The sequence below is a fragment of the Rutidosis leptorrhynchoides genome, chromosome 2 (genome assembly GCF_046630445.1).
Source record: "Rutidosis leptorrhynchoides isolate AG116_Rl617_1_P2 chromosome 2, CSIRO_AGI_Rlap_v1, whole genome shotgun sequence".
Classification (NCBI taxonomy): domain Eukaryota; kingdom Viridiplantae; phylum Streptophyta; class Magnoliopsida; order Asterales; family Asteraceae; genus Rutidosis; species Rutidosis leptorrhynchoides.
In genome coordinates, this window is record NC_092334.1 from 522,192,659 (window position 1) to 522,264,747 (window position 72,089).

Genomic DNA, 72,089 nt, shown 5'->3' on the forward strand with positions numbered 1-72,089 from the left:
CTTGAATACTCATACCTTCCATTCAACATTAAATGCAGCAGGTTTTAAATAATTTTTTTATTTAAAAAGAATTGAAAACCACAAAATAAGTGTTGTATTAAATACAAGATACTTTGTTACATTTAATATGTTATGAATTTAATTTAAATCATTGGAAGTAAATGAGTTTCAGTTTTAAGGAATCATTTAATTTTGTGAGCTATTTATTATTTCAATTAAAAAAAAACTTTGAGTAACCAAAATATAAAAGACCTTGTTGTGCTGAGTGTTTTACATGTAGGCAGTAAGATAACAAAAATTGCTTACTGGTTTGCCCTTCATGTTGTAGAGCCAGCACACCAATAAAAATTGTCTTTTATTTAAAGTTCAAGCATACCCAGCTCAGAGATGAGATAGTTAAAACGTTTCTCATCTAAGGGCTTTGTGAATAGATCTGCTAACTGCTGGTCTGTTGAAATAAAATGTAGATCCACGTCTCCTTTCTGAACATGATCCCTTATGAAATGATATCGAACGTCAATGTGCTTTGTTCTTGAATGCATTACAGGATTGTTGGTGATAGCTATTGCACTTGTGTTGTCACAGAAGATTGGAGTCTTTGTAACATGAACACCATAGTCTTTCAGCTGGCTTTGCATCCATAGTACTTGAGCAGTACAACTACCAGCAGAAACGTATTCTGCTTCAGCAGTAGATGTAGACACAGTATTCTGCTTTTTGCTCGTCCAGCTGACTAGCCTACCACCAGTAACTGGCAACCACCAGTAGTACTTTTCCTGTCTATTTTACACCCTGCAAAATCAGCATCTGAATACCCAATTAGCTCAAAATCCTGGTCTTTGGGATATCAAAGACCATGTTTAGCAGTAGCTTTCAGATACCTAAATATCCTTTTGACTGCTAGCAAGTGCGACTCTTTAGGATCAGCTTGATATCTGGCACACAGACATGTAGAAAACATAATATCTGGTCTGCTGGCTGTGAGATAAAGTAGGGATCCAATCATACCTCTATACTCAGTGATATTGACTGGTTCACCATTGGGATCAGCATCTATTTTAATAGATGCTGCCATTGGAGTCCCTATATCTTTTAAACAGGTCAGACCAAATTTCTTTAGCATATCTTTGATATATTTAACCTGACTTATAAAAATTCCATCATCAAGTTGTTTAATTTGCAATCCCAAAAAGTATTGCAAGTCTCTTTGTAAGCTCATTTCATATGTCTTTGACATAAGTTTTGAAAAATCTTGACAATGTTTCTCATTTTTAGATCCATAAATAATATCATCCACATATATCTGTACCAGCAAGAGATCACCATCTGTCTCTGTTGAGAACAGAGTGGTGTCAATTGTTCTAACTTTAAAGCCTATACCAGTGAGATACACATGAAGTGTCTCATACCATGCTCTTGGAGCCTGTTTGAGGCCATAAAGAGCTTTGTCTAACTTGTAGACATGGTCTGGATATTTACTGCTTACAAAACCAGGAGGCTGTTTGACATAAACTTCTTCTTGCAGCTTCCCATTTAGAAATACAGATTTAACATCCATCTGGAATACCCTAAAGTTCATCTTAGCAGCATACGCCAAGAATAGTCTGATAGCTTCCATCCTATCCACTGGAGCATAAGTCTCTCCATAATCCAATCCTTCTTCCTGTTTGAAACCTTGAGCTACCAATCTAGCTTTGTTTCTGATCACAATCCCATCTTCATCCATCTTGTTTTTGAAAACCCACTTGGTACCAATGATTTTCTTAGTTTCATCATCAGGTTTAGGTACCAATGTCCAAACCTTATTCCTACCAAACTGGGAGATCTCTTCTTGCATAGCTCCTGCCCAGCTTGGATCTTTAATAGCTTCATCAGGACATGTAGGTTCAATGGTAGACACAAAGTTTACATGCATACAAAAATTGCTGGTTGCATGTCGTCTGGTTTTAACACCACTAGCCAGATTACCAATAACTTGCTCGATAGGATGCTCTTTTGTCCATCTAGTGTTATGAACAGGTGAGCTTGTCGTGGAACACACAGCATCTTGATCATCAGCTGGTTCGGAAGTATGAACAGCAGTTGGAGACAGATGTTCATTATTAGTGTAACCAGTATCAGCTTGTGATCCTTCAGAACCAGTAGACCTATGCTCAAGTTGTAAGACTTCAGTAGAGCCAGTAGGTCCACCTGGTTTAGACACAGATGGAACAGAGTGTTCCATCTCATCATCAGAGAACCCAGCAGCATGAATAGGCGAGGGTTGTGCTGCTGGTTCTTCATCATCTAGAGCTGGCTGAGTAGGCTCTTCAAACAGTAGCACTTCATCTTCATGATCAGAAGAAGAAGAAGAAGGAGCAGTTTCATCAAATGTAACATTAGTGAATTCTTCAAAACAACCCCTTCTCTTGTTGAAAACCCTGTATGCCTTTGACATGTTGGAATATCCTAAGAATATACCTTCATCAGCCTTGGCATCAAATTTGCCCAGCTGATCCCTATTATTGAGAATGTAACAGGGACTGCCAAATACATGAAGAAATGAAATTGAGGGTCTTCTACCTTTGAGAACTTCATAAGCAGTTTTCTGATGTCTTTTCACTATAAGAGATCTATTCTGGGTAAAACAAGCAGTATTCACAGCTTCTGCCCAATATGAATTTTTCAACCCAGACTCAGCTAACATAGATCTTGCTGCTTTAATGAGAGTTCTGTTTCTTCTTTCTGTAACACCATTTTGCTGAGGTGTTCTCACAGCAGAAAAGTTTTGTGAAATAACTTTGTCAGCACAAAATTCTTCTAAAGTTGCATTTCTGAATTCTGTACCATGATCACTTCTTAGCTGTTTCACCAGCTGCCCATTCAAAAGCTCCATTCGTTTGATAAAATTGATAATTTCATCAGCAGCTTCATTCTTTTGCTTCAAAAAGAATACCCAGGTGTATCTGGAATATTCATCAATAATAACCAGTGTATACTTCTTCCCACTACAGCTGGCCACATTAACAGGACTAAAAAGATCCATATGAAGTAAATGAAATGTTTTCTCAATAGATGAGATTTGATTTGATTTGAATGAGGCATGGTGATGTTTTCCTTTTTCACAACCAGGACACAGTCTGTCCTTTACATAAGACATGGTGGGTAGCCCGGACACCAAACTTCTACTGGATAATTTGTGAATATCTTTGAAGTTGAGATGTGAGAGTCTCTTGTGCCATAACCATTTCAGGTTGTCTGCTGCCTTCGAATAGAAACAAGTATCAGTTGTTGTGACAGTTGTGTTCATGTCAATTTGATACATGTTTTCATGACGTTTTGCAGTCAGCAGTGGCTTCCCTGTCTTATCAAAAATAGTGCCAATTTCCTTTTTGAATTGGACTATCTTGTTCTTGCTTGTCAGTTGGCTTATGCTGAGTAAATTATGTTTAAGCCCAACCACATATGCAACATTTGAGAATGTGACATTCCCATTAGTCAAAGTACCAAAACCCTTTGTGTAACCCAACGAATTATCTCCATACGAAACAACTGGACCATCTTTTTCTTGATAGTCCATTAGCAGGGACTTACATCCGGTCATATGTCTCGAACATCCACTATCGAGATACCAGATTTGCTTGTTTTGAATGCCCTGCACAGTAGCTAAGAGATTAGTTCTTTTTGGGAACCCATCCAAGGATGGGTTCTGGAAGGGTCATCTTTGATGATCTCTTCCTGTCTGCTGGTTTGTTTGAAGAAGCATCAGCAGACGGGGTTGGGGTAAAAGGACACCTGTTGGCTAAGTGAAACTTGCAGCCACATTTGTAGCATTTTCTCACATTTGGTATCGGTGATGGGTCATACACATTGTAAAGGGGATCGGGGCGATGTTTGGTAACTGCCTCAATAAGCTGGTCAAGCTTGACTGTCATAATCTCAGTGATAGACAGCTCTTCATTCGAGTCCACTTTTGCTTTTCCCTTAAGGGCAGCTTTCTTCTTGGAACCAGTACCATAGTCATGACGAATTGCTTTGCCTTTATCATTTGACGAGCCAGTGTGGGAAGTTACTGGCTTGTCAACTGAAGCTGATGAACTAGAAGATGTTTTTCCTGCTGCCTTGGACTTGCCAGTATTACGTTTGACTGGCTTGTCTGCAGCTACTGGTTGACCAGTAAGTTTGTCATCAGCTGGCACAGCACAATTGGAACTCGAACACGAAGGGGAATCAGTAGATTTAACTTTTCTAAGATTATTTTTAGTGATTTCCCTTTTTATACGTCTTTCTTTTGGAGTCATGTAGTAGATGCTTGAGGGGTTAGCAGTCTCATCAATTGAGGTACTGGCTTCTCTTGCTCTAACCTCATCCTCCAAAATCTCTTTCATGGCAGGTGGTGGGGACACAGTAGCAGGTCTAACAAATTTATTTGTCAAGACCTTTTTACCTTTAATTATCTTGGCAAAAGTATTTGGCAAGACAGCTTCAGGATCTGTTTCAAGAATTGGGTCTATGAACGTAACCTCTGCAATAGCAGCAGCAGCAGCATAGTCACCAGCAAAGAAAGCTTCAACTTGGGCAGGCACCTGCTCGTTAACACACTTTGCTGTGCGTTGAGCTGATGTACACCATGAAGCGACAACCTTTTTAAGATTATCCAGCTGGTTCTTGACTTCTGCTGCCTCAACGTGAAGACACTTTAAAGCAAAATTTTGTTTTTCGGGTTTTGAAATATCATCTTTCAAGATTTTAATTTCATCATTTTTGCATTTAAGTTTCTCATTTAAAGATTTGTTGTCTGATATCAAAACTTCTTCACGTTTGCTGCCTCTACATAAGTCTACTCTTAGGTAGTCAAACATTTCGGCCTTTTCATCATCAGTATAAGTTCGAAAATTATCAACCTTATACATCAATTCAGTTTTCCATTGAGGAGAATCTCTTTTCTGATCAGCTTCCCTCATATCAGCCAAAAACTTGCTACCACTATCATCCTCATCAGACTCCTTGACCTCCTTGGCCATTAAACACAGCTTCTTTTCTTGAGCATAACCAGCACCATCATCATCAGTATCACTATCAGAGGAAGACGATGAGCTGATTTCATCCCAATCATGATGCTCAGCAACTAGAACCTTTTCTGGCTTCTTACCCTTTTTACCAGTCTTAGCACTTTCCTTCATCTGAGCTTTCATAGCTTTGTACTTGTTTTTGTACTTATCAGCTTTAGAGAAAGAGTTAGCATGTGAAGTTGGAGGTTTCCTGTGAAATGTCCCGTTCTTATTGATTAAAAACGTTCCATATTAATTGATTTCGTTGCTAGGTTTTGACCTCTATATGAGATGTTTTTCAAACACTGCATTCATTTTAAAACAAACCATAACCTTTATTTCATCAATAAAGGTTTAAAAAGCTTTACGTAGATTATCAAATAATGATAATCTAAAATATCCTGTTTACACACGATCATTACATAATGGTTTACAATACAAATATGTTACAACAAAATAAGTTTCTTGAATGCAGTTTTTACACAATATCATACAAGCATGGACTCCAAATCTCGTCCTTATTTAAGTATGCGACAGCGGAAGCTCTTAATAATCACCTGAGAATAAACATGCTTAAAACGTCAACAAAAATGTTGGTGAGTTATAGGTTTAACCTCTATATATCAAATCATAATAATAGACCACAAGATTTCATATTTCAATACACATCCCATACATAGAGATAAAAATCATTCATATGGTGAACACCTGGTAACCGACATTAACAAGATGCATATATAAGAATATCCCCATCATTCCAGGACACCCTTCGGATATGATATAAATTTCGAAGTACTAAAGCATCCGGTACTTTGGATGGGGTTTGTTAGGCCCAATAGATCTATCTTTAGGATTCGCGTCAATTCGGGTGTCTGTTCCCTAATTCTTAGATTACCAGACTTTAATAAAAAGGGGCATATTCGATTTCGATAATTCAACCATAGAATGTAGTTTCACGTACTTGTGTCTATTTTGTAAATCATTTATAAAATCTGCATGTATTCTCATCCCAAAAATATTAGATTTTAAAAGTGGGACTATAACTCACTTTCACAGATTTTTACTTCGTCGGGAAGTAAGACTTAGCCACTGGTTGATTCACGAACCTATAACAATATATACATATATATCAAAGTATGTTCAAAATATATTTACAACGCTTTTAATATATTTTGATGTTTTAAGTTTATTAAGTCAGCTGTCCTCGTTAGTAACCTACAACTAGTTGTCCACAGTTAGAAGTACAGAAATAAATCGATAAATATTATCTTGAATCAATCCACGACCCAGTGTATACGTATCTCAGTATTGATCACAACTCAAACTATATATATTTTGGAATCAACCTCAACCCTGTATAGCTAACTCCAACATTCACATATAGAGTGTCTATGGTTGTTCCGAAATATATATAGATGTGTCGAAATGATAGGTCGAAACATTGTATACGTGTCTATGGTATCTCAAGATTACATAATATACAATACAAGTTGATTAAGTTATGGTTGGAATAGATTTGTTACCAATTTTCACGTAGCTAAAATGAGAAAAATTATCCAATCTTGTTTTACCCATAACTTCTTCATTTTAAATCCGTTTTGAGTGAATCAAATTGCTATGGTTTCATATTGAACTCTATTTTATGAATCTAAACAAAAAAAGTATAGGTTTATAGTCAGAAAAATAAGTTACAAGTCATTTTTGTAAAGGTAGTCATTTCAGTCGAAAGAACGACGTCTAGATGACCATTTTAGAAAACATACTTCCACTTTGAGTTTAACCATAATTTTTGGATATAGTTTCATGTTCATAATAAAAATCATTTTCTTATAATAACAACTTTTAAATCAAAGTTTATCATAGTTTTTAATTAACTAACCCAAAACAGCCCGCGGTGTTACTACGACGGCGTAAATCCAATTTTACGGTGTTTTTCGTGTCTCCAGGTTTTAAATCATTAAGTTAGCATATAATATAGATATAGAACATGTGTTTAGTTGATTTTAAAAGTCAAGTTAGAAGGATTAACTTTTGTTTGTGAACAAGTTTAGAATTAACTAAACTATGTTCTAGTGATTACAAGTGTAAACCTTCGAATAAGATAGCTTTATATGTATGAATAGAATGATGTTATGAACATCATTACTACCTTAAGTTCCTTGGATAAACCTACTAGAAAAGAGAAAAATGGATCTAGCTTCAACGGATCCTTGGATGGCTCGAAGTTCTTGAAGCAGAATCATGACACGAAAACAAGTTCAAGTAAGATCATCACTTGAAATAAGATTGTTATAGTTATAGAAATTGAACCAAAGTTTGAATATGATTATTACCTTGTATTAGAATGATAACCTACTGTAAGAAGCAAAGATTTCTTGAGATTGGATGATCACCTTACAAGATTGGAAGTGAGCTAGCAAACTTGAAAGTATTCTTGATTTTATGTAACTAGAACTTGTAGAATATATGAAGAACACTTAGAACTTGAAGATAGAACTTGAGAGAGATCAATTAGATGAAGAAAATTGAATAATTAAAGTGTTTGTAGGTGTTTTTGGTCGTTGGTGTATGGATTAGATATAAAGGATATGAAATTTTGTTTTCATGTAAATAAGTCATGAATGATTACTCATATTTTTGTAATTTTATGAGATATTTCATGCTAGTTACCAAATGATGGTTCCCACATGTGTTAGGTGACTCACATGGGCTACTAAGAGCTGATCATTGGAGTGTATATACCAATAGTACATGCATCTAAAAGCTGTGTATTGTACGAGTACGAATACGGGTGCATACGAGTAGAATTGTTGATGAAACTGAACGAGGATGTAATTGTAAGTATTTTTGTTAAGTAGAGGTATTTTGATAAGTTTATTAAAGTCTTTCAAAAGTGTATAAATACATATTAAAACACTACATGTATATACATTTTAACTGAGTCGTTAAGTCATCGTTAGTCGTTACATGTAAGTGTTGTTTTGAAACCTTTAGGTTAACGATCTTGTTAAATGTTGTTAACCCAATGTTTATAATATCAAATGAGATTTTAAATTATTATATTATCATGATATTATCATGTATGAATATCTCTTAATATGATATATATACATTAAATGTCTTTACAACGATAATCGTTACATATATGTCTCGTTTAAAAATCATTAAGTTACTAGTCTTGTTTTTACATATGTAGTTCATTGTTAATATACTTAATGATATGTTTACTTATCATAGTATCATGTTAACTATATATATATATATATATATATATATATATATATATATATATATATATATATATATATATATATATATCATCATATAGTTTTTACAAGTTTTAACGTTCGTGAATCACCGGTCAACTTGGGTGGTCAATTGTCTATATGAAACATATTTCAATTAATCAAGTCTTAACAAGTTTGATTGCTTAACATGTTGGAAACATTTAATCATGTAAATATCAATCTCAATTAATATATATAAACATGGAAAAGTTCGGGTCACTACAGGACCTACCCGTTAAATAAATTTCGTCCCGAAATTTTAAGCTGTTGAAGGTGTTGACGAATCTTCTGGAAATAGATGCGGGTATTTCTTCTTCATCTAATCTTCATGCTCCCAGGTGAACTCGGGTCCTCTGCGAGCATTCTATCGAACCTTAACAATTGGTATCTTGTTTTGCTTAAGTCTTTTAACCTCACGATCCATTATTTCGACGGGTTCTTCGATGAATTGAAGTTTTTCGTTGATTTGGATTTCATCTAACGGAATAGTGAGATCTTCTTTAGCAAAACATTTCTTCAATTTCGAGACGTGGAAATTGTTATGTACAGCCGCGAGTTGTTGAGGTAACTCAAGTCGGTAAGCTACTGGTCCGACACGATCAATAATCTTGAATTGTCTAATATACCTTGGATTTAATTTCCCTCGTTTACCAAATCGAACAACGCCTTTCCAAGGTGCAACTTTAAGCATGACCATCTCTCCAATTTCAAATTCTATATCTTTTCTTTTAATGTCAGCGTAGCTCTTTTGTCGACTTTGGGCGGTTTTCAACCGTTGTTGAATTTGGATGATCTTCTCGGTAGTTTCTTGTATAATCTCCGGACCCGTAATCTGTCTATCCCCCACTTCACTCAAACAAATCGGAGACCTGTACTTTCTACCATAAAGTGCTTCAAACGGCGCCATCTCAATGCTTGAATGGTAGCTGTTGTTGTAGGAAAATTCTGCTAATGGTAGATGTCGATCCCAACTGTTTCCGAAATCAATAACACATGCTCGTAGCATGTCTTCAAGCGTTTGTATCGTCCTTTCGATCTACCCATCAGTTTGTGGATGATAGGCAGTACTCATGTCTAGACGAGTTCCTAATGCTTGCTGTAATGTCTGCCAGAATCTTGAAATAAATCTACCATCCCTATCAGAGATAATAGAGATTGGTATTCCATGTCTGGAGACGACTTCCTTCAAATACAGTCGTGCTAACTTCTCCATCTTGTCATCTTCTCTTATTGGCAGAAAGTGTGCTGATTTGATGAGACGATCAACTATTACCCAAATAGTATCAAAACCACTTGCAGTCCTTGGCAATTTAGTGATGAAATCCATGGTAATGTTTTCCCATTTCCATTCCGGGATTTCGGGTTGTTGAAGTAGACCTGATGGTTTCTGATGCTCAGCTTTGACCTTAGAACACGTCAAACATTCTCCTACGTATTTAGCAACATCGGCTTTCATACCCGGCCACCAAAAATGTTTCTTGAGATCCTTGTACATCTTCCCCGTTCCAGGATGTATTGAGTATATGGTTTTATGAGCTTCTCTAAGTACCATTTCTCTCATATCTCCAAATTTTGGTACCCAAATCCTTTCAGCCCTATACCGGGTTCCGTCTTCCCGAATATTAAGATGCTTCTCCGATCCTTTGGGTATTTCATCCTTTAAATTTCCCTCTTTTAAAACTCCTTGTTGCGCCTCCTTTATTTGAGTAGTAAGGTTATTATGAATCATTATATTCATAGATTTTACTCGAATGGGTTCTCTGTCCTTCCTGCTCAAGGCATCGGCTACCACATTTGCCTTCCCCGGGTGGTAACGAATCTCAAAGTCATAATCATTCAATAATTCAATCCACCTACGCTGCCTCATATTCAGTTGTTTCTGATTAAATATGTGTTGAAGACTTTTGTGGTCGGTATATATAATACTTTTGACCCCATATAAGTAGTGCCTCCAAGTCTTTAATGCAAAAACAACCGCGCCTAATTCCAAATCATGCGTCGTATAATTTTGTCCGTGAATCTTCAATTGTCTAGACGCATAAGCAATCACCTTCATTCGTTGCATTAATACACAACCGAGACCTTGCTTTAATGCGTCACAATAAATCACAAAATCATCATTCCCTTCAGGCAATGACAATATAGGTGCCGTAGTTAGCTTTTTCTTCAATAACTGAAACGCTTTCTCTTGTTCATCATTCCATTCAAATTTCTTCCCTTTATGCGTTAATGCAGTCAAGGGTTTTGCTATTCTGGAAAAGTCTTGGATGAACCTTCTGTAGTAACCAGCTAGTCCTAAAAACTGGCGTATGTGTTTCGGAGTTTTCGGGGTTTCCCACTTTTCAACAGTTTCTATCTTTGCCGGATCCACCTTAATACCTTCTTTGTTCACTATGTGACCGAGGAATTGAACTTCTTCCAACCAAAATGCACACTTTGAAAACTTAGCATACAATTCTTCCTTCCTCAATACTTCTAACACCTTTCTCAAATGTTCACCGTGTTCTTGGTCATTCTTTGAGTAAATAAGTATGTCATCAATGAAAATAATGACAAACTTGTCAAGGTATGGTCCACACACTCGGTTCATAAGGTCCATGAACACAGCTGGTGCATTAGTTAAACCAAACGGCATGACCATAAACTCGTAATGACCGTAACGTGTTCTGAAAGCAGTCTTTGGAATATCATCTTCTTTCACCCATATTTGATGATACCCGGAACGTAAGTCAATATTTGAATAAACAGACGAGCCTTATAGTTGATCAAATAAGTCGTCGATTCTCGGTAGTGGGTAGCGGTTCTTGATGGTAAGTTTGTTCAACTCTCGGTAGTCGATACACAACCTGAATGTACCATCTTTCTTCTTGACAAACAAAACAGGAGCTCCCCACGGTGATGTGCTTGGTCGAATGAAACCACGCTCTAAAAGTTCTTGTAATTGGCCTTGCAGTTCTTTCATCTCGCTGGGTGTGAGTCTGTAAGGAGCACGAGCTATTGGTGCAGCTCCTGGTATAAGATCTATTTGAAATTCAACGGATCGATGTGGGGGTAATCCCGGTAATTCTTTCGGAAATACATCGGGAAATTCTTTTGCAATGGGGACATCATTGATGCTCTTTTCTTCAGTTTGTACTTTCTCGACATGTGCTAGAACAGCATAGCAACCTTTTCTTATTAGTTTTTGTGCCTTCAAATTACTAATAAGATGTAGCTTCGTGTTGCCCTTTTCTCCGTACACCATTAAGGGTTTTCCTTTTTCTCGTATAATGCAAATTGCATTTTTGTAACAAACGATCTCTGCTTTCACTTCTTTCAACCAGTCCATACCGATTATCACATCAAAACTCCCTAACTCTACTGGTATCAAATCAATCTTAAATGTTTCGCTAACCAGTTTGATTTCTCGATTTCGACATATATTATCTGCTGAAATTAATTTACCATTTGCTAATTCGAGTAAAAATTTACTATCCAAAGGCGTCAATGGACAACTTAATTTAGCACAAAAATCTCTACTCATATAGCTTCTATCCGCACCCGAATCAAATAAAACGTAAGCAGATTTATTGTCAATAAGAAACGTACCCGTAACAAGCTCCGGGTCTTCCTGTGCCTCTGCCGCATTAATATTGAAAACTCTTCCGCGGCCTTGTCCATTCGTGTTCTCCTGGTTCGGGCAATTTCTAATAATGTGGCCCGGTTTTCCACATTTATAACAAACTAGATTGGCATAACTTGCTCCGACACTACTTGCTCCGCCATTACTCGTTCCGACACCATTTGTTCCTTTCGTTCTATTAACCCCTGGTCCGTAGACCTCACACTTCGCTGCGCTATGACCATTTCTTTTACACTTGTTGCAAAATTTGGTGCAGAACCCCGAGTGATACTTTTCACACCTTTGGCATAGCTGCTTCTGATTGTTGTTGTTGTTGTTGTTGTTATTGTTGCGGTTATTATTGTTGTTGGGATGATTGTTGTAGTTGCTTTTGTTGTTGTTGTTGTTGTTGTTGTTGTTGTTGTTGTTGTTGGGCCATTTGTTGTACTTGCGATTGATGTTGCGGTTGTTGGGATAAATGTTGCGATTATTGTTGTAATTGCTGTTGTTGTTGTATTGGTGATTCTTATCACCGTTTTCCTCCCACTTTCTTTTGACTTGCTTCACATTGGCCACTTCAACAGTCTGTTCTTTAATTCTTTCTTCAATCTGGTTCACTAGTTTGTGAGCCATTCTACATGCCTGTTGTATGGAGGCGGGCTCGTGTGAACTTATATATTCTTGGATTCTTTTCGGTAATCCTTTCACAAACGCGTCGATCTTCTCTTCCTCATCTTCGAATGCTCCCGGACACAATAGGCACAATTCTGTGAATCGTCTTTCGTACGTGATAATATCAAATCCTTGGGTTCGTAACCCTCTAAGTTCTGTCTTGAGCTTATTGACCTCGGTTCTGGGACGGTATTTCTCGTTCATCAAGTGCTTGAATGCTGACCACGGTAGTGCGTACGCATCGTCTTGTCCCACTTGCTCTAGATAGGTATTCCACCATGTTAACGCAGAACCTGTGAAGGTATGCGTAGCGTACTTCACTTTGTCCTTTTCAGTACACTTACTTATGGCAAACACCGATTCGACCTTCTCGGTCCACCGTTTCAATCCGATCGGTCCTTCAGTTCCATCAAATTCCAAAGGTTTGCAGGCAGTGAATTCTTTGTAGGTGCATCCTACACGATTTCCTGTACTGCTAGATCCAAGGTTATTGTTGGTATGTAGTGCAACCTGTACTGCGGCTATGTTTGAAGCTAGAAAAGTACGTAATTCCTCTTCATTCATATTCACGGTGTGTCGAGTAGTCGGTGCCATTTCCTTCAAAATAGTCAAATGGAACAAGTTAATCATACAGAATATTAAGAGTAGTTAATAGTATTTCGTAGCATAATATGAACTCATTTATAAAAGCTTTTTCTTCATATTAGCGTTTTATAAGTTTAAATTCAGGTAGTACCTACCCGTTAAGTTCATACTTAGTAGCTAATATACAATTCAACTACTACAATTCTATATGAAAAACTGATTATAATAATATTTCGCGTTCAAACTTTTACACAATATTTTACAAAATTACAATACCGCTTATTTTACATATAGCATGAAATATAGCACACAATAAATTTGATACAAGATGGTTGTGAAGATAATTCTAGCTAGTACACAAGTCATTCAGCAAAGGCAATAAAGACACGTAATTCATACGTCCAGAAACAAGTCATGCATTCTGGTTTTACTAGGATTACTTCCCATCCTTGGTCTTGTGGAACATAACCGTTATGGCCATTGATAAGACAGCGTGTTGTAACGTCGTCAAAGGGACGAGGGTTACGTAATGTCCAACAGTCCCGTAACAATCTAAAAACCTCATTTCTTACCCCAATTACCGACTCCGTCACTTGTGGGAACGTTTTGTTTAATAGTTGTAGCCCGATGTTCTTGTTCTCACTTTGGTGAGAAGCGAACATTACTAATCCGTAAGCATAACATGCTTCTTTATGTTGCATGTTAGCCGCTTTTTCTAAATCACGAAGTCCAATATTCGAATATATTGAGTCAAAATAATTTCTTAACCCATTGCGTAAAATAGCATTTGGGTTCCCCGCAATATATGCGTCAAAGTAAACACATCGTAACTTATGGATTTCCCAATGTGATATCCCCCATCTTTCGAACGAAAGCCTTTTATAAACCAAGGCATTCTTGTAACGTTCTTCGAATGTCTTACAAACTGATCTCGCTTTAAATAGTTGTGCCGAAGAATTCTGACCGACTCTAGACAAGATTTCATCAATCATGTCTCCGGGTAGGTCTCTTAAAATATTGGGTTGTCTATCCATTTTGTGTTTTTATACTGTAAAATAGACAAGAGTTAGATTCATAAAAAAAATACTTATTAATACAAGCAATTTTTACATATATCATAAAGCATAAGCACACTATATTACATATATTACACCACACGAATACAACTATCTTATTCCGACTCGCTTGTTTCTTCTTCTTCAGTTTTGGTTCGTTTTGCCAAGTTTCTAGGAATATATGATGTTCCCCTAATACGAGTCGTCGTTTTCCACATTGGTTTAGAAAAACCTGGTGGTTTAGAGGTTCCCGGGTCATTGTTACAACTTAAGGACTTCGGGGGTTGACGATACATATAAAGTTCATCGGGGTTGGAATTAGATTTCTCTATTTTTATGCCCTTTCCCTTATTATTTTCTTTTACCTTTTTAAATTCAGTTGGGGTAATTTCTATAACATCATCGGAATTCTCATCGGAATCCGATTCATCGGAGAATTGGTAATCCTCCCAATATTTTGCTTCCTTGGCAGAAACACCATTGACCATAATTAACCTTGGTCGGTTGGTTGAGGATTTTCTTTTACTTAACCGTTTTATTATTTCCCCCACCAGTTCTATTTCTTCATCCGGTTCCGATTCTTCTTCCGATTCCGATTCTTCTTCCGGTTCCGACTCTTCTTCCGGTTCCTCTTCGGGAACTTGTGAATCAGTCCACGAATCATTCCAATTTACATTTAACTCTTCATTATTATTAGGTGGGTCAATGGGACTTGTTCTAGAGGTAGACATCTATCACATAATATCAAACGCGTTAAGAGATTAATATATCACATAATATTCACATGTTAAAAATATATAGTTTCCAACAAAATTTGTTAACCAATCATTTTTCAAGTAAACACGGTCGAAGTCCAGACTAACTAATGCATCCTAACAAATTCGATAAGACACACTAATGAAAAATTCCGGTTCTCTAAGACCAACGCTCGGATACCAACTGAAATGTCCCGTTCTTATTGATTAAAAACGTTCCATATTAATTGATTTCGTTGCGAGGTTTTGACCTCTATATGAGACGTTTTTCAAAGACTGCATTCATTTTAAAACAAACCATAACCTTTATTTCATCAATAAAGGTTTAAAAAGCTTTACGTAGATTATCAAATAATGATAATCTAAAATATCCTGTTTACACACGACCATTACATAATGGTTTACAATACAAATATGTTACAACAAAATAAGTTTCTTGAATGCAGTTTTTACACAATATCATACAAGCATGGACTCCAAATCTCGTCCTTATTTAAGTATACGACAGCGGAAGCTCTTAATAATTACCTGAGAATAAACATGCTTAAAACGTCAACAAAAATGTTGGTGAGTTATAGGTTTAACCTATATATATCAAATCATAATAATAGACCACAAGATTTCATATTTCAATACACATCCCATACATAGAGATAAAAATCATTCATATGGTGAACACCTGGTAACCGACATTAACAAGATGCATATATAAGAATATCCCCATCATTCCGGGACACCCTTCGGATATGATATAAATTTCGAAGTACTAAAGCATCCGGTACTTTAGATGGGGTTTGTTAGGCCCAATAGATCTATCTTTAGGATTCGCGTCAATTAGGGTGTCTGTTCCCTAATTCTTAGATTACCAGACTTTAATAAAAAGGGGCATATTCGATTTTGATAATTCAACCATAGAATGTAGTTTCACGTACTTGTGTCTATTTTGTAAATCATTTATAAAACCTGCATGTATTCTCATCCCAAAAATATTAGATTTTAAAATTGGGACTATAACTCACTTTCACAGATTTTTACTTCGTCGGGAAGTAAGACTTGGCCACTAGTTGATTCACGAACCTATAACAATATATACATATATATCAAAGTATGTTCAAAATATATTTACAACACTTTCAATATATTTTGATGTTTTAAGTTTATTAAGTCAGCTGTCCTCGTTAGTAACCTACAACTAGTTGTCCACAGTTAGATGTACAGAAATAAATCGATAAATATTATCTTGAATCAATCCACGACCCAGTGTATACGTACCTCAGTATTGATCACAACTCAAACTATATATATTTTGGAATCAACCTCAACCCTGTATAGCTAACTCCAACATTCACATATAGAGTGTCTATGGTTGTTCCGAAATATATATAGATGTGTCGACATGATAGGTCGAAACATTGTATACGTGTCTATGGTATCTCAAGATTACATAATATACAATACAAGTTGATTAAGTTATGGTTGGAATAGATTTGTTACCAATTTTCACGTAGCTAAAATGAGAAAAATTATCCAATCTTGTTTTACCCATAACTTCTTCATTTTAAATCCTTTTTGAGTGAATCAAATTGCTATGGTTTCATATTGAACTCTATTTTATGAATCTAAACAGAAAAAGTATAGGTTTATAGTCCGAAAAATAAGTTACAAGTCCTTTTTGTAAAGGTAGTCATTTCAGTCGAAAGAACGACGTCTAGATGACCATTTTAGAAAACATACTTCCACTTTGAGTTTAACCATAATTTTTGGATATAGTTTCATGTTCATAATAAAAATCATTTTCTCAGAATAACAACTTTTAAATCAAAGTTTATCATAGTTTTTAATTAACTAACTCAAAACAGCCCGCGGTGTTACTACGACGGCGTAAATCCAGTTTTACGGTGTTTTTCGTGTCTCCGGGTTTTAAATCATTAAGTTAGCATATCATATAGATATAGAACATGTGTTTAGTTGATTTTAAAAGTCAAGTTAGAAGGATTAACTTTTGTTTGTGAACAAGTTTAGAATTAACTAAACTATGTTCTAGTGATTACAAGTGTAAACCTTCGAATAAGATAGCTTTATATGTATGAATCGAATGATGTTATGAACATCATTACTACCTTAAGTTCCTTGGATAAACCTACTGGAAAAGAGAAAAATGGATCTAGCTTCAACGGATCCTTGGATGGCTCGAAGTTCTTGAAGCAGAATCATGACACGAAAACAAGTTCAAGTAAGATCATCACTTGAAATAAGATTGTTATAGTTATAGAAATTGAACCAAAGTTTAAATATGATTATTACCTTGTATTAGAATGATAACCTACTGTAAGAAACAAAGATTTCTTGAGGTTGGATGATCACCTTACAAGATTGGAAGTGAGCTAGCAAACTTGAAAGTATTCTTGATTTTATGTAACTAGAACTTGTAGAATATATGAAGAACACTTAGAACTTGAAGATAGAACTTGAGAGAGATCAATTGGATGAAGAAAATTGAAGAATGAAAGTGTTTGTAGGTGTTTTTGGTCGTTGGTGTATGGATTAGATATAAAGGATATGAAATTTTGTTTTCATGTAAATAAGTCATGAATGATTACTCATATTTTTGTAATTTTATGAGATATTTCATGCTAGTTGCCAAATGATGGTTCCCACATGTGTTAGGTGACTCACATGGGCTGCTAAGAGCTGATCATTGGAGTGTATATACTAATAGTACATACATCTAAAAGCTGTATATTGTACGAGTACGAATACGGGTGCATACGAGTAGAATTGTTGATGAAACTGAACGAGGATGTAATTGTAAGTATTTTTGTTAAGTAGAGGTATTTTGATAAGTGTATTGAAGTCTTTCAAAAGTGTATAAATACATATTAAAACACTACATGTATATACATTTTAACTGAGTCGTTAAGTCATCGTTAGTCGTTACATGTAAGTGTTGTTTTGAAACCTTTAGGTTAACGATCTTGTTAAATGTTGTTAACCCAATGTTTATAATATCAAATGAGATTTTAAATTATTATATTATCATGATATTATCATGTATGAATATCTCTTAATATGATATATATACATTAAATGTCTTTACAACGATAATCGTTACATATATGTCTCGTTTAAAAATTATTAAGTTAGTAGTCTTGTTTTTACATATGTAGTTCATTGTTAATATACTTAATGATATGTTTACTTATCATAGTATCATGTTAACTATATATATATATATATATATATATATATATATATATATATATATATATATATATATATATATATATATATATATATATATATATATCCATATATATGTCATCATATAGTTTTTACAAGTTTTAACGTTCGTGAATCACCGGTCAACTTGGGTGGTCAATTGTCTATATGAAAGATATTTCAATTAATCAAGTCTTAACAAGTTTGATTGCTTAACATGTTGGAAACATTTAATCATGTAAATATCAATCTTAATTAATATATGTAAACATGGAAAAGTTCGGGTCACTACATCCTGGACATGCACTCAGCTACAAAGTGTCCAACCTTTCCACAATTATAACACTCAGATTTAGGACCTTTGACTGATTTGCTGCTAAACCTAGCACTTGGTTTCTTACTCCCTTTGTATGACTTGCTGGTTCTATTACGATTGAACCTTTTGAACTGCCTAGCCAGCAAGGCCATACCTTCAGCAAACCCTTCTACATCACTTTCATCATCACTGCTTTCTTCAGACCCAGTACCACTATCCACATCACTCTCAGCTGTCTCTTCTTCTGCCAGCAGCTTTTGAACCAGTAAAGCCTTTTGAGCTTTATTTTTAGCATTAGCAATAAGAGCAGTATCATCAGTTTTAGACGATTTTGAAGTGGTGGGGGCAGACCTAAAGTTTTCTTTCAAGTTAAGTTCAAATTTAGCTTCTGCCTTCTCATGGTTCCATAAGGAGCTATAGAGAGAAGACAAGTTAAAGTTTTTTAAGGTCTGAGTGGTTCTTAATGGGTCAGTTACAGGTTTCCATTTAGCAGGCAGTGAGTCAATGAATTTGTTTACTTGTTCAAATTCTGTATACGTGACATTCAAGGTATTCAGGTCAGCAATTAGGGAGTTAAACCTAATGAAGGTTTGCTTAAGGGTTTCATTCTTGTAGGCAAAGAACATTTCATATTCTCTTTTCAAAGCTATCATTCTGTTCTATCTTACCTCACCCATACCCTCATAGGTAACATCTAAATAGTCCAACATAAGCTTAGCATTTTCTTTTCCCTTAATCAGTTTGAACAATGTGTTAGGTAAAGTTATAGCTAACAAGGTTCTGATCTTAGGGTCAAGTCCAACACGACGTTTATCCTCAGCATCCCATCTAGAAGGAGTGAGAATAACCTCTCTGCCAGGAACAGCAGGAGTGTCAACAGTCGCTGGTACACTGCCAATAGTCTCAGTAGGAACGAATAGACCATTTGTGGCAATATCAGGCATGAGTGGGTCAATAGACTCAAGGTGAAGCATGAATCTTGCTTTCCAAGTTTCATACTCTTCTTCATCAAATTTGGGTGGTCTATTGGATGAGCCATTTTCAAGGTAAGCTGAATTGGAATAAGCAGCCATGGGAGAATTCAGATCCAAGATATTAATTATCAAGACTGAAGCTCTGGTACCAGTTGTTGGTCCCTTAATAACAACAGGAGTATTGTAGAGGGGGGGGGGGGGGTGAATACAATTAATTTTCAATTAACTAAATAGTTAAACTCGATTATGTATTCAAGCATGCAAATTAGATAGAGTCACAGGTAATTTTCAACGGTTATTCTTTATTGATTGAATCATAAAGAATTACAACTATCCTTGGCGGAATGATAGTTGGTTGATACAGAATACCTAGATTATAGCTAAGAGGTAAACTAAAAGCTATTACACGTTTAGGACTCTAAATAATGAAACCCACACCACTTGTTGATACAACAGTGAATACAACAATATATAGTAGTCCTATTGTCCGTGTAATTAATCTATTGTCCACTAGTACATTGGATGCCTTGTACTTGTGGGGACAATTGTGTCAGAAGGAGTGCTCTCCTTCTTTCCTCTTAGGTAGCTATTTGCAGGAACACACCAATTCGGTTTGGCACTACCATTTGATTTAAACAAATGAAATGTTGTGTTCCCTAGGTATGAATAAAGTATAACACATGTCTGCACATGCGTTCCACTTCTGCATTCCCACGTGGTCTTGTAAGGTCACTTGTCAGCCGCCGACTCCTGTCCTTTTCTGTTCAACTTTGTCTTCGACTTCTGTTGAATAGTGAAATATCCCGTTCTTATTGATTAAAAACGTTCCATATTAATTGATTTCGTTGCGAGGTTTTGACCTCTATATGAGACGTTTTTCAAAGACTGCATTCATTTTTAAAACAAACCATAACCTTTATTTCATAAATAAAGGTTTAAAAAGCTTTACGTAGATTATCAAATAATGATAATCTAAAATATCCTGTTTACATACGACCATTACATAATGGTTTACAATACAAATATGTTACATCGAAATCAGTTTCTTGAATGCAGTTTATTGGCATTCATGTCATTGATGATAAAGTTTGATTGTATTTTTATGTTAAGTTTCAAACTTTAAACATTGGGTAATAATATATATATTGCAATTGATCTGATGATTAATATATTGAGATTATATTATACGCACGATGCGATCATTTTATTGTATATTGCCATGTTTCATTTTGCATGTTTTAATTTCCAATGAATATCATTTCATAAACTTCCACAGTCGGTCATTCTCTAAGGAAGAGAGAATTGAATTAAGGCTGCTATGAAGTGTAGTAATATAGGCTTATTTGAAACTACATTCATGAGGAACTTGATAGTTGATTCAAGGTTCTGGAATGACCACACTTAGACATTAATTCATGGTTTTAAGTCAAAAGATAAGCTCTAAGATGGCAACATCATTTATCCTAGAGTGGATATGTATGAGAAATCCTGACACAAACTATGTTATACTTTGACCTGTTTCTAATGCTGTGCGTAAATGCTGGTCATAAGGGAGCAGATTGGGTATATCATGGAATGTGGTGGATGTCTATACAGTTGAAGCAATTTGTTCCTTCTTCTTTAAACGAGTTTAAGCGATATCTCTGGGCCCCTTGTTGATTTATGCTAAATTAAATGCATGGCCATGCTACGACTGAATTAATGTAATTGCAGTCTATTTGATCACCACAAATCTCCATCGGGAAACATAATCTTGAACGATGATGATTGACACTTAACCATGTCACACGTTCATATAGATATCTTGAACAAAAGGATGATTGATATAAATCAAAATATAGGAGTGTAACGTAGCAGACTAGTTGTTACACATAGTGTGTCTTTTAAGACAGACCAATATTATTAATGTCAGTGCAAGTGGGAGTCTGTTGGAAATATGCTCTCGGGTTGGCTACAGTTCGACCGTGGTTTGACTGTGGTACATATATTCCGAAGATATGCTCATGACATTAAATAATAAAAGTCCATTTATCCTATTCGGTCACACACAAAGTTTCATAACCCGTCCTAATCCATCTGGACAAAGTCCATATCAATTATAAATGATTTACAATAGTCGATTACATCGCGAGGTTCATGACCTCTATATGATATATTTTACAAACATTGCATTCGTTTTTAAAAGACAAACTTTCATTTACATCGACAGTTGACGGCATGCATACCATTTCATAATATATCTAACTATAATTGACTTAGTGATAATCTTGATGAACTCGATGACTCGAATGCAATGTCTTTTGAAATATGTCATGAATGACTCCAAATAATATCTCTAATATGAGCAAATGCACAGCGGAAGATTTATTTCGTACCTAAGAATAAACATGCTTTAAAGTGTCAACCAAAAGGTTGGTGAGTTCATTAGTTTATCATAATCATTCATTTTTATCATTTTAATAGACCACAAGAAATTCATTTCCAGTTCATAAATATACGTCCCATGCATAGAGACAATAATCATTCATATGGATTGAACACCTGGTAACCGACATTAACAAGATGCATATAAGAATATCCCCTATCATTCCGGGAAATTCTTCGGACATGATAAAAACAACATCGAAGTACTAAAGCATCAGGTACTTTGGATGGGGTTCGTTAGGCCCAATAGATCTATCTTTAGGATTCGCGTCAATTAGTAGACTGGTTTACTAATTCTTAGGTTACCAAGTAAAAAGGGGCATATTCGGCTTCAATCATTCACCCATATAATGTAGTTTTAATTACTTGTGTCTATTTCGTAAAACATTTATAAAAATTGCGCATGTATTCTCAGCCCAAAAATCTAAAGGGTAAAAAGGTAAATGAAACTCATCTAATGTATTTTGTAGAAAAAATACATATGACTATATTGAACAATGCAGGGTTTGGCCTTGGATTCACGAACCTATATTAGTTATATATATATATATATATATATATATATTAACACATATAATGATAATCAAATAATTTCATCTATTAGTTATGTATTAATTATATAATTAGTATTGTATATTATATAGAATGTGTACTAAATTTTTGTTTATGTATTATATCTTTAATTATATACTACATATATGTTTTTAAAAAATTTTTATAATAGGTTTAATATATATTTATAGGTAATATAAATATATTTTATGTACAAAAATCTTTATTTATTATAATATAATAAGAATAATGAAAATGATAATTTTACTAAAAATGACTCTTTTAATAATAATGTAGTTGTAATAATAATAATAATAATAATAATAATAATAATAATAATAATAATAATAATAATAATAATAATAATATAAATCATAATAATATTAAGTTATACCTTTGTAGCATTAAAAAGAGTTAAACTGCCCAAGACGGGACTCAAACCCATGACCTCTCGTTCACCCATCAAACACCCAATACCACTTGACCAATTCTGTTTTCTTGTTTATAATCAGATACAACTTTATTTAAACCGTGATTTCCCTGTTTCCCCCATTCTTCTTCAACGCACAATACTCTTTTATAATAACAGCATTATAATACTCAAACTTTCATCATCATTATCACGATCCGTTTATTACCTTCGCTTACATAAAATCACGATGATCATATTTATCATCATTAACGTAAACATCCTCAATAATCACGATTATAATCGTGATTATCATTATTAGTATAAACTACTATCCTCCCTTAATGTTAACATCATTTTCTCATGATCATGAACATATTGGTTATGGTTTCGTTGAAGGAGAAAGAAAAAAAAAGCTCCGTATTGGTTGTATTGTGTACATCGAACAGGAACCAAACAAAAAAATAGGAATATGGATTTGTAAATTGTGGTTTAGTGAATTCAAGTAATCCAATTGGGTTTCAAAGGAGCCCAAACTGTATCAAGTCCAAGAAAGATTGTTTGTGGCCCAAGCTATTTTCGGTGATAGGCAAAAAAAAGAACAAGAAGGCATGGTGGCCAGCAAGGAGTTTCACTTAATCTCACCGATGGATAAACATAATGGGTGTCGGCTACTTTACTAATTGTTTAGGTTACAAGCACGATATCTTCATTATTTTAATAATCACATAAGTATCCCATTATTGAAAAGGTTGGCAAGTGGGTATTACTTAATTGTAACCTTCGACCCAAAAGTAAAATGCACTAGCATTTATAAACGAACAAGGGTAGGCAGATTTTAGCAATATCAAAAAGAAAAGAAAGGTTTCTAGTTTCTGGGTTTCAACCTCACGTGGCAACAATACGTCCAATATCATCATATTTAAAGCAACAGTCGACTGGGATAGAAAAAGGGAATAAAGGATTCGTGTAGCAGCAGTATTTGGTGGTCTGTTATTGTGGATGATGATTGTGGTTAATTATAATCGAAGAAAGAAACAATGATGTGAAGGTAGCGATTTTAATCAGAAGAACAGGAAGAGGTATGCAGTAATAGCGGTTCTCATTCTTAGTTGGTGGTTTAGATGGTGTTTGTCAGACTGCAAGCAGAAAACGAAAACAGCAGCAGTAGCAGTAATTAAAGGATTTTTAGATTATGCTTGAATTTAGTGTTTTTTGAAAATGATACCAGAACAAAGGAAATAAACTCATGTTCTTGGTATTTATGTTTTTATTTTGATCGGATTGCAGCTACATTATATGATATGATGGGAGTAGGTTAATAATAATTCACAAACTGTTTATAATTTCGCAATAGAAATTTACCTGTGACTATTTAGTAGACAAGAAGTACAGAAAGATTTTTAAATCAGTAGAAAGTAGAATAAAAAGATAAAAGTCGATTGAGACTTGCAACCGAATTTGTTTGTTACGAAAATATATAGAAATTGATTCGTACAGAGTTGGTAACATAAAGCAAAATTTCTACAGTTCGATAGTGATCTGAATCAGAATGCAGATTTCTCTGTAATTAAATATATATATATATATATATATATATATATATATATATATATATATATATATATGGATTTACAAATATACCTGTATATATATATATATATATATATATATATAATTGTATATTAAATATTTAAAGAAGTATAATGATATTAATCTTACAAATATTAATATTTAATATCAACAATTAATAATAATACTAATATTAATCACAATATCTAAATTTATAATTTCACTTATTAGTTATATTGGTAATGATGTTAACATTGATATCAATAATCATAATAATACTATTAACATAACAAGTTATACATATCAATTTTTACAATTGATAATAATGAAAGTATTGATAATACTATTAGTATAATAATTATGTTAAATCTTGTAATTATATATGATATAATACAATTTATTAATTATATCATATTTACTAATTATATTATATTGAATTATTTAATATTTATTTATTACGATATATATTTATATATATATATATATATAATAATATTTATGTATTGAATATATATATATATATATATATATATATATATATATATATATTCATTTTAAATTACTAAATTATTATTTTATATATTATTTTCCATATTTATTTCTAATGATTATAATTTAAAATTTCAAATCATATGTATTTACATTTATGTACATTCTCATTTTCAAGCAATTGTTCGTGAATCGTCGGGAGTAGTCAAAGGGTAATTGATTATGTGAACATAGTTTCAAAAGTTTGGAGACTCAACCTTATAGACTTTACTTATCGTGTCGAACTATATAAGATTTAAGTTTAAAATTGGTCGGAAATTTCCGGGTCGTCATAGTACCTACCCGTTAAAGAAATTTCGTCCCGAAATTTGAGTGAGATTATCATGGCTAACAATAAAAAAAATTTCATGACACATACGAGCTGATAATTGGAGTTTTATCATCATTGAGTAATATGGATAAAACAATTTGATTATTCGAAGAGTACAAATGAAGCTATCACAAAAGGGTGAAATAAAGAAGTAAAGATTTAACTTTTGATGTAGTCAGGGTTGAATTCCGGAATTCAAGGGATTAAAGAAAATCTGGGAAATCTAAAAGATTTAATTCTTCGGCGAGTAAGAAAATTAAGATCTCTATAATTAAATACGGCGATCTGCCTCGATTACTCTGTCTGATATTTCCATTATAAATTAAACTCTTCTGTTCCATTATTCTCACCATTCCTATACTTCCTTTCTTAGTTCATACATCCAAAAGATTGTGAAAATGCTTAATCCAGTTCTAATCCTTGATATTTTCCTAATTATTATTTCTGTCATCCTTATTTTCAGTCTTTCACCAGAAAAATCTGTTTACTTTTAATATAACCTTGGGGTGATACTATTCTTAATTATGCCGTGTCTTTATATGCTATTCCTATTAATATCCACGGTTTGTAACTTCCCTGTTGTTATTGAGCTTTATATTTTCTCTTATATTTTGAAGCTCTTTGCCTTTTTATTAACCTCCCGACCTCTAGTAAAGCGAGTAACGGTCTAGAATTTGTAAGTATGGAGTTTCAAATGAACGTAATGTTCTAAACAAGAATAAACGTAATAGCACGATTTGATTTGTCAAATTACCAGAATCACTGAGAATAGAACTATCAAGAATATATTTTCTTGATATATTCAGAAGTTAATCAGAATGAAAGAGTTATGTAACATGACACATGATGACGTTATAATCTGTGAATCATCATGTTCCATTTAGAAACTCAGCATGACTTACTGTAATATAATCACGTTGATCAAGTGTCATTATATTATACTAACTCATGCATCAGTTCCCAACATTACTTCAATAACATTCATATTTTAAGCTCGAAAGTTTACAGAATATAGAAACTAACATTTTCTATATGATGTAACACCGATAGCACGAAGAGATTAATGATTTCAGATAAGAATAGTTATGAAAATATCTTCAGAAATATGGAGGATATATATAATGAAAGATACGATAATATCTTGGAATTTCTAATATCGAAGGATGGTGAAGAAAATTTGTCCGCAAGAGTTTGGAGTCAGAAGCAAGGTATTCGCTAAAGATTTCATCAGAAACAGAATCATCAGGATTCTTAATGTACAAGTTTAGTCCTTGTAATTTATTCAGAGACTCCTTCATAGTTTGCTCAATCAGTTTTTTAGTTTCAGCTTTTCTATCGAGCTTTCCTAACACCCTTTTCTTTATTATCAACTTTTGGCCATTTAGACCATCTATAATTTTTCTATTTCCTCTGCATTTAATGCTACGATATCTGAATCATCGGTTATCAATCTGAGGTGGTTTCAGGAGAATTGTATTTTTAGATGATTAAACGATGATGGTAATATGTTGGAATATAAAAGGTTCCCGGTAATGATAAAAGAGCACGCATATATATCAAGGTTATAATAAGGTTATTTCGAACAAAAGGTCGAAGTTGACTTGCTGGAACTGTGACAAAATTGACTAATTTTGGAAAGGGATTGCAAAGTTATTTTCGGTAATAACAATGCCAAAAGAGTTAACATAGATACATGTTTAACGTTTACTCAGGTTCTGAGTGTTTTCAGGTGCATAACTATATGCATTAATCTTTTCTTCCGTAGTTGAAGTGCGGTTGATTCATTCCCTGGATTGAGGTGTTTTCAAGAATCATGAAAATTTTGAACGCATATTGTAATTGTCAAGATACAGATGAGGTTTAAGATGAAATCAAGTGGCAAACTTGAAGAATTATTTAGTTTCATATGTTATAATCAGTATTTTAATTCATTTTAATTGTCCAATGTTGGCAGTCCACAATCGATAGTCCACAGTTAGCAATTCAATAATTCATATATAGTTTAATATATAATATTCGAATTAATTAATATGTATCGTGACCCGTGTACATGTCTCAGACTCGATCACAACTCAAAGTATATATATTATTATAGAATCAACCTCAACCCTGTATAGAGAACTCGATCATTACTGCATATAGAGTGTCTATGGTTATTCCAAATAATATATATATATGCGTCGATATGATATGTCAAAACCTTGTATACGTGTCCCGATATTTAAAGTGCGTAAAATAAATAACAAAAATTAAATGACGATAAATAAAATTGTGAGAATTAAAATTGCGATAAATAAAATGAGATAAATAAATTGCGATAATAAAATGTAATAAGGAATTAACAGTTAGCTAGGAACAGTTAGCTAGGATTTTGTTAGCGTGGATTCTTAACAAAATTTTCTCATGGTTAATTTGTTTGTTTCTAACAAATTTTATTTTTGTCCAATGTTTTCTTCATTATGCCACTTGTTGGATTTTGCTAGGTCAAAATCCAAATATGAAATTGAATGAAAATGGTTATTCTGCGGTGAACGGATACGTATATCGGTGGATGTAAGTAGGATAGTAAATGACCGTTGAATCAGATTCGAAGAATGTACAGTGTAACATATTAATGTGAAATTTAAATGTTCCTCGGGTATTACCTACCCGTTAAAATATTTTCACCATTAACAGCTTGCACGAAAGAATTTTTAATTACAATCTTTATGAAAATATACTTACATATATATTTTCTTCAGATGTAATCATAGATTTAATGAGTTAATATAGTATTAATCTCATTTGATTTACCGTTAGAACTAGAATAAATAATCTCTAAAACATTAGAGATTACATAATCGCCATAAAGAACAAAGATAATTGATGTAGAACGATACGTAGAATGATGATTATACTCGAGGTACAGAATGAAATGTTGAGGCATGGATTGTTGATGGTACTGGTGCTGTTATTGATGGTACTGTTGGTGCCGGTGATGTTGCTGAAGTTGGTAAATTTTGCACCATATTCTCTAAAGTGATTAATCGAGCGCGAAGTTCGTTGACTTCTTCTATTATTCCGGGATGATTGTCGATCAGAACGAGTGAATGAATAAGATTTAGAATTGTGGATAGAATATAATCGTGTCGAGCTACTCTGGAAATGAGGCTGAAAATGGTGTTTTTGGATAGGTTCGCCAGTAAGTGCTTCAGGTTCTTCGCCAAGAGGGAAATTTGGTTGATGGAAAGTACCGCCTTCTTATTGTCTCCATTGATTAAGTCGACTACGAACTCATCAGATGAATTGGGGATGGCTGATTGGTTGATTCATTTTGATGATGCTACTTTCGGAGCTTAAGTGAACATCCATGTCGGAATAGCTGTCAGAATAACTATCGAAATAGCTATCGGAATCTGAGGGACTCGAACTGGGTGAGGGATTCATCTCGTACGATCAGATGAAGAATTTTCGATAAGAAATAGATTATAAGATGTAGATTAGTACCCTGCAATACATAATTTACATATGCATATATAATACTCAAATCCCATAAGTTACGGAGGAATCTACGGAATACGACAGGCAAAGTTTACAGTAACAGGTACGCTAAGATATGGATTAGCAGATACGCTAAGATATGAATTTATCTATACACTGTCTATGCAATAGAGGCAGTAAGACATGTCTAGACTTTAAGGATGATAAGCAAATAATTTTCGACACGAAATGATAAGCAAAACTTTTGACATGCAGACACGGTCGAAGTCCAGACCCACTAATGCATCTAAACAACTATCAGTTAGACAAATTAATGCAAGACCTGGTTTGCTAAGACCACCTCTCTGATACCAACTTTCATAACCCGTCCTAATCCATCTGGACAAAGTCCATATCGATTATAAACGATTCACAATATTCGATTACATTGCGAGGTTCATGACCTCTATATGATACATTTTACAAACATTGCATTCGTTTTTAAAAGACAAACTTTCATTTACATCGACAGTTGACGGCATGCATACCATTTCATAATATATCTAACTATAATTGACTTAGTAATAATCTTGATGAACTCGATGACTCGAATGCAACGTCTTTTGAAATATGTCATGAATGACTCCAAATAATATCTCTAATATGAGCAAATGCACAGCGGAAGATTTCTTTCATACCTGAGAATAAACATGCTTTAAAGTGTCAACCAAAAGGTTGGTGAGTTCATTAGTTTATCATAATCATTCATTTTTATCATTTTAATAGACCACAAGAAATTCATTTCCAGTTCATAAATATACAATCCCATGCATAGAGACAAAAATTATTCTTATAGATTGAACACCTGGTAACCGACATTAACAAGATGCATATAAGAATATCCCCTATCATTCCGGGAAATACTTCGGACATGATAAAAACAACATCGAAGTACTAAAGCATCCGGTACTTTGGATGGGGTTCGTTAGGCCCAATAGATCTATCTTTAGGATTCGCGTCAATTAGTAGACTGGTTTACTAATTCTTAGGTTACCAAGTAAAAAGGGGCATATTCGGCTTCGATCATTCACCCATATAATGTAGTTTCGATTACTTGTGTCTATTTTGTAAAACATTTATAAAAATTGCGCATGTATTATCAGCCCAAAAATATAAAGGGTAAAAAGGTAAATGAAACTCATCTAATGTATTTTGTAGTAAAAATACATATGACTATATTGAACAATGCAGGGTTTGGCCTTGGATTCACGAATCTATATTAGTTATATATATATATATATATATATATATATATATATATATATATATATATATATATATATATATATATATATATATATATATATTAACACATATAATGATAATCAAATAATTTCATCTATTAGTTATGTGTTAATTATATAATTAGTGTTGTATATTATATAGAATGTGTACTAAATTTTTGTTTATGTATTATATCTTTAATTATATACTACATATATGTTTTTAAAAAAAATTAATAGGTTTAATATATATTTATAGGTAATATAAATATATTTTATGTACAAAAATCTTTATTTATTATAATATAATAAGAATAATGAAAATGATAATTTTACTAAAAATGACTCTTTTAATAATAATGTAGTTGTAATAATAATAATAATAATAATAATAATAATAATAATAATAATAATAATAATAATAATAATAATAATAATAATAATAATAATAGAAATCATAATAATATTAAGTTATACCTTTGTAGCATTAAAAAGAGTTAAACTGCCCAAGAAGGGACTCGTACCCACGACCTCCCGTTCACCCATCAAACACCCAATACCACTTGACCAATTCTGTTTTCTTGTTTATAATCAGATACAACTTTATTTAAACCGTGATTTCCCTGTTTCCCCCTTTCTTCTTCAACGTACAATACTCTTTTATAATAACAGCATTATAGTACTCAAACTATCATCATCGTTATCACGATCCGTTTATTACCTTCGTTTACATAAAATCACGATGATCATATTTATCATCATTAACGTAAACATCCTCAATAATCACGATTATAATCGTGATTATCATTATTAGTATAAACTACTATCCTCCATTAACGTTAACATCATTTTCTCATGATCATGAACATATTGGTTATGGTTTCGTTGAAGGAGAAAAAAAAAACAAGCTCCTTATTGGTTGTATTGTGTACATCGAACAGGAACCAAAAAAAAAAAAAAAATACGAATATGGATTTGTAAATCGTGGTTTAGTGAATTCAAGTAATCTAATTGGGTTTCAAAGGAGCCCAAACTGTATCAAGTCCAAGAAAGATTGTTTGTGGCCCAAGCTATTTTCGGTGATAAGCAACAAAAAAAAGAAAAAGAAGGCATGGTGGCCAGCAAGGAGTTTCACTTAATCTCACCGATGGATAAACATAATGGGTGTCGGCTACTTTACTAATTGTTTAGGTTACAAGCACGATATCTTCATTATTTTAATAATCACATAAGTATCCCATTATTGAAAAGGTTGGCAAGTGGGTATTACTTAATTGTAACCTCCGACCCAAAAGTAAAATGCACTAGCATTTATAAACGAACAAGGGTAGGCAGATTTTAGCAGTATCAAAAAGAAAAGAAAGGTTTCTAGTTTCTGGGTTTCAACCTCACGTGGCAACAATACGTCCAATATCATCATATTTAAAGCAACAATCGACTGGGATAGAAAAAGGGAATAAAGGATTCGTGTAGCAGCAGTATTTGGTGGTCTGTTATTGTGGATGACGATTGTGGTTAATTATAATCGAAGAAAGAAACAATGATGTGAAGGTAGCGGTTTTAATCAGAAGAACAGGAAGAGGTATGCAGTAATAGCGGTTCTCATTCTTAGTTGGTGGTTTAGATGGTGTTTGTCGGACTGCAAGTAGAAAACGAAAACAGCAGCAGTAGCAGTAATTAAAGGATTTTTAAATTATGCTTGAATTTAGTGTTTTTGGAAAATGATACCAGAACAAAGGAAATAAACTCATGTTCTTGGTATTTATGTCTTTATTTTGATCGGATTGCAGCTACATTATATGATATGATGGGACAAACTGTTTATAATTTCGCAATAGAGATTTACCTGTGACTATTTAGTAGACAAGAAGTACAGAAAGATTTTTAAATCAGTAGAAAGTAGAATAAAAAGATAAAAGTCGATTGAGACTTGCAACCGAATTTGTTTGTTACGGAAATATATAGAAATTGATTCGTACAGAGTTGGTAACATAAAGCAAAATTTCTACAGTTCGATAGTGATCTGAATCAGAATGCAGATTTCTCTGTAATTAAATATATATATATATGGTATTTATTTATTTATGTATATGTATATATAATTTTATATATATATATATATATATATATATATATATATATATATATATATATATATATCAGTTATATGTATATGGATTTACATATATACCTATATTTATATAATTGTATATCAAATATATATATATATATATATATATATATATATATATATATATATATATATATATATATATATATATATATATATATATATATATATATATATATATATATATTTAAAGAAGTATAATGATATTAATCTTACAAATATTAATATTTAATATCAACAATTAATAATAATACTAATATTAATCACAATATCTAAATTTATAATTTCACTTATTAGTTATATTGGTAATGATATTAACATTGATATCAATAATCATAATAATACTATTAATATAACAAGTTATACATATCAATTTTTACAATTAATAATAATGAAAGTATTGATAATACTATTAGTATAATAATTATGTTAAATCTTGTAATTAAATTTGATATAATACAATTTATTAATTATATCATATTTACTAATTATATTATATTGAATTATTTAATATTTATTTATTCTGATATATATATATATATATATATATATATATATATATATATATATATATATATATATATATATATATATAGATTCATTTTAAATTACTAAATTATTATTTTATATATTATTTTCCATATTTAATTCTAATGATTATAATTTAAAATTTCAAATCATATGTATTTACTTTTATGTACATTTTCATTTTTAAGCAATTGTTCGTGAATCGTCGGGAGTAGTCAAAGGGTAATTGATTATGTGAACATAGTTTCAAAAGTTTGAAGACTCAACATTATAGACTTTACTTATCGTGTCGAACTATATAAGATTTAAGTTTAAAATTGGTCGGAAATTTCCGGGTCGTCACACAAAGGCCAATCGTAAAATTGTTTGATATACCTTCTAATCGAAAATTAATTTATTAATCATTAGTTAATGGTTTGATAAATTAAGTAAGTTTTTTTATGTGTATACATATACTTACAAATCTAAATATGTAGAGATTTGATTAGATTTTGCAAATCATATTTTATATAAGATATAAGATTTGATTTGATTTATAAAATATGATTTGATTTTGTAAATCTTATTTTATATAAAGATTTGATTTTGCAAATCTTTCCAAATCTTTATTTATTACATTTGTACTAGATGTATTAATTGTATCAATTATGTAATATATAATACCAAGTCTTGGTATTGAAAAAGTTATGAAAAAGATACAAAAACACACATACAAAAATGCTATTTTTCTTTCTTATTTTCAAGTAACCAAAAATACTTGGAATCTATAATTGGGTTCGGTTTTTGGTGGAAATAACGAAGAAGAAAATATACATTACGTAGAAGATATAGATCGAAGCAAGGTTGGAACTTTGGGTGTCTACCGTTTAGAGGAACTCTTCTTTGGGTTTTCAAATTCGATCTTCAAAAGGCTACAAAGGTTGTATTCTAATCTTCTCTTGTTCGGTTTCGTTAATTTGTTTTGTTTGCCAAAGTTTTGTACAATGATCTGTGGAAGAGTTTGATTTTGTAAAGTTTTAAAAATGCTTCCGCTCGCTTTGAATTTGTATCATACTCCAACAATATGATCGTTTGCAGGTTTGAGTGTATGTTTGTGTAGATGTGATTTGTTGGTTATACAAGTCAAAATTATAAAAACTAACCTTTGCAAGTCTCAAGGTCGCAAAATAGTATCTTGCGACATTGCAGACCACGTTTAATCGGTCATGGCCGGTAAATCTCGGGTCGCGACTATGAATTTATTGGTCATGATCGATTAATTGATGACAATTAATTGATGACAAGAAACTTTCTGCTGTAGCTTCTGATGTAGAGACCTTACGCAACAAATCATTGCCCCAAAAGATTAATATATTCATTTGGCGTGCTATCAAGTGTAAAATTCGTACTCGATCGGAACTCGACAAGAGAGGCATTGATTTAAACACTCTTCTATGCCCTCTCTGTGATACCGAAGTTGAAATTGTGGATCATATATTGATATCATGTCACAATGTGAAACACATTTGGCACTTGCCACTTAAATGGTGGAACTTCAACACATTAAACATATCTAATATTGAGGAAGCCTTCGTGGAAAATCAAAGTGTGGTAGATACCCTGATAGGAAGATCCATATGGCAAGCTACTAGATGGGTTTGCTGCTACACCATTTGGAAAAATAGAAATAACAAAATATTCTCGAACAAAGAATGGATACCTAATAAGATTATCACGGATATCCAAACTCAAAGCTTTGATTGGATTTCCAAAAGGCTTAAAAAGACATCTATCAAATGGCACCAATGGTTGATTACCCATCATTCTACACATCTTCGAACAAACAAAGAGTTGTCAGAGTTGGCGTTGGTGAAAGAGGCTAAAGACCCGAAGATTAACCGCTCTGTTAATCGTGGAAGAACAATACTCATTCTACAGTTTATATTTATATAAATTATAAATAAAATATGTATCTTTCATTCTCCCTAGCTTAATGGGCTAACATTGATGGCCCAATTGTATATGTACTATATCATCTTTCATTTTAATACAAATACAAATATCTTTTTACGTTTAAAAATAAAAAAATTAAAAAAATTAGCTATTTTGTTTATATGGGGACGTATTGTGATAGTTTGAACTAGTCCGGACCGGCCCGCGCGTTGCGGCGGGGGCTTTCGGTATGCGTATTCATATTTAATGTAACGTTGTGTATTTACAGAGGGAAAAACGTGCCATGTGTTAACCGCCGTTGTAGGTGTCGTCGTCTTCAGTGTTTTTTAAAAAGTATCTGTTTTGAACGTAGTTAGTTTCGTTTTATTGATAAAATTATTTCGAGTATAACGGTATTATCGAAAAAATTTAACTCGCGTTGAGGAGGAAGATACAGGCTGTCGTTGTGTTTAACGTTTTTTAAAAAGTTCCCGTTTCGAACGTGGTTAGTTTCGTTTTGTTCATAAAATTATTTCGAGTCTGGCGCTGCCGTCGAAGAAAATTTAACTCGTGCCGAGCGAGAAGATACGGGTTGTCGTTGTGTTTAGCGTTTTTTGAGAAGTGTCTGTTTCGCGTATAGTTAGTCCCGTTGGGTTCATAAGATTTTTTCGAGTTGAACGGTGGTCTCTGAAAAATTTAACTCGCACCCAGCGAAAAGATAGGGCCCGTTATAAATTCGGGTGTAATTAGTTTCTTATATTTTAATTAAAGTATATATTTACACTTTTCACCCATAAAAATTGTAAAATTGAAGGACCGTTGTGTAAATATAGGCGAAGTTGAGGGACCGTTTGTAATGTGAACGCAAAGACAAAACTACAATAAAATTTAACTAAAACTACATCATTTGTCACCACTTTCAAATTTAACTAAAACTACATCATTTGTCACCACTTTTAGTATATATATATATATATATATATATATATATATATATATATATATATATATATATATATATATATATATATAAAGGTTAATGTCTTGCACGTTTTGGTTAATAACAACATTAAATCATAATAAATTAATTATATCAAGCAATTGTCTTCACAAAATATTCAAGTATCTAAAGTCGATTTTCCAATATTTATATATTCCTAAAAACACCTCGTGACAGTGGCGGAACCACACATATTTATCACTGGGGGCAAAAAATTTGTAACAATTAATATGATAAACTAACTTCATCGTTAAATTACGAACAAACGACAGTTCATATACAACATAAAAACTGCACATTAACAGTAGCATGAACAACCCAAAAACATTAGTAAAACTATGCAAAATCTAGACTTAATTACACGAATGGTCACTGTGGTTTGACAAATTTTGCAACTTTAGTCACTATGGTATTTTTTTTTTTCAAGTTTAGTCACTGGGGTTTCAAAAAGTTACAATTTTAGTCACTGAAGCTCACAGACGTTCATTTGATCCGTTAAGTAGCAGTCACGTGCCAAGCATGTGAGGGTATATTTGTCATTTTACTTCTTATATCAGGTTTTCCCCCTTTTCCATCTGAAACCCTAATTTCATGAAAAGCCTAATATACACCACCTACCATCTAAAATTCAAAACTAAAAGAAAATTACTCCTATTTTCATTCTTCGTTATCTTTAATCTTCTCAAATCAGAATATAACCATTTGGTTGCTCGTTCAGAATATAACTATTTGGTGGCTTGGGTAGCTTTATATCTTCTTCCAATTTACTACCAATTTTTGTAAAACAAAGATCTTTGAAACAAAAATGGCTTCTTACAAATTATTACCATAATGGCTTCTTGTTGTTTGTAAACGAATCTGAGCAAGATCCGAAACAAGATCTTTGAATTTGATACCCATCGTTACATCGTTGGAACCTACAAACAAGTTTAGATCTGAATCAAAATAGGAGCAAGAGACCGGTGATGGTTGGTTGCGTCGTTGCCGCCATCTCTTCCTCACCATTTTCATTCAAATTGAAGCAAGATCGGAGTACGAACAAAGTATCGCCGCCACTTCGTTAAGATTTGGTTCACGAACCACCGAAAGTACAACTGCCGTCTTCAGGTATACGAACTCCGGGACGGCCACCGGAAAAACGATTTGGCTCCGGAACTGTGCTGTTGTTATGAAACGAATTGGTTCTTAGTAATTGTTATAGACTTGTTAATAATAATATGTATATTTCTTAATATGTATATTTAACACACGAATCATTGATTGATCAAAAACATTTAATTAATTTTATTTTTTTTATTGATGTGATTGTTGGTATATTGAAATTGAATGTGATTATAGGTGGTGTATATTAGGGTTGAGATGAAATCAGGGTTTCAGATGGAAAGGGAGAAAAAATCTGATATAAGGTTTAAGTAAAATGACAAATATACCCTCACATGCTCGGCACGTGACTGCTACTTAACGGATCAAATGAACGTCTGTGAGCTTTAGTGACTAAATTTGTAACTTTTTGAAACCCCAGTGACTAAACTTGCAAAAAAAATACTATAGTGACTAAAGTTGCAATATTTGACAAATCACAGTGACTATTCGTGTAATTAAGTCCAAAATCTACCCAAAAAACTACGTACACAATTTCTTTATAAAATAGGGGTCGATGAAGACGGTTCTTTTCTTTTATAATAATTCTCCATATCTATCATCAATTAACAAGCAAGTAACATCATATTAATAATAAACACTAACAATAAGACATAAAAAAATGTTGGTGATTTGCGTCACCAATATGATTTAAGTGTAATGAGATTAATTTGTTAACCAAAATAATCTTGAAAAATATCGAACAAGTTTGGAAAAGTGTGGAGTGCACAATTGTTTGAACTTATCTTGATTATGACTGGGGTTCGGGGGCAGCGCCCCCGATAGCGGGGTCCAAGGGGTGGCAACCCCTAGCGGGGTCCAAGGGGCAGAGCCCCTGGCTGGTGGTCGAGCTTTATTAAAAATGTGTTAAAATTCGATTTTGACCCGGTTTGACCCAAAATAAAAAACCCGGATTTGAACCTTTTAGCAGTTATGAAAATGCCATTCGGCAGTTATAGATAGAACTGCCATTCGGCAGTTATGGGACTCCCGTTTTTTGATTATTTAGTCTGGTACATTTAATCAAATTCAAATACACAAAACACACATTCTTTGTTCAATAATTCTGAGTTTTATCCGATTAGCGATTTCGATAGTACCATCGAAATACTTTGATCTGAAAGTGATTACACGACCCTCAGAAATCCGAATTCGAAACTCTAATATACAACAAAAAAGCCTTCTGTTGACTGTTGGTTTATGGATTACAGAGTATAAATGTATAACTAGTTTTTTTGGCCCGCGCTTTTGCTGCGGGTTGGTTTCGAAAAAGAAAAGAAAAGTACAATAGCTACAGTAGTATAACAACCCTCATATTTCCATACCTGAATTGACTAATTTGACTATAGGGTTGTTATCCATACGTAATATATAATTAAATTTGACATTGATCAAATATTTATTTTTAGTCGACACTTTTTGTTAACTAAAATTTACACTAATTATATAAAATAACTTTAGTTAATATTAATATTAATGCGTATTATATTTAAAACTATATGAAACATAATTATTAATTAAATGATAAGTTATTTTAATCATTATATATATATATTTTTAGCTTATAAAAAAAGAGATTTTTTTTATAAATTAAATAATGAGCCCATGAATTTTGACTAAATATTTTCAAAAACAAAAACTTATTAAAAATATTTTTAACATGTTTTTATTTTTTTGTCAAAATTGGCACCTTTATTTTATTTATATTTTTTCTTTTCACCAACCATTTTTTCCCTATAAATACCCACTTCCATTTCATAAAAACTTGTATCAAATCTTTGAAAAAACTCTCTCACAAACTTGGGAAAGTACTTGAGGTATTTTCTATATTTTTTATCGAATTGCTTTTATTTTTTTGTATATTCTTTAAAAATTCAAATTTAATATATATAAATTATTTTTACATGTTATAATTAGTATTATAAGTATTATGATGTATAAAAATAATTTTGATAATTTATGGAATATTATTTATAATTAAATACGAATTATGTAGTATTTAAACATAAAAACAATATAAAATTCGTAATAAAATATTAAATAGTAATAAAAATAATTATAATTTTTTTTTGAGATTATTATACTTTTATAAACAAGCAAAAATTATAAAAATTAAATAAATGGGACGATTAGTATTTAAAAAGAATTTACTTTTTCATTATTCTAAATCGAGAGAAATAATAAAGAAAATACATAATAAATACAAACGTGTGTTAAATATTTTTATAAAATTTTTATATGATTAGTAGCATCACTAGATACTTTAAAAAAATATAAAAATTAATTTTAAATTATTTTTCCTATTTATTTAATTATAGGCCGATTACAATGGTTAAATAATTAGAAAACATTAAATAAATAATATTTTGATATAAAATTTGATTTAATAATTTTTATAACATTTTTACATAATATAGAACCTGTAAAAAATATAAAATTATTTATTTAGGTCGATTTAATATTTATTACCTAATTAAATTTGATTAATATAAACCGAGTATATATATAAAGAAAAGTGGGAAATAAATACAAAAACTTGATAAAATTATTTTTATAAAATATCCTACTGAGTTTTATAATTAACTAAGTTTATAAAAATTATAAATATAATATTTAATGAATTAATATTCGAATTAACATATTTTAGTATGATTTTCGATTAACATAAGTATATTACATATACTAAATTATATAACTTACGGTTAATAACTAAGTATACTATATAATAAAGTATAATGCTTATAATGTAAGTTAATAACAATACATTATTAATAAACACTTATTTTATAACTATACTAATTTAATAATAATAACTTATAGTATATAATATAAGATAATCAAATTGTTAATACATTAATAAATATAATATAACATATATAATAACATATAAACCTAAAGTGAAGGTTAATCAAAGATAATGTACAATTCATGTGAACTTCATCGCTACTCACGGTCGTAAGTGAATGATGTCTAGGTTACCATTTATGGGTAAGCTTGTGGATCTCAAATGCCATGACTTAGATTCTGGTCAAGAGTCCTGGGCCCCCGGTTAGATCTGGTCATTCCTGACTTATTTGATAGCAACGAAGTTTGAGTAAAGTTATACAATGTCTTGCTAAATATTAACCCGAACTTTCTAAAATTGAAAAATTACTATAAGTGGAAACTTTCCATAAATAGTAACCTTCCGAAAATGAAAATTCTTTAGTGAACCATTACTATCAATATAGTACTATAAACTATTGTCTGTTAGGCAATGTCTGATCATACGTTCTATCTCTAGGTTGAGATCTCGGTCACGTCCTTCCGTTCAATTCTTTCATGGAATACTCTTTTGTGCTACTAAGGTGATTTTCATAGCCTCACTTTTACTGTTTACTTAACTATTTATAACTTTTGGGGTGAGACACATGCTTGCTTTATAACTGTTTTACACTTAGACACAAGTACTAAATTGTTAACTATGCTGTCATGCTTTGATTCATGCTAAATCCCTACCGTAATATCGTCAATTGCTACGTTTAAATGCAAACTTAATTATTGTGAGTAGGCCTATTGAGAGTAACGTCTCTAACCATTCGACCGTTGGTATTTGGTTACATAATAATGATTCCAAGACACTGAGAGTACAAGGTATCATAGGGTAAACTTGTTTAGTAGCGATATTACAAACTGCAGCAACACTTTTAGATTGATATTTCTATATCAATCAACTTTAAACTAAATCTTGTGGTCTAAAACTTTGGATATTATTTATAAACCTGTGAATTTCACTCAACCTTTTTGGTTGACATTTTAAGCATGTTTTGTCTCAGGTGATGATTGAGCTAGCTGTTTGCAACTTTGTGATGATAGATTTGATGCTTGCATGGAGTCCACATCGCATATTATATTTTAGTTCATAAACATTTATTTTATGTTTTAATAATAATGTAAACATTTATTACTGCTTCCGCTGTTTTATTAACAAAGGTTTTATTTAAAAAGTCTCATATAGAGTCGTTCTCGTTTATACAACTGTGTTATGATATGATTGGTCACAATTACCCCTGGTCCATTTTTGGGGGTGTAACAGATTGGTATCAGAGCATGCTGTTGTAGAGAATCAGGATTGCATTTTAAGTGTGCCTTATACAATTAGGTACCTTAGCAATGTAGGACTACAACTTCCTTTGACTATAGTGCCTTTAATTATTGCCTTTAACTGTTAAATGCTACACTATACTTTAGAAACTTTACTTATCTTAGAATGCCGAGCCAATCTAAGAACTCTGCTCATTCTCCTAAGTACTATTCAATTCCGCCACCACATTTAAATGCGACACCGTTCTCGACATTCCTATGTCATCTATCATGATTTTGTGTATTACATATGTATTACATGAAATATTATCCATGATTTTTGAAACTCCTATATTTGTTACTATTCATACTCGAACGTATATATCCTCCTTGTTATATTACGTACCTATATGCTTTATACCTTTATGCATCGGTTTGCGAACCTAAAAATGTCATTGAGTTATCGAGAATCTCAAAGATATTATAATGTTATCACTACTCATATTCATTACTTTTAAATCTTTGTTTTCTCGTTATTTTTGATCATTGAATTTTCTTGACGGATGGCGTCTACGAAACTCTAGAATGGAAGGGTTTGGATTACCAATTTAAAGGATCCTATAGCTCAAGCCCTAGACCTGAATGGGCCATTACGAATTGAAAGTCTTTAATCATTATCTGATTACATACTTATCATTTTTAATCTAGACACGTCATACTGCAATTATTGCATAAATGGAGTATAGACAAATCATATCTTATCATATCTATCCCAATAGACTTTGTCTAACACTTTTCCTAAATTTCCTCCATAAATTACGAAAATCTTTTTCTATATATACGTATTCAAGGAGACGAATATATCATTCAATATTCAACACCCATTTCATATCAAACCTTATTCCAAACACATAATATGGATTTCTCACCTGATTCCTCAAGTTCCTCTAGCTCCGAAGATAGCGTGATGGGAGCACACCCACCGATCAATTACCGAGATTTCTTCAGAAAATGGGGATGGGTTCGCGAAATATTCACCCTATGGAGAAATGAAGAAGGTACTCCTTATCACGAGCCAAACTTACCACCAAACGTTGGAGTACTCGATCCGCTTACCGGTGAACCTGTTCGCAATACCACTTGCACTCTTTTAGCAAGGATTTTCTGCCTCGAAGGTCGACTCGATGTAGCCCAAGACAGTATTCGTCCTCTACTCCCGAATTCTAACCAGATAGGTTTATTAGAAGAAGTTAGAAGACTTCGAACTAAATATCAAGAATTGACAAACCTTACAGAGGAATGGGTAGAACAAATCCATAGACTCGAGCAAAAAGTAGAAACCCTGGAGGAAACAGTGCACGATTTGGAAGCTAGGCTCACACCTACTACCCAATTACCACAAGCAACACCAGCAACATAACCAGCACCACTAGTACCAACAATACCACCAACATCACCAACACCACAAGCATTGTAAGCACCATCAGCATCACCACCAACAGCATCAGCATCACCAACAACAACATCTGCATTTCACGCCTCAACATCACACTCAGTACCTCGGATATCAACATCATACGCCCCATAGATACCAAGGAATATTAGTAATAATGAGTTAAGATGTATTGACTCATTCTTCCTGAAGAATTATAAATGTATACTTTATATATATATGGTTTGAAACAATAATAAATCTTTTCGTACTAAGCTATTACGTGTAAATCTTAACTAGTATGTACTACTTGGTTAATTCATATCACTAATATGCTATAATGTACATCCTTTGTTAATGACTTAATGATCGTTAATCACTGCTTCAGCACAATAAACTCCATTTCATAATAAATCAAGTGTATTATTCAAATACATGTCTGATTTTACACTTCCATTTTCGATGTACTCGAAACTTTTTAGAAAACATTATTCGTGTCTTGTGAATTTCACAAGAATTTCACGAGCACCAACATCATATACTAAGGTATATCAATAACAATGAACGATGAAGTATTGATTCATAACTCCATTAAAGAAATATTCCGCGATGATTATGTAATCTCTCAAGTTTTGAAGATTATTTATTCTTGTTCCAACCGCAAATCAAATGATTTTAATATTATATTAACTCATTAAATCTATATTATATTTGAAGAATACATATATGAACGTATATCTCCATAAAGATTGTAATTAAAGTTCTTTTGTACAAACTGTTAATTGTGAAAATATTTTAACGGGTAGGTAATACCCGAGAAATATTTATATCTCACATTAATATGTTGCATTGTACATTCTTCAATTCTGATTCAATAATCAGTAACTATACTACTTACGTTCATAAGATATATGTATCCGTTCACTAAAGAACAACCATTTTCGTACAAATTCAATTACATATTCTAATTTTGACATATCAGAATCCAAGTAAAGCTTTAGCAGGTGTTATCTTCCTAAAGATTACTAAATTCATATATATATATATATATATATTCATTCGTATTTTGCGATGAATTATCACGTCAAACCACCAAAATTAGAACCATTGATGGTTACATCCTACGCTTAAACACTTCAAATTCAAAATTCTTGAAAACACCTCGGATTGATAATCAATGATTCGGATTCATTAACCTTGAGAATGCTGACGAAGCAGCAAAAGCTATAGGTGGTCTTAATGGCCAAAAGTTTGATGATAAAGAATGACATATTGAAAAAGCTCATATTTAGAACTGAAAAACGGATTGAGCTAACCATGAAGGAGACCATGGATAAATCACAAGGACTAAACTTGTAATCAAAGAATATAGATGATTCGAATTCTGATGAAAACCACAAAAGATCTTCTTACGCATTCTAAATCCTTACAGAAGAATTTTCCTCATTATCATTGGATCTTAGAAAATTCTAAGATATCATCGTATCTTTCGTTATAAATATCCTCTATATTTCTGAAGATACCTTCATAACTATTCTTGTCTGAAATTATTTATCACTTCGCACTATCTGTGTTACATAATAAAGGAAACTGTTTTAGTTTCTATATTTCTATAACATACAAGTTTAAATTTTGAATGATTTGAGGTAGTGTTGGGAATTGAAGCATGAGTTAGTATAATATAATGTAACGACCCGCACTTTTTCGATCATACTATACTTATAAGATTAATATTTACATAAATTAAACCTTGCCAACATGATAAGCAATCCAAATTGTCGAGACTTATATTTCCGAAAAGAGTTTTACACAACGTTTGACCGTCTAGTTTGACCGATGATATCACGAACTATACAATATATGATAATTATACGTTTGTGTATATAAATGTATATATACATATTTAACATGATTAATAAATGTTTTAATATCTCATTTTGTATTAATAACAACAAGTTATATGTGTATTTTGAAACTACTAACTTAAGTTTTCAAAACGATAACTATACGTAACGTTATTTGACATAAATACTTAAGACTTATAATGTTTATACATATATTGTATAAGTAATGTATTTAATCACTTTTAAGAACTTAAATACATAAAATCATATAAGTGTATTCACAAAAGATAGCTATATTTGAATCCTCATTCCATTTTTCACAAAATTTCTATACGTATACCTAGAGTATTTGTACTCGTATCTTACCAAGCTTCTATACGTATTTACTAATAGTAAATACACATCAAATCACCACCTAACCCACCCTTGTTACTGCCCTTAGAGCAAGGTAATTGGAATTTGGATGCATGCATGAATTATTATACAAAAATACAAGAGAAAACCTTGTCTTGTCTCCTCATGGCCAAGTTTTTATGGCCTTTATATGTATCATCATCTTCATTCATTTTACTTCAACTTTCTAGCCAAAACACACACATACTTTGAAGCCTTAAAACCCTTAATCAATTCAGCAAAGTTTCCAAGAAGATCTAGCTTCAAAAACCATACTAAAACACCATAAGAAAACCATACAAAAACACTTCAAGAAAACCCTCCAAGAACACCAACTTACTTCCAATCTTTCATCCACTTCTATCACCCTTGTGATTCTAGCTTCTTACTTCTCTCTTACAGCAACTTCATCCAAGGAACTTGAGGTAGAATCTATGTTCATAACCTTATTCGATTCATATATATATAGCTATCTTATTTTGTGGTACAAAAGTTTAACAACAAGAACATAGTTTGAATGTTTTCAAACTTGTTTGCAAACTAAATAGATCCTTCTAACTTAACTTTTAAAATACTTCAAGACCTGTAATATAACTTATGTATATGCTAATTTAACAAGGTAAAACTTGGTTTTTCAAAGTATAAGTATTTTTAGAAAAATGGTCATTAAATGATTTTGTTGTAACAAAAATGTTTAACTTCATATGTTTCACTAATGTTTCACTTATGCCGTATGATTTTGAATACAAACCAAGGTATTTACAGTTCATAGTCTTAAAGAAGAACTCGATCCAAGAAGATGGCAATTTGAATCAACGAAAACGGATTTGTAACGAAGAAACTATGACCGAAACAAAATTGGTTATCCTAGATCATTTCAACTACGGGATCAATTGAAAAAAAATGATATAAATCACATATTTCTAAGATAACATGATATTTTATATATATGTACTTATAATTCAATTTTATATGGTTCAGGATCACCCGTAAACAACACGAGAAGATTAATCATAAGATCCCATGATTGTACGCAACACGTCATTTGACAACACCGGTACTTTATGTACGCAACACGTCATTTGACAACACCGGTACCATGGGTCAAGATTAATCTCGACCAACACATATACGATGGGGTTTTATTGATTTCGTTGGGGGTTTTATTTATTTCATTGCGGGTATATTAAACATCTAAAAATGAACCATTAAAATTGAATTACTAACATCGGACTGCTAACTACGGACTAAGGAATTATTCAAAGTATTAAAAGTATAACAAGTATATATTTATAACGTTTGTTTAAAAATGAAAACATATTGATATATTATAAATGGATAGGTTCGTGATATCAACCGGAAGACCGAGTCAAATTATTTATATCATCAAGACAAGAGTGAGTATATAGTCCCACTTTTAAACTCTAAATATTTCGGGATGAGAATACATGTATTTTATGTTTTACGTTATGGACACAAGTAACTGAAAAATATATTCTACGTTGAGTTGTACCACTGGCATACTTCCCTGTAGCTTGGTAACTGTTATTTACAGCGGTATTGTAAACGCGAATCCTGTTGATAGATCTATCGGGCCTGACAACCCCAACCGGACTGGACGACCAGTATTCAACGGTTGCACAGTACTTCGTTTCGTGACTACACTTGGTACGGTGTAGTAAGATTTCATAATAAAGGGAATATGCGACGTGATTAAATGTTAAGTATGGTTACCAAGTGCTCAACCACTTAGAATATTTTTATTAAAATGTTTATATATGGAATCTTGTGGTCTATATTTATATCGCTGCCGGCATTAAACCTATATCTCACCAACTTTATGTTGACGTTTTAAACATGTCTATTCTCAGGTGATAATTAGAAGCTTCCGCTGCATCATGTTGAATCTAAGCAGAATCTTGCGTACGCATATTTGTGTCAAAAATAAGACTGCATATCCAAGAACTTGTGTTGTAAAATATGCTAGAAATCGGGTTGTTATTATCATTTGTAAAGTTTGTAAGTCGAAGATTATCGCTAAACGATAATCATCTTTATTTTGTCCAAAGCTTGTATCAAAAATAAGGATCATGGTTTGTAATGTATAATATATGCAGTTTTTCTTTTAAAAATGTCGCATATAGAGGTCAATACCTCGCAATGAAATCATACGTTATCTAACACGTTCTTATGGTTAAGGACGGGTTATGACATGTGGTATCAGAGCGTTGGTCTTAGCGAACCAGGTTTGCATTAGTGTGTCTAACCGAGAAGTCGTTAGGATACATTAGTAAAGTCTGGACTTTGACCGGGTCTGATTTTAAAAAAAAAACAATTGCTTATCACTGTTGGTTAAAATTTATGTGTAAATATTATGTAAGTACTAATGGGTTAGTTGTTGTGTGATAGATGTCGGGCTCGAAACTTATTATCACATTCAGCGACTCCGAATCAGAACCTTCAGATTGTGTTTCAGTCATTAACATATCCGATGACGAAAGTGGTATTTTTGGGGAAGACTCACAATTTCCGGATGAACCAACTATTGAAATATCGGAAAGTGAACCCGAGGAGGAAAGTGAACCCGAAGAGGAAAGTGAACCCGAAGAAGAAAGTGAACCCGAGGAAGAAATACTAGAAATTACGAAAGAAAAATTCGATCAAGGAAAGAAACGAAAAGCGAATGAATTAGAAAATTCAAATCCCGAACTTAGTGAGAATGACGTGGCACCAATTCCACTCAACACTACCACCCCTATTCCCGCTATTCCTATTCGTGCTGTCCCGGCATCCAGTTCTTCAGCCCCACAGCCAAAATATAGGCAGACATCTAGGATAAGCGTTAGGCCATTCCTTGAACCTAAACGTCCTAGAAAATAGACCAAACGATGCGCTGCCGTATTAAACCATGGGATCATATAATGTTTTGTATAATATTATTAGTGTGGTTTGCTTAATGTTCGATATAAGATAAGCATATGTAAAATAGTGAAGTGTGAAATGCAATAATTTTCCATGGTTAAGTATTATTTAGATGGTAGTAATTGATTCTGTACTAAGCTATTAAGTATGGACATTAACGGGTAGGTACTACCCTAGATATAATTATAAAACGCTAATAAGAAGAAAAGGCTTTTATAATAATACCTGGTTCATATTATTAATAAGCTATAATGTACTGTAAATATACACTACATCTATAATATTCCATGTGAATAATTATTTTCTTTTCATTCTTATAGAAGAATATGGCGCGATTGAACCGAATGACGGAACAAGAAATTCAGGAACTCATCAATCAACGAGTGAACGACAGAATGTTATGGGTCGAGGCTGCAAGAGGTGCTGCAGTTAACCCAAATCCTCGTGTGGGGTGCACTTACAAAACTTTTCAAGCTTGCAAGCCCTCATCATTCAGTGGAACAGAAGGACCGATCGGTTTAACCCGATGGATAGAAAAGATGGAGACTGTGTTTAAAATCAGTGGTTGTGTTGAAAAGGACATGACCAAGTATGCATCGTGCACTTTACAAGATAGTGCACTCACGTGGTGGAAAAATTATGTGAAGGCTGTAGGAGGAGATGTAGCTTATGATACTCCGTGGGAAGAATTCAAAACAATGTTAATCAACGAATATTGTCCAAGGAACGAGGTTAGGAAGTTGGAAGATGAGTTACGAAGTCTGAAGGTTATTGGTACTGAAATCACCAACTACAATCAGCGATTCATGGAATTAGTTTTGCTATGTCCTGAATTGGTTCCAACCGAAGAACGGAAGATTGAAATGTACAAAGATGGTTTGCCCAAAAAGGTCAAGGCAAACGTTACAGCATCGAAACCTAAGACAATTCATGAAGCTATAACCATGGCAAACGAGCTAATGGATCAGGTCATCATGGATAAGAAAGCATCCAATACTGATGTGAAGGTATCAGGTAACAAAAGAAAGTGGAATGGAAATTATGATCGAGGTAACCAACAACAATCTTTTAAGAAACAAGAAACCATACAAGGTGCAGGTGGTGGTTCAAGCTTTGGTTACAAAGGACAAAATCCTTTATGCAACCGATGCCACAAACATCACTCTGGCTACTGTAATGTGGTATGCAACAAATGTAATCGAAAGGGTCATCTTGCTGAAGATTGTAGGGCTCTCGTTACAAATACAAATGGTACCAAGACTCCTGCCACCAATGCAAATAGAACTGCTTTGGCTACCATTACTTGTTATGGGTGTGGAAAACAAGGTCACTATAAGAGCCAGTGTCCGAATCCAGAGAAGAATAATGGATCTGCACGTGGAAGAGCATTTGTTATTAATGCTAGAGAGGCGTGTGAAGACCCGGAGCTTGTTACGGGTACGTTTACCATTAATAACTTATCCGCATCTATTATATTTGATACTGGTGCCGATAGAAGTTACGTGAGTAGAGGCTTTTACGCTAAATTGAATTGTTCATCATTACCTCTAGATGCTAAGTACATGATTGAGTTAGCTAATGGTAAACTAATTAAAGCCGATAAAATTTGCCGTGATTGTAAAATAAATTTAGCCGGAGAAACATTTAAAATTGACTTAATACCCGTAGAATTAGGAAGTTTTGATGTAATAGTCGGCATGGACTGGATGTCCAAAGTAGGAGCTGAAGTTGTGTGTGCCAAGAAGGCAATTCGCATTCCTTGTAAGGATAAAATGCCGGTGATGATTTATGGAGAGAAGGGTAACTCAAAGTTAAAACTCATTAGCTATTTGAAAGCCAAGAAGTGTTTAGAAAAGGGATGTTATGCTATTCTAGCACATGTTAATAAAGTCGAAAAGAAAGAAAAAGAGAAGTGCATCAATGACGTGCCTGTGGCAAGAGATTATCCTGAAGTTTTTCCGGAAGAGTTGCCAGGATTACCTCCATTTAGATCTATAGAATTTCAAATAGATTTAGTACCAGGAGCTGCACCAGTGGCTCGTGCGCCATATAGACTTGCACCGTCCGAATTAAAAGAACTTCAAAGTCAGTTAAAAGAATTACTAGACCGTGGATTCATACGACCAAGTACTTCACCGTGGGGAGCTCCAATTTTGTTCGTCAAGAAGAAAGACGGATCTTTCCGAATGTGTATAGATTATCGTGAATTAAATAAGTTAACTATCAAGAATCGGTATCCACTACCGAGAATTGACGACTTATTTGATCAACTCCAAGGATCATGTGTGTACTCGAAAATTGACCTAAGATCGGGCTATCATCAATTACGTGTCAAAGAAGAAGATATACCGAAAACTGCTTTTCGGACACGCTACGGTCATTACGAATTTTTGGTCATGCCGTTTGGAATGACGAATGCGCCAGCTGTATTCATGGACCTCATGAATCGAGTTTGTAGTCCATATTTAGATAAGTTTGTTATCGTTTTCATTGATGATATTCTTATCTATTCCAAGAGTGAGCAAGAGCATGAGCAGCATTTAAGGTTGATATTAGAGTTGTTGAGAAAAGAACAGCTATATGCTAAATTTTCTAAATGTGCTTTCTGGTTAAAAGAAGTGCAATTTCTTGGCCACGTTGTTAGTAGCAAAGGAATTCAGGTTGATCCAGCAAAAATTGAAGCTATTGAAAAATGGGAGACTCCTAAGACACCAATGCAGATACGCCAATTTTTGGGTTTAGCCGGTTATTATAGAAGGTTTATTCAAGATTTTTCCCGAATAGCTAAGCCGTTGACAGCATTAACGCAAAAAGGGAAGAAATACGAATGGACCTCGGAGCAGGAGAACGCATTTCAATTACTGAAAAAGAAGTTGACTACGGCGCCTATTTTATCGTTACCAGAAGGGAACGATGATTTTGAAATATATTGTGACGCTTCGCGACAAGGTTTTGGTTGCGTTCTTATGCAACGGAAGAAAGTTATTGCATACGCATCCCGACAATTAAAGATTCACGAGCGGAATTATACGACGCATGATCTAGAACTGGGAGCAGTCGTGTTTGCATTGAAGATATGGAGACACTACTTGTATGGGGTTAAATGCACTGTGTTTACTGATCATAAAAGCCTTCAACATATTTTCGATCAAAAACAGCTGAACATGAGGCAACGTAGGTGGGTCGAGTTAATAAACGACTATGATTGTGAAATTCGTTATCATCCCGGGAAAGCGAATGTGGTGGCCGATGCTCTAAGCAGAAAGGAACGAGAACCAATTCGAGTACGAGCGATGAACATAAAAATTCGCATGAATCTCAACTCACAAATCAAAGAAGTTCAACGAGAAGCACTTACTAAAGAAAATATAGGAAATGAAATAATGAAGAAGTATGCGAAGCAACTCGTTATGCGGGAAGATGGAATTCGATATTTTGCAAATCGTATTTGGGTACCGAAGTTGGGTGGATTAAGGAAGTTGATATTGAACGAGGCACATAAGACAAGATATTCGATACATCCTGGAGTTGGAAAGATGTACCAAGATCTTAAGACGCATTATTGGTGGCCTAATTTGAAGACAGACGTTGCAACATATGTTGGGGAATGTTTAACTTGTTCCAAAGTCAAAGCAGAACACCAGAAGCCGTCAGGGTTACTTCAACAACCAGAAATCCCAGAATGGAAATGGGATGGTATTACCATGGATTTCATCACAAAGTTACCAAAGACTGCCTGGGGATACGACACCATTTGGGTGATTGTTGATCGTCTCACCAAGTCTGCACATTTCTTGCCTATAAAGGAAACAGATAGAATGGAGAAACTATTACGATTGTATATAAAGGAAGTTGTTTCAAGGCATGGAATACCTATTTCCATTATATCCGATCGTGATAGTAGATTTACTTCAAAATTTTGGCAATCACTACAGGAGGCACTAGGAACTCGGTTGGATATGAGTACCGCATATCATCCACAAACCGATGGACAGAGTGAAAGAACGATTCAGACTCTCGAAGACATGCTCAGGGCATGTGTGATCGATTTTGGAAACGGATGGGATAAATATCTACCGTTAGCAGAATTCTCGTATAATAATAGTTATCATGCGAGCATTGGAGCTGCGCCATTCGAAGCATTGTACGGAAGGAAGTGTAGATCTCCTATCTGTTGGAATGAAGTAGGAGATCGACATTTAACTGGTCCCGAGATCATACATGAAACGACCGAGAAGATAGTACAAATCAAGGAGAGATTGAAAACAGCCCGTAGTCGCCAAAAGAGCTACGCCGATGTTCGAAGGAAACCATTAGAGTTTCAGGTCGGGGACATGGTTATGCTAAAGGTGTCACCTTGGAAAGGTGTAATACGTTTCGGCAAAAGGGGTAAACTGAACCCAAGGTACGTAGGCCCGTTCAAGATCATCGAACGCATTGGACCGGTAGCTTATCGACTCGAGTTACCGCAACAACTCGCCGGAGTACATAATACCTTTCACGTCTCAAACCTTAAGAAGTGTCTTGCAAAGGAAGACCTCACCATTCCTCTTGAAGAAATTCATGTCGACGAGAAACTACAATTCGTCGAAGAACCAATCGAAATCATGGACCGTGAAGTTAAACAGCTCAAACAGAGTAATATACCGATTGTTAAGGTTCGTTGGAATGCTAGAAGAGGTCCCGAGTTTACTTGGGAACGCGAGGATCAGATGAAACGAAAGTATCCGCACTTGTTTCTCGATGACGCAAAATAGGTACAATTTTAAAATTTCGGGACGAAATTTATTTAACGGGGAGGTAATGTAACGACCCGCACTTTTTCGATCATACTATACTTATAAGATTAATATTTACATAAATTAAACCTTGCCAACATGATAAGCAATCCAAATTGTCGAGACTTATATTTCCGAAAAGAGTTTTACACAACGTTTGACCGTCTAGTTTGACCGATGATATCACGAACTATACAATATATGATAATTATACGTTTGTGTATATAAATGTATATATACATATTTAACATGATTAATAAATGTTTTAATATCTCATTTTGTATTAATAACAACAAGTTATATGTGTATTTTGAAACTACTAACTTAAGTTTTCAAAACGATAACTATACGTAACGTTATTTGACATAAATACTTAAGACTTATAATGTTTATACATATATCGTATAAGTAATGTATTTAATCACTTTTAAGAACTTAAATACATAAAATCATATAAGTGTATTCACAAAAGATAGCTATATTTGAATCCTCATTCCATTTTTCACAAAATTTCTATACGTATACCTAGAGTATTTGTACTCGTATCTTACCAAGCTTCTATACGTATTTACTAATAGTAAATACACATCAAATCACCACCTAACCCACCCTTGTTACTGCCCTTAGAGCAAGGTAATTGGAATTTGGATGCATGCATGAATTATTATACAAAAATACAAGAGAAAACCTTGTCTTGTCTCCTCATGGCCAAGTTTTTATGGCCTTTATATGTATCATCATCTTCATTCATTTTACTTCAACTTTCTAGCCAAAACACACACATACTTTGAAGCCTTAAAACCCTTAATCAATTCAGCAAAGTTTCCAAGAAGATCTAGCTTCAAAAACCATACTAAAACACCATAAGAAAACCATACAAAAACACTTCAAGAAAACCCTCCAAGAACACCAACTTACTTCCAATCTTTCATCCACTTCTATCACCCTTGTGATTCTAGCTTCTTACTTCTCTCTTACAGCAACTTCATCCAAGGAACTTGAGGTAGAATCTATGTTCATAACCTTATTCGATTCATATATATATAGCTATCTTATTTTGTGGTACAAAAGTTTAACAACAAGAACATAGTTTGAATGTTTTCAAACTTGTTTGCAAACTAAATAGATCCTTCTAACTTAACTTTTAAAATACTTCAAGACCTGTAATATAACTTATGTATATGCTAATTTAACAAGGTAAAACTTGGTTTTTCAAAGTATAAGTATTTTTAGAAAAATGGTCATTAAATGATTTTGTTGTAACAAAAATGTTTAACTTCATATGTTTCACTAATGTTTCACTTATGCCGTATGATTTTGAATACAAACCAAGGTATTTACAGTTCATAGTCTTAAAGAAGAACTCGATCCAAGAAGATGGCAATTTGAATCAACGAAAACGGATTTGTAACGAAGAAACTATGACCGAAACAAAATTGGTTATCCTAGATCATTTCAACTACGGGATCAATTGGAAAAAAATGATATAAATCACATATTTCTAAGATAACATGATATTTTATATATATGTACTTATAATTCAATTTTATATGGTTCAGGATCACCCGTAAACAACACGAGAAGATTAATCATAAGATCCCATGATTGTACGCAACACGTCATTTGACAACACCGGTACTTTATGTACGCAACACGTCATTTGACAACACCGGTACCATGGGTCAAGATTAATCTCGACCAACACATATACGATGGGGTTTTATTGATTTCGTTGGGGGTTTTATTTATTTCATTGCGGGTATATTAAACATCTAAAAATGAACCATTAAAATTGAATTACTAACATCGGACTGCTAACTACGGACTAAGGAATTATTCAAAGTATTAAAAGTATAACAAGTATATATTTATAACGTTTGTTTAAAAATGAAAACATATTGATATATTATATATGGATAGGTTCGTGATATCAACCGGAAGACCGAGTCAAATTATTTATATCATCAAGACAAGAGTGAGTATATAGTCCCACTTTTAAACTCTAAATATTTCGGGATGAGAATACATGTATTTTATGTTTTACGTTATGGACACAAGTAACTGAAAAATATATTCTACGTTGAGTTGTACCACTGGCATACTTCCCTGTAGCTTGGTAACTGTTATTTACAGCGGTATTGTAAACGCGAATCCTGTTGATAGATCTATCGGGCCTGACAACCCCAACCGGACTGGACGACCAGTATTCAACGGTTGCACAGTACTTCGTTTCGTGACTACACTTGGTACGGTGTAGTAAGATTTCATAATAAAGGGAATATGCGACGTGATTAAATGTTAAGTATGGTTACCAAGTGCTCAACCACTTAGAATATTTTTATTAAAATGTTTATATATGGAATCTTGTGGTCTATATTTATATCGCTGCCGGCATTAAACCTATATCTCACCAACTTTATGTTGACGTTTTAAACATGTCTATTCTCAGGTGATAATTAGAAGCTTCCGCTGCATCATGTTGAATCTAAGCAGAATCTTGCGTACGCATATTTGTGTCAAAAATAAGACTGCATATCCAAGAACTTGTGTTGTAAAATATGCTAGAAATCGGGTTGTTATTATCATTTGTAAAGTTTGTAAGTCGAAGATTATCGCTAAACGATAATCATCTTTATTTTGTCCAAAGCTTGTATCAAAAATAAGGATCATGGTTTGTAATGTATAATATATGCAGTTTTTCTTTTAAAAATGTCGCATATAGAGGTCAATACCTCGCAATGAAATCATACGTTATCTAACACGTTCTTATGGTTAAGGACGGGTTATGACATATAATGACGTCAGGCCAACGTGATTATATTACAGTAAGTCATGCTAAATTTTTAATGGAAGATGATGATTCATAGACTTTATAATCATTATTTGCCATGTTACATGACTTTTACATTCTACTTAACCTCTGAACATATCAAGAACATATATTCTTGATAGTTCTATCCTTAGTAATTCTAGTAATTTGACAAATCAAATCGTGCTATTACCTTTCCTTCTGCTTTGTATATTATGATCATTCGAAACTCCATACCTACGAATTCTAGACCATTATTCGCTTGACTTGAAGTCGGGAAGGAAAAATAAGAGCATAGAGCTCCGACATATAAGGGAAAATATAAAGCTCGATAACAACACGGAAATTACAAACCGTGTATATCAATGCGTATAGCAACATAAAAACACGGAAGAATTAAAAACACTATAACCCCAAGGTAATTGTAGAAGTAAACAGATTCCTCTGGGGGTAAATGAAAAAGAAGAATGACAGAAACGATAGTCAGAAAAATATCCAGGATAAGAACTGGATGGAACATTTTCACAATCTTTGGAAGTATGAATTGAGAATGAAAGTATAGAAGTGGTGAAGATAATGAAACAGACGAAGCTAATTTATAGCAAAATTCTAGACACAACAATCAAGGCAATTTTAATTTCCTTAATTACCGGAGAATCAAATCTTATACAGATTATAAAGATTTCCTTTAAATCCCTTGAATTCCGGAAATCACCTTTAATTATGTCAAAAGTTAAGGCAAACTGATATTTTCTTATTTCAAACTTTTAAGATAACTTCATTTATACTCTTCCTATAATCGAATCGTTTTATCCATATTACCCAATGTTGATAAAACAATATTTTCAACTCATATTCATCATTCTTGTTGTAAAGAATGACAATCTCTATCAAATTTCACAACTATGATTTTCATGAACTCCTCTCTATTTTGTCTACCCTAGCGTGGTGGCATAAACGCTCAAGGTTTAAATGAGCTCGATATTATTCATAACACATTTTATATATCCAATTTACTGAAATGACTTGTATAACATCATCATTTTGAATGATCTCCGCATTAATAATAAAATGCACTTCGTAGAAGAACTTGTAGAAATTATGGTTTGTATGATTTTAATTCTTGAAACAGAACAATATTCTATCCGTTGGAATTCACGCAAGGCCCCGAGCATACCTGGGAACGTGAAAACCAAATAAAAAGTAAATATCCTCGTCTATGTACGAACCACGCCGGTTGATGGCAACAACTAAATTTCGGGACGAAATTTCTTTTAACGGGTAGGTACTATAACAACCCTCATATTTCCATACCTGAATTGACTAATTTGACTATAGAGTTGTTATCCATACGTAATATATAATTAAATTTGACATTGATCAAATATTTATTTTTAGTCGACACTGATAATGCTAAAAATGAACATATATTTCATAGCATTATTCCCCAAGAAAGATAAGCTTTTAGTTGCAATTGTTCTATTTACAAGTGATATTCGTTTAAATAATAAAAGGTGAAGACAAAAGACAGATTCGACGAATTGAAGACGCAAACGACCAAAAAGCTTAAAAGTACAAAATACAATCAAAGAGGTTCCAATTATTGATAAGAAACGTCTCGAAATTACAAGAGTACAAGATTCAAAACGCAAAGTACAAGATATTAAATTGTTCGCAAGGACGTTCGAAAATCCGGAACCGGGACCAGAGTCAACTCTCAACGCTCGATGCAACGGACTAAAAATTACAAGTTAACTATGTATATAAATATAATATAATATATAATTAATTATATAAATTATATATATATTATATTTATATAATAAACCGTCGGTAAACAAAGAGCCAAAATGGAGTGAGCTGTAATTACAAACTCCGCGACTCGCGGAGTTTGAAGAAGGAAAGGGCCGCAAGTCGCGGAGCCCCAAAAACTGAAACTCCCTATAAAAGCAAACGAATTCTGATCGCAAAAAATACACATAATATATCAATCTCTCTATCTATATACGTAATATTTATATTTATAATTTATATTTTAATTTTAATTTTAATTTTAATCCTAATAATAAGGGTATGTTAGCGAATGTTGTAAGGGTGTAAGTCGAAATTCTGTCCGTGTAACGCTACGCTATTTTTAATCATTGTAAGTTATGTTCAACCTTTTTAATTTAATGTCTCGTAGCTAAGTTATTATTATGCTTATTTAATCCGAAGTAATCATGATGTTGGGCTAATTACTAAAATTGGGTAATTGGGCCTTGTACCATAATTGGGGTTTGGATAAAAGAACGACACTTGTGGAAATTAGCTATGGGTTATTAATGGGTTTTATATTAACTAAACAATACCTTGTTAATTTAATATACAAACTTATAATTCGACGTATTTATATATAACCACATACACTTGACTGGGTACGGTGGGCGGGATATCTATAAATACCAATAATTATTCATTTTACCGGACACGGAACTGGATTAATAGTTAATAGACTTGTTGAAACAGGGGTGAATTACATTCAAGGGTAATTGGTGTAATTGTTAACAAAGTAGTAAAACCTTGGTTTACAAACAGTCGATAACCTGGTGTATTCATTAAACAAAGTATTAAAACCTTGTTACAATTCGAATCCCCAATTAGTTGAAATATTTGACTTCGGGAATAAGAATAATTTGACGAAGGCTTTCGCTCTTTATATTTATGATTGATGGACTATTATGGACAAATCCGTATGGACATATTAAATAATCCAGGACAAAGAACAATTAACCCATGGGCATAAAACTAAAATCAACACGTCAAACATCATGATTACGGAAGTTTAAATAAGCATAATTCTTTTATTTCATATTTAATTTCCTTTATTTTATATTTAATTGCACTTCTAATTATCGCATTTTTATTTATTGTTATTGTATTTAATTGCACTTTTAATTATCGTACTTTTTAATTATCGCAAGTTTATTTTATCGCACTTTTATTATTCACAATTTCATTATCGTTATTTACTTTAATCTTTAAATTAAAGTCCTTTTAATATTTTACATTTGGTTTTAACTGCGACTAAAGTTTTAAAATCGACAAACCGGTCATTAAACGGTAAAAACCCCCCTTTATAATAATAATATTACTTATATATATATTTGTATTTTTATAAATTTAAACTAATATAGCGTTAAGCTTTGTGAAAAAGATTCCCTGTGGAACGAACCGGACTTACTAAAAACTACACTACTGTACGATTAGGTACACTACCTATAAGTGTTGTAGCAAGGTTTAAGTATATCCATTCTATAAATAAATAAATATCTTGTGTAAAATTATATCGTATTTAATAGTATTTCCTTGTAAAATTTAATAGTATTTTATACCCCTTAGCTTTGACATCAAGTATTTTTGGCGCCGCTGCCGGGGAACTCTTAAACACCGAAAGCGCAACGCTAAATATTTAAAAAAAAGATTTTTATTTTTAGTTTACTTTTATTAAAATTCACTTTTATAAAAATACGTTTTTTATTATTCGAAAATATAAAAAGAAAACAAAAATTTATATATATTTTTTTAAGATTTTGTCAAATATTTAAGTTTTATAAAGTTTCTTTATTTTTATTTTATAAAAATATAAGTTTTATTTAAATATTTTTATTTAAAAAAAATTAATATATATATAAATCTATTTTTAAGATATTTTTAAAATTATAAAGTAGTTCTATTTTTATTTTAGTTTTTAAATATAAGTTTTTATTATATAAATATTTTAGATTTTAAAACAGAAAACAGAATATATAAAAAAAAAAAAAACTGAAACGCACGATTTTAGCCTGGTACACGTCTGAAATTTAAAACCCCGCGACTCGCGGAGTTTTCCAGCTTCGAGAACCGCGACTCGCGGAGTTCTCTCTGACACGTGACCAGAAACCCTAATCTGCATCATTACGTAATTATTATTATTATTATTAATAATTAAAAACCCTAATTAGTTTTGTTAATTTATTATTAAGTTTAGTTTATTTATTTAATTTATAAATTTAGTTTATTTAGTTTAATTAAATTGTAAAATTAATAGTTTTATAAAATAAATAATATAAAAATAATATTTTTATAAAAATTGTAATGTTTACAACTTTTTGTATATTTTTATATTTTGTCCCTTTTTAATTGTTTTAGCGTAATTTTTTGTATTTTTCGCTCGTATTTAGTTTTAATACATAGTTTTTGCCATAGTTATTTTTAGTTCTAGATTTTTAGGCTTTGCCGTAAAATCCCTTAAGTGCTTTTTCTTTAGACTAAGATTTAGGTACTTTAGAATTTTGCGACGCCTTTTTAAGTTTTAGTTTCTTTTTAAGTTATTGCCATTTGGGATATAGTTTTTCTTGTAAGCTTTAATATTTTTAGACACCTTTTACTATGTATCAATTATCATTCCAATTAGTAATCTCAATTTGCGATTATAATTTTAAGTTAGTGATAGTAATAAGGTTGGGTTAGTCTAGTGTTTTTAAGTTCTATAAGTCACTCTTTTTTATTTCTTATTTTTCGACGCCTTTTATTTTTTCGATCTTTTATTTTTCGATCTTTTTCCGACACGCTCTTTTTCTTTCTTATTTCTCGTCATTCTAGTTTTTAGGACATAGATTTTTATTCTACTTCTTATCTAAATTTCTTAAAATTACGAAAATTTATTTTAAGTAGTTAAATTGATAGACATCAAAATTTTCTGGTTCGTAGTAATAGTTGGATTTGTACGTGGACCGGGTTATTGGAGCCAAACAGTCCTCAATTATATTGAGACCAAATGAATCCTGCCCCTCTGCTGCATCTTTTGGCTATTCGAAATGTGGGCAAAATCAGAAAAGTCTATTGATTGGATAACTTATATAATTTTTCTTTCCTTTTAAAAACTAATAGGATATTCAGTGAATGCACCGAGCAAGACGTTCACCACCTTTTGTACGTTCACCACCTGTAACTAGATCAAGACATTTAGCAAATATTACCGCCGTTGATTTTTCTTTAGAATCGTCATCCAGTTGACCAAGTACTCCAGTTTAAATTTCCGATAATCCATTTTTTGAACCCGACCTCACAATTGAGAATCCAGAGAATATTCAGGGACGATTCATAGATCCTGAACCATTAAATTTTCCTCCGGAACCACCAATCATTCAAACAGAGATTGTTGAGGAACGAACCATTAAATTAGAATCCTCTAGTGATTCCGATTCAACAAATTCAATTATGGAAGTAACAGAACCTTTAAGTATGGAAGACCGAATGAGAGCTAAACGCACTGGCCAAGGTCACGCAATTACTCATCCAGACATTAATGCGCCAGATTATGAAATCAAAGGACAAATTCTACACATGGTGACTAATCAATGCCAATTTAGTGGTGCGCCGAAGGAAGATCCAAATGAACATCTTCGTACCTTTAATAGGATCTGCACACTATTTAAAATAAGAGAAGTGGAAGATGAACAGATATATCTCATGTTATTTCCCTGGACTTTAAAGGGAGAAGCCAAAGATTGGTTGGAATCGTTACCTGAAGGGGCGATTGATACATGGGACGTTTTAGTTGAAAAATTTCTTAAACAATTCTTTCCTGCATCTAAAGCCGTAAGACTTCAAGGAGAAATTGTTACGTTCACACAGAAGCCAAATGAAACTCTATATGAGGCGTGGACAAGATTTGAAAAGTTATTAAGAGGATGTCCGCAACATGGTTTAGATACCTGTCAAATAGTACAAATATTCTACCAAGGATGCGACATCACTACAAGGAAAGACATAGATATAGCAGCTGGTGGTTCTATTATGAAGAAAACCGAAACTGATGCTTACAAAATTATTGATAACACTGCTTCCCACTCACATGAGTGGCACCAAGAAAAAGATATCGTTAGATCATCTAAAGCAGCTAGAGCCGATTCTAGCCATGACTTAGATTCCATTTTCGCAAAGATAGATGTTGTCGAGAGACGAATGGAAAAGATGACTAAAGATATTCACTCAATACGAATTAGTTGTGAGCAGTGTGGAGGACCACATTTGACAAAAGATTGTCTCAGTATTGAATTAACAATGGAACAAAGAGAGAATATTTCATACATAAACCAAAGGCCTGGAAATAATTATCAGAATAATTATCAACCGCCAAGACCGATCTACAATCAAAACCAGAATTATAACCGAAATATTCCATACAACAACCAACAAGGTCCTAGCAATCAACAAGTATCCAATAATACTTACAACCAGCAAAGACCTAATTTTCAAAACAAACCACCACAAACCGATGATAAAAAGCCGAATTTAGAAGATATGATGACGAAGCTAGTTGAAACTCAAACGCAGTTTTTCACATCTCAAAAACAAACTAATGAACAAAATGCTCAAGCATTTAGAAATCAACAAGCTTCTATTCAAAATCTGGAACAAGAAGTAAGTAACCTAGCAAGGTTAATAGGTGAAAGAAAACCGGGAAGTCTACCTAGTGATACAAATGCTAACCCCCGGAATGAAACAGCTAAAGCCATTACCACAAGAAGTGGTACAACACTTAAACCACCTGAAATACCTGTAACTTCTGATGAAGCTATTCCTACTCTACAAGAACCACAACCTGATCAAGATAAGGAAAAAGAACCGGTAGTTGAAAAGGTTAATGAAGATAACACAGTTAAGGATAAACCTTATGTTAAACCATACCAACCACCACTTCCTTACCCGAGTAAAATGAAAAAAGAGAAACTTGAAGCCGAGCAATCCAAATTCTTGGATATGTTTAAACAGATAAATGTAAATCTTCCTTTCATTGATGTGATTTCAGGAATGCCTAGATATGCTAAATTCTTGAAAGATCTAATCTCAAATAGAAAGAAAATGGAAGAACTCTCGGCTGTTACTATGAACGCTAATTGTTCAGCAGTGCTGTTGAATAAGATACCAGAAAAATTATCTGATCCAGGAAGTTTCACAATTCCATGTTTTCTGGGTAGTCTTAGTTCAATAGAAGCATTGGCAGACTTAGGTGCTAGTATAAATTTAATGCCGTTTTCACTATACACTAAACTAGACCTTGGAGAATTGAAACCAACAAGAATAACCATACAACTAGCCGATCGATCAATAAAATATCCTAGAGGGATAATGGAGAACATGCTAGTTAAAGTTGGTACTTTAGTATTTCCAGTAGATTTTGTTATTCTGGACATGGAAGAAGATTCTCAAGTTCCTCTCATATTAGGAAGACCATTCTTAAACACGGCTAAAGCAATGATAGACGTATTCGGTAAGAAACTGACCCTAAGTATAGAGGATGAGAGTGTTACCTTTTCAGTTGATAGAGCAATGCAACAACCGCAATCTACAGATGATACATGTTATTATATTCAAACTATAGATGCACATGCAAAATTATTAGAAGAATTTCCAGAATTACAAGGAACAGGAGAATGTTCTTTAGGAGAAGGAACTGAACAAATTGATGAAGCTGAAATGTTAGCTACACTTATAGCTAATGGATATGAACCAACAACAGAAGAAATTCAAATGCTAAAAGAAGAAGACAGATATCGATATAAATCATCGATAGAAGAACCTCCGAAATTAGAGTTAAAGCCACTTCCAAACCATTTGGAATACGCTTATTTACATGGTGAATCTGAATTACCTGTAATAATATCGTCTTCTCTTACTGAAAATGAGAAATCACAACTAATTTCTGTGTTGAAAGCTCATAAACCAGCCATTGCATGGAAGATTCATGATATTAAAGGAATAAGTCCTTCGTATTGCACACATAAAATCCTTATGGAAGAAGGTCATAAAACGTATGTGCAACGCCAACGAAGACTAAATCCTAATATGCAAGATGTAGTTAAGAAAGAGATTATTAAACTGCTAGATGCAGGTTTAATATATCCAATTTCTGATAGTCCATGGGTAAGCCCAGTTCAATGCGTGCCTAAGAAGGGTGGCATGACTGTCATTACAAATGAAAAAAATGAGCTTATTCCTACTAGGACTGTAACAGGATGGCGTGTATGTATTGATTATAGAAAATTAAATGACGCCACCAGAAAAGATCACTTTCCCTTACCTTTCATTGATCAAATGTTGGAAAGATTAGCCGGAAATAGTTACTATTATTTTCTAGATGGATTTTCCGGATATTTTCAAATTCCAATAGCACCCGAGGACCAAGAGAAAACCACATTCACGTGCCCTTATGGTACTTTTACTTACAAACGCATGCCATTTGGACTTTGTAACGCCCTGCAACCTTTCAAAGGTGTATGATGGCGATTTTTCACGACATGATAGAAGAATGCATGGAAGTTTTCATGGATGACTTTTCAGTCTTCGGTGATACATTTGAAACATGTCTAGCTAATCTTGAACAAATACTTATTAGATGCGAACAATCAACTCTAGTTCTTAATTGGGAGAAATGCCATTTCATGGTTAAAGAAGGCATCGTTCTTGGACATAAAATTTCAAAAGAAGGAATTGAAGTGGATAGAGCTAAAGTAGATGTAATTGCTAAACTTCCACATCCCATCAATGTTAGAGGAGTTAGGAGTTTTCTAGGGCATGCCGGTTTTTACCGACGTTTCATAAAAGATTTTTCTAAAATTGCCACTCCTATGAATAAACTCCTAGAAAAGGATGCTCCATTCATCTTTTCAGATGAATGTATCAAATCTTTTAATATTCTTAAAGAGAAACTCACTAATGCACCGATCATGATAACACCAAATTGGAATCTACCATTTGAACTAATGTGCGATGCAAGTGATTTTGCAATGGGAGCCGTTTTAGGACAAAGGATTGAAAAACGATTTCAACCTATATATTATGCTAGTAAGACGTTACAAGGAGCACAAACAAATTACACAACTACTGAAAAAGAACTCCTTGCGATTGTCTTTGCTTTTGACAAATTTCGATCATATCTCGTTCTAGCAAAAACGGTGGTCTATACCGACCATTCTGCTCTTAGATACCTATTTTCGAAACAAGATGCTAAACCACGATTAATCCGTTGGATCTTACTCTTACAAGAGTTCGATATTGAAATCCGAGATAAAAGAGGAGCAGAAAATCTCGCCGCTGATCATCTTTCTCGTCTTGAAAATCCCGAATTAGAAGTTCTAAATGAATCGGCCATACAAGATAACTTTCCTGATGAATATCTATTGAAGATAGATTATAATGAAATCCCATGGTTTGCAGACTATGCAAACTACTTAGTTTGTGGATTCCTTGAAAAAGGATTATCGTACCAAAAACGAAAGAAATTCTTCAGTGATATAAAACACTATTTCTGGGAAGATCCACATCTGTTTAAAAGTTGTCCCGATGGAATAATACGCCGATGCGTATTTGGAGATGAAGCTAGTAAAATTTTAAACCATTGTCACACAGGACCAACAGGAGGGCACTATGGGCCTCAACTAACAGCAAGAAAAGTTTACGATGCTGGCTTCTATTGGCCTACAATTTACAAAGACGCACACCTTCTTTGTAAATCCTGTGATGCTTGTCAAAGGGGCGGAAAAAAAAGTCAACGTGATGAAATGCCACAAAATTTCATACAAGTATGTGAAGTATTTGACATTTGGGGTATTGACTTTATGGGTCCATTTCCAAAATCTCATAATAATCTCTATATTCTCGTAGCCATTGATTATGTATCTAAATGGGCGGAAGCACAAGCTCTCCCAACTAACGATGCACGAGTTGTAGTCAACTTTTTAAAACGTCTTTTTGCAAGGTTTGGAACACCGAAAGCTTTAATAAGTGATCGGGGTACTCATTTCTGTAATAATCAACTTGAGAAAGTTCTTAAAAGATATGGAGTAACTCATAAAATCTCCACCGCATATCATCCACAAACAAGTGGACAAGTTGAAAATACCAACCGAGCTTTAAAACGTATTTTAGAGAAAACCGTAGGATCAAATCCGAAGGAATGGCCCATTAAATTGGAGGATGCACTCTGGGCTTTTAGAACAGCCTACAAAACTCCAATTGGAACCACACCTTTTAGACTTGTTTATGGAAAAGCATGTCATCTTCCAGTAGAAATTGAACACAAAGCATTTTGGGCTTTGAAGACATGTAATCTTGATTTACATGAAGCCGGACGTCTACGATTAAGTCAACTAAACGAATTAGAAGAATTAATACATGAAGCATACGAAAATTCGTTAATCTATAAAGAAAGAACGAAGAAATGGCATGATAAAAGAATCAGAAGTTCAAAAGAATTTAAAGAAGGAGACAGAGTTCTTCTTTTCAATTCACAATTCAAGCTATTTCCTGGAAAATTGAAATCAAGATGGTCTGGACCATTCATAGTCAAAAGAGTTTTCCCATACGGAACGATAGAATTAATAAATTCAAATGGGATTGAATTTAAAGTTAATGGTCACAGAGTTAAACATTACATACATGGTTCGATGGAAGTTGACAATGAAGTTAATCATAATTTCATTACCCAAGAAAACCTTCAAAATGAAAACATAAATATGTTATCAACAACATATGAAAAATCAAAATTAGGATATAAGGAGGATTCAAATTTGAGTGATGAAGAAGAATTCTTATACAAACCTCCCATTCCAAGAAACGAAGAAAAATGTGAACAAGAAATTCAAATAGAAGTGAAAGAACCAAGGAAAGAACACCCGAAAAAGGTTTACAAACCAACTCGACTTACTAAAGCAGGAGACCCGGGTGAATTTATCATTTCTTGCTTACTTAATGATGGTGCTGTATATAATGGACTCGCAGATTTAGGAGCAAGTGCAAATATTATGCCTCTTTCCTTATACAAAAGATTAGGCATGGGTAAATTAAAACCAACCAAAATAGGTGTTCAATCATTTGACCAAACCATTAAACACCCGGTTGGAATAGCAAATAATTTACTTGTTAACGTGGGAAGTTTGACCTTTGTTGCAAACTTCATAGTGATTAATATGGAGGAAAACCTTGATATTCCTCTAATTCTAGGTCGCCCATTTTTAGCAACCACCGAGGCATTCATTGATGTAAGAGAAGGTAGAATGACACTTAGGGATGGTGATACATCGATCACCTTTGTTAACCGAAAGTTTAGATCTCCACCAACCAAAACTGTTAGACCAATTAAAACGCATAAGTGTGGGGAAGATGAAGAAACACTTAATGATGATCTAATCACAAGGAATGCAGTTGATCATACGAAATTAGATGAACCCATTTTTAACAGTTCAACGAAGAAACTTTATAAACGGATTCACGATGCTAAGATTAAAGAAAACTTTAAGTTATATAACCGATTAATATCCAATTTATCGTCAAAAGAAAAGGCAATGTTAGTTGAATTTGTGAAAGTTACGGAGGAAATCAACAATTGGATTGAAGTAAAAGTCAAAGATATACAAGTTGTTGATGATTCAATTGAAAATAATGTTAATCACAATTTCAACTAAGTATAGGGGGTTTATGTATTTCTATTAGAGTTAGATTGTCTGTTTTCGTGTAGTTCTCGAAAATGGAACCCGAATGGTCTTTCCCTAGCAGACCCTAAAGAACTAGTCTTCTCCCCCCATTCTGAATTTTTATTTTTTTAGGTTTTTACGAAATGAAGACTGCCTGTGAACTAAACCATGGTCTAATGCTACACGCTTTGATCACTAAACGTAAAAATGACACACTTCCGAGTGAAATAGTATCAGTAATCAGAGAAAGATTGGACGGAGTAAGAAAAGAATCCAGATGCGAAGATAATAAGTCACAATTTGGAAAAGGAAAATCAAAATCCGCAGCAAAAAGAAGAGCACGACACCTAGAAAGATGTCACAAATGCGGAAAATGGTCACATGAAGGTAAATGTTCAAATAATCAAACCTATTCAAATACCGAATTTGTTACTTTATGCAGAGACGGTCCGTTCATATGTTTAGAAGAAAAGACACTGAATGCTCGAGGTTACGCCTATGTAGCTATGGAAAACCAATTAAACCGACTATCTTATGAATGAGATAGATCATATAACTAAGAATACTATATCACAGGTAAGTCTGTACAGTTTTTATTTTTTATTTTTTTTATTTTTAACCTTTTGATAATAAACGCTAATTTGTTCGCTATAAAGTACTAAATTGGTATTGAATAAAATTAGGTTTGGCGACCGAAATTATTGATATCATTCAAAAATTTATTACATCACTGCGAAATTTAACGTTTATTCTTAAGGTATAAATATCTCTAATCAATCAACTCAAAATATTTCAAAAATTCGTCATGAGTTAAATTAGGTCTTGGAACCGAAATTACTTTACCGAAAAGAGGGGCGCATATTTTTGATAATATTTGATTGATTAAAGTGAGATAAAAAGTCAAAAAAAATTTTAATTTTATTTTTACCATGTTTTTAAAATTAATATATAAATCTTAAATTAATATTGTAAACTTTGTAAAATCAATATATTTAAAATTGTAAATATTTGAAAAATTAATATAAGTTTGGTGTGAATTTATAATATGAATTTTTAAATTAAGTTTGGTGTGAATTTTTAATTTTTAAAATATGAATTTTATTTTTATGCATTTTAAATTTTAAGTTTGGTGTGAATTTTTAATTTTTAAAATATGAATTTTATTTTTATGCATTTTAAATTTTAAGTTTGGTGTGAATTTTTAATATTAATTTTGAATTTTATATTTAAGTTGTGTGAATTTAAAAACAAAAATTTACTTTATTTCGTTAAGTTAAAAATATGATTTTTAAAATTCGTCGTAAGTTGAAGACTAGGTCTTTAAACCGAAATTGCTTTACCTGAGGGAGGGACGAGAACTTTTATTATCATTATTTTTAATCTTATTGAATTAAAGTATGCCAAAAACATTAAAAAAATCAAAAATCTTAGCTTTTAAAACAATCGCTACAAAAAGACAAATTTTAAAATTTTGTCAAAGGACGGACTACTACATCGATCCGAAACGACCTCGTCCTAAATAACAAGGGAAACAAAATTTTAAAATTAATTACTTAATTGTTTAAATTAGTATAAGATATATAAAAAAAAAAAAAATACAAACTCCGCGACTCGCGGAGTTTGAAGGGTAAAATACCGCGACTCGCGGAGTTCAAAAAAATACAGAAAAAAATATATACTAATCGAGCTGATCAGTCCCCAACCCAACGCCCACAAAACCTGCGAAATAAACCCGAAAATACACGAAAAAGACCTCCCAAATTCACAATTTTTGACCGTTAATCATCAAATCTTTTACTAAAATCATGTTAAGAAGGATGCTATCAAGGAATTACTCAAGAAAAACGGTAAATTTCTACACCAAAACACCATTTAATCCGAAAATTAGTGTTCTTGAGCAATTTTATACCCAATTTGATTTTGATGCTTTTTAGTGTAATTATGCTTAAATTGTTTATGTATTATGCTTGTATAACCTAGATTGATGCTATTTAACATGATTAGAAGCCTTAAACTTCAAATTTTGAGTAATCTAGGGTTTGTGTTCTTGAGCAAATTTGGGGCTTTTTGATATAAACAGGTTATGGCCGATTTTTGTCATGAATTGTTGCTAAATTAAGTAGTGTAACATGTTTAGGTAGTTAAATGATCCAAACTTTGAGCCTAAACATGATTTTGAGAATTAAAGTGGACTTTTTCAAGTCTAAAAATTCATGAACTTGATTTTTGAAAGATAATGCCATTTGAAACTTGTTTAATTGCTAGTAATGATTATTTTGACATGTTATTTGAGTTGAATGCTTATGAACTTGGCGAACATTTTCGTATATGCTTATTTGAAAAAGTGTAGATTTGATGAAAATATGAAAATGAGCTTAAGTTTGATATAAATTGATCATGTCATTGTAATTATTTTGATTGATGATTTTGCTGACACTAATGCATATTTGGATGCACAAAAATTGTGTTTGATGTGTTTTGCAGACTGAAAGGGGTGAATCTTCATCCCAAGCTCGCAATGCTCCTGCTGAGAATGCAGAACAACAGGAGGTGGATAACTACTACAAACAATATATACCTCATCCAGTCATGACATTTTCTGATATGCACTTGGAAGATTTGCACCCGAACCTGAGATTTGACAGACTTTGGATAGATTATCCAAAGTACCAAAGGGGTTTGCATACTCTTCATTCTAAAGTTGTTGAGGTACCTAGGGTCATAGAATGGGGACCATTAGAAGCTGTAGAATTGGCCGGGCTAATTAGGGAATTACTTGTACAGAGGTATGGTAATTCTACTTTTAACGATTGGGTACGGTTATTCAACATGCGTAGACCTGTATATAAAGTATGGTGTGAAGAATTGTTGTGTAGTATAGAATTAAATGATCGGGTAGCTAGTTTAACCGATCGATCTTTTATTAGATTTTTGTTAGGAGGTTCGATGCGCCACATGTCTTTACTAGACATGGCTCAGGCTTTACGTATATATACGCCTGAGGAGCTCGCATCTGCCGATTGTAGAGGGTTGATACTAAATGGTAGAAAGATAGACGAAAATTTTGATACGCATGGTGTATGGAGTCAAATGACTAGCCATCACCGATTTAAAGGGGGAAATTACTCTTATTTGGATATAGATAGAGCAGAGTTAAGAGTAATTCATAGGTTTTTAACTAATTCGATTACACAACGAGGTAAGAACAAGGAAAAGGTAAATGAACAGGATTTGTTTTACCATATGTGTATTCGAGACCCACAAAGCGCTGTAAGTATACCTTATTGTGTGGGTTATTATTTATCAGCTATGGTTAGGGGGATGAGACCGCATAGCATAATAGGAGGTGGTATATTTATTACTTTGATTGCTGAATATCTCGGTGTGGATATAAGTCGGGGGGGATTATTAGTCGAAGAACCAGAACCCCGCGATACAATAGGTTTAAATGTATACCATGGTGTGAAAGTTTTGAAGAGGCGAAATAACGCCGCAGTACGATATAATGGTAGACATCCACAGGTTGAGAGAAACCAACAGCAAGGTAATGTAGGAGGGGGAAATGATATGGCAGAAATGCAAAGGTTTATAGCTTCACAAGAGTATGAAAATGCTAGACATAGAGCATTTGAAGATTGGCAAGTTCATCAAAACCAAATCATAGCTTATTGCCAACATATAGGTAGAAACTATATTCCTACTCCATCGCCCGTATTCCCTCCCTGGTCTATAGAGATTCAACCACCGTATCCTACGTATAACCCAGCCGAAGCATTTTATAGCACCTATGGTTATGCATGGAACCCCTACTGGTATCAGTATCATCCCTAGTCTACTTAGTTTTATTTATTTTGTAATTTGTAATGTTGATACGTTTAATACTTATGTTAATATTGTAATAGTTTTTATAATTTTTTAACTTTTATTCTTAGATTTTAATAATTTTTGAATGTGGGGTAATATACCAAACTTCAAAAATATGTATATATGTTTGCAGTTTATCTTATGTACACAACAGGGTAAAACAACGCATTTTCAAAGACTGGCATTAAGTTCAGCAAAAGCAAAAAATTTTGACGACAAGATGCAAAATATATGTGAAATAACAACAAGACGGAATGAACAAATGATATGCACCATTTATCATTCAGCAATCAAACACAAATATGTTTGGAAACTTTGGTAAAATTTAATCATTTTCACACAAATCACTCTCAATAATTTAAATTGTTACTGATTTCTTGCAAATGAGGGCATTGCAAGATCTTAAATGTGGGAAGGGGTTAAATTCTTTCGAATTTTTAAAATTTTTATCTTAAACACTTGGTTACCATTAGAAATACTAGTAAAGCAGTAGTTGTATTAGAACCTAGTGCTCTCTGATAATAAAGAACAGCCCTAGTCTTATATACTGACTACCCAATTCTAGTAAAAATTTTCAAAATATTCAATTAAATGAACTCAAAATCATGTTTATACATATTTATGAACGATAAAACTAGGTTTTAACACCGAAATTATTGTTACCTCAAAAAGGACATAAATTAAGAAACAAACTAAAATGTCAAAATTCATTTAAAATGGAATAGAGGACGATAAAAAGAAAAATAAAAAGCCAAGTGTGGAAAAAATTACCAAGTTATCTTAAACATATGTCACATATTTCTGTAATAAATAACTGAAAATACTTTTGCTTTGGACTAAACTAAACTGTTTTACCCGATGAAAGAAAAGAAGAGATGGATCTACACGATGAATCAATTCCATCATTAAAAGGAAGTAAAGTCTTCCGAAAAAGAAACGCGCTTCTTGATTTAGGTCAGGAAGTTGTCGTCCAGACCAGCTGTAGGTTGACGAAAAACCTAGAAAAGTCATCACTAAAATCAGCAGGAAATCCACGGACCTCAGCATCAAACAGAGTCGCCAAGTGGTCAGACTTATCCTAACCATGAGAGGATCTGTCTTGTAAAATAGGGAGGGTACCGTGCAAATTAGCTAGATAAGACTAATGAATCAGATCCCCAGAAAGGATAATCTCCTTAAAGATTAAAAATCAGTTTTTAAGCCTGATATTACTCAATCCTAGAGATTGACCTTAAAGATTGAGAATTCAAACTCATGGAATTCAATGATATCTAAACTCGAGCTTGAACGAGAAAATATTTTGATAAAATTACAAACCGATTTGTTTTCTGAAAACCCTATTTTCAATGCGTTCATTACCATTGAACGTAAAATCCTAGGAATTCGCCTGGAATTCATTAGGTCACCTGAACTAAATCGGGTGTCAACCGTAAGAACGTGGTTGCATAGCATGGTCAAAGACAGGACCTTGTGCTAGACCGACAAATTAAAAGGGTGAGCTTTACTATTGCTCCTACAAAGGATAGTAATTGCGTCCGACACGTTATAGACCATAATTAAAAGCATGTCAGGGGACATTGCCTTAACAGTTGCTTGTTCAACGCTTTCCTTTACAACCGGACGGTAGTTTACCGAAAGGTAATATACGGGACAAGTAAACTGGACGTGTTGCTTTCCTAATACAAGGTTAGCAAGTGGGTGACACAAAACCGCAAGTTTTGAGCAAAA

General features: G+C 33.0%; 1 protein-coding gene and 1 non-coding gene across 2 annotated transcripts; one reads left to right on the top strand and one right to left on the bottom strand.

Moving 5' to 3' along the window:
• The first annotated feature begins 33,916 nt into the window (after nucleotides 1-33,916).
• LOC139889576 (uncharacterized) lies at nucleotides 33,917-34,643 on the top strand. The gene is made up of 2 exons (XM_071872519.1): nucleotides 33,917-33,923; nucleotides 34,012-34,643. The coding sequence occupies exons 1-2, from the start codon at nucleotides 33,917-33,919 to the stop codon at nucleotides 34,641-34,643; spliced, it is 639 nt and encodes a 212-aa protein (XP_071728620.1).
• A 25,981-nt stretch (nucleotides 34,644-60,624) lies between these two features.
• LOC139895233 (small nucleolar RNA R71) lies at nucleotides 60,625-60,731 on the bottom strand. Its single transcript, XR_011775694.1, has one exon. It is a non-coding gene; the product is annotated as a small nucleolar RNA R71 (small nucleolar RNA).
• Between the last annotated feature and the right edge of the window lie 11,358 nt (nucleotides 60,732-72,089).